We start from the raw sequence: 61,942 nt of genomic DNA on the forward strand, positions 1-61,942 counted from the left end.
AAAATCTGAGCCGTGAGGATTTCCTCAGAAAACTCATCCTTCCAAAACAACCCAATCCTTCTGAACATTGTTCCATAGACATGACTAACAATGAAATGCCCAATGCCCAAGCTAGACCATCACATACACCTCAGCCAGTGCAAAGTGAAACTAGATGTGTGAGTAAGAAATGCTGCTGTGTGCTGATTTGTGTCTTGATTTTACTGTTTCTCATTGTTGCTGCTAGTGTCTTTTTATGATTTAAACTGAAATAGTTTTCATCCACTGCTGTTTGTTATTCTAGCTAATTCTGAAGCTGCATTTTGCTTCCTGTGGATCAGTTGCTTATTTGAATGAAAGAAATTAAATACATGATTATTATTATTTAAAATACAATGTTGCAATGATGTAAATAAATATTCAAGATTTAGAAGGAGCAAATGTAAAACTATAAGAATCAATCTTAATATTGATATTAATCTGAATATTGCGTGACACAGTCAATGTCTTCGGTAGTTACGCCCTGATTCATAATAATTTCATTTCATATTTGTTGTGCTTATTTTTTTTTACATCAATACAAACAGAGAATGTTGAGAGAAAAATGACTTTGTGCACTATTAAAACTCCAAAAACCATTGACTTGTGTTTGTGTGATTAGTTTTTTTAATTTAACAGTGCAAAAATGTCTATTACTTTGCCACGAGTGCCATCAGTAGCCTATATATTTAATATTGTGAACTATAAACCTTAATAAATTATAATACATTGGAAATCTGAAATTGGGTTAGACTCTGTCTGCTGCTCTAGTGTGTTCCTGCATCAGTTTCTTTTTCCACACTGATGAGCTTCTGTTCATCTCTAACAGACACACATGAACAATTGTCGGACAACTAGTGTGTGTTACTATAGAGTAGTTCTTTCATTACTGGCTCATCTATGTTTTACTATTAATTTAAATCTTTAAATGGCAGCCCCGCCGATATAGCTTCTGATGGCAGCTTCAACTGGGTATATGTGACTGAACACATCGACAAGAAATGATTCAACAGGAGCACTGCGTGAGTCAGGGCCTCCTCCAGATCATCAAGAGCATGAGTCGAGAGAATGATCTCTTCTTGCTTTCCAACACTCGAGAGGAACATGTCAGATATAAACCACAGAGTTATTATGAGACTCCACAACAACTCCTGGTGGTCTTGCTGTAGCCTACCATTATATAAATATTTTTATAATCTTTTACCTTGAACTGATCTATCTATCTATCTATCTATCTATCTATCTATCTATCTATCTATCTATCTATCTATCTATCTATCTATCTATCTATCTATCTATCTATCTATCTATCTATCTATCTATCTATCCCTGCATGGCAAAAACAAACTTCCATACTTTCTGCCTGTTAAACTGGAAGAACTAGGTTCTTATTATTTATTCACACCTTATGCAATTATTATTTAACCTCTGCTAACTGGTACACAAAACTCCTCTTTACTACTGGGGCATATCGTTCGTCACCAATTTGTGTTAAATCAATGAAATATCTTTTGAAAGTTGAAAATTTACCTTTTTGTAGTCACAGTGTCTGATACAGAAACTGACTTCAAAATAAACATATAGCCTAGAAAACCAGTGCGACATTTATTCACATTGCATGACGCTATGCCTTTATGAATACAGGCTACTAATATTTGTGTTTTCTCATCTCTCATCAATACACTACTGTCAATCTGCTTTAGTTTCACTTTATTCATCTGTTCTTCCGCGGCTGTAGAAAGAAACACTCTCTCAATAACAACAACATCTTAACACGGTGAGAAAAAAAAATGTCCAACTAACTGAATCAAAGAAATAGTACCCGTTTTAATTTCTGTAACAATAGCTTATTTTCATTTAATTGCTAATTTAAAAGACATGGCCTGTTATTTCGTATTCATTTTTAGGTGGAGATTCATGAGTTATTTTCTCATAAAACAAACAAACAAACAAACAAACAAACAAACAAACAAACAGATAAACCCTGGTCCTCCCTTGATTCTCCCTTGATATTCATCCAAGGAAGTCCAGTGTTAGTTTCGGATAGTTTGTGTTTTTCGCCGCCCACTAACAGACACATGAAGAATAAAGTGAGCGCGTGAGCTGCACAGACGCAGATCTTCTCACAGCGCGTGAACAAGGTACAGTATTCTGTGTTCTGTTTGTCTGTTTGCTTGTTTATATGCCTATCATGGGATCATTTTGAACCTTAGACCAGATATTGCTGTTCATATATTGCTGTTCAAAAAAAAAAAAAAAATCTATTGCGTGGAAATCATCTCTCACTTGCAATCTGTATTCCAGATGGGCTGCTGAGTTGAGTTGGGTGTGTGTTTAAAGAGAAATGAAACCTACTGTGTCAATTTAGTCCACAAAAACAGACTACATTGAAACTGTTAAACAAACAAACAAACAAATAAATAATTGATCGATCAGTCGAGAGGCCTAGTCTCTCTTGGCTTTAGGGTGCTGTTAATTAGTTTAATAATTTTTTATGACTTTACAGTTCAGATAAACTTATTTAAAATGAGAACTAGTTCTACTGTTTCATGGTTTTGCCTCTTTTTATTATTTTTATTATTATTTTTTAATAAAAATCATTATGAAGCAATTCACTACATATGAACAGTTGAACTCACCGTCAGACTCTGTTCTAAATGTTTATCTCTACCCTGCACACTTGCTTATCTGAAGATTAAAAAAATATATTTTGAACTCATTTTTAATTGTGCCAAGCTGAAAGCAAATTAAATTTTCATTTTGTGTCATTGTCTTCTCATAGTTTTGATACATTTTTGTAATGTATATTTTACACTGTAGTTCATTCCTTATTACTCTTTCATTTCTAGAAAATGACCCGACTGAGAACACTGAATGAACTGGCCCATCTGAGAGAGACCGGGTTCGGTCAGCCATATCCCAGACATGGTCTCAGTCTGCTGTGGTGGTTTGCTGATGAATGTGTTGAAATTGATGAAGATGGCAAAATGATTGCACAGTGCAACCCTGAAGATGGAGATTTTGGCTTCCACCTGTTCCATAACGCGGAAGACCTTCTTCCTGATACTGACTTACTGTACTATGAAGTGGGCAACCTGCACAATCGGGACGACCTCCCTCATCAAGTCACTAAGAACTACAACAGTGACGAACATGCAAGCAACTCAGATCGTATTGTTGTCTCAGTCAATTCAGACTGGAATGACAAATGGTTTGACAGGATTTACGTGACACATCACTTAGGGCAAGGGCTATTCGATGAGGACAGCACCTTCCGCATCAGCCAAGGCCTCATTGAGATCATTCAGGGCATGGAATGGTCAGATTTCATCAGACAAGTCAAGATCAGGAAGCGCCGTAATCGTCGTCATCGTCGTTGAGCTCGTGTTATGTGTTTTTATCTGTCTGGATCCTACAGACACTAATGTTGGAAATCAAACATTCCTGTTCATAGTGCCTCACACTGCAAGTGCCTTCCTGGACTTTTAATAACCTATAATAGCAAACTAATTGTTTTAAAATGAGTAAATAGATTTGGATCATGTCAATGGATCATTTAAGTCATTACTTCGAGCAGGATTATTAAGATGCATTGGGTTCTATTTTTAATTAATCGTGTCTATTTTCAATGCAATAAAGGAATTGTTCATTCAGAAATGAAAATTCTTGCATCATTTACTTACCCTCACCAAACTTTCAAAAATAAGCCAAATCTGAAAATTTTCACTGCAGTAAAAACAGTGATTTCAATTTATAGTTAATAATATAACATTCAATATTACGTACATTAAATATAATAGGATTACATTGTATGACACTGTGGATGTTGGGTTTATAATTGGCTTTATAAACTCAATAATTGTACTCATTCTGCAGTAGGCAACTTTTTGAACAATTTTGCTGAGAAATGTTGCCTTTAACGGGCAACCTGTTGAGACACAGGGCAACGGAAAGTTGGCAGCAACTAATCAGAGAGGAGCAAATCTATTGCCAACCCAATAAATACTTAATTGTTTGGCACTTTATTTCAACTAATCAAATATTTTCTTTTTATTAAATATAAATGCCTTTCTGACCTGATTTGTGATGGGAAAAGGGAGAACTAAAAATAACTGAAAACATATGATAGCTATATTACAGACTAGGCACATTAAATTGGACATATGTTGGTATTTTAAGCAGTAAATAAGGTAAATTCCCTGTTTTGGGTTGACACATCGCAACTTACAGGCATAAAAAGATATAAGTTCACGCTCCTTCGCTCCACTGCAGGTGAGAGCCCGCCATCTTGTTTGAGTTTTTTCTGAAATCTCCAAGCCGGTCACGTGATCGGCTGCTAGCATTCTGATTGGATAGCTGCTAACAATATAATTGACATTACACAGTTTAACCATACATATTTTACCTAGTCTGGTGTCCCGACGGCGCCGACATTGAAGCACTGAAGCACAAAACCCATGAAGTGTTTGCACAAACAAACGTCCACTGTCAGCTGTCACACAGCTGCCATGTAATGATGCTCGGCTCATTGTTGCCAAGTCTGAAATTGGGCTCCTTTTACACTGTTTCTGTGATTACGCTACTTTTGGGATGGTTTTGTTGCACAGCCCTGGCAGCCCTGCACCTGTTCGAGTCCTGCTTGGAGCGGGCCTGACTGCACAGGTTACAGACATGAACTTAAAACATGGTGTGTATTAAAATCTTTCTGCGGTTACAAATATTTTGTAACAATAATAATCTTTCCAAAATAAAAACATTGTTACAAAATAGAAACATTTTTCACTACTGTTTAAAAGTTTGGGGTCAGTCATTTTTTTCTTTCTTTTTTGAAAGCAAAATTTTTTTTCAGTTTTTTTTCCTGATAAAAAGTGATAGTAAAGGCTTATATTGTTAGAATTATTTTTAATCTTTTTTAACCTTTTATTCATCAATAAATCCTGAAAAAAAGTATCACAGATTCCAAAAAATATTAAGCAGCACAACTGTTTCCGACAATCAGCATATTAGAATGATTTCTGAAGGATCATGTGACACTGAAGAGTAATGATGCTGAAAATTCAGCTTTGCATCACAGAAATAAATAATATTTTAAAGTATATTAAAATAGAAAAACGTTATTTTAAATCGTAATAACATTTCACAATATTTACGTTTTTCTGTATTTTTGATTTATTAGCAAATCTCATTTTATTTATTTGTGAATTTAATTCTTTTTTTTTTTTGTGAAATTCCTGACATATTTGTGGATCTCATTCTATTTATTTGTGCATATGATTATTTTTTGTGAATCTCTTTAAATGTATTTGTGGATCATAATCTATTTATCTGGAATACTGGAACGACTCTATCTCCATATGGCTGAAGTCTCACTTCTCCCGTTATTATGATGTCATCATGATATCACAAATTTTGATTCAATTGCTGATTTCCTTTCGTTTCTATATGAAACACTATGTGATTTATCTGTCTTGGTTTGAAATAAAATGACTTTGGAAACTCATACTTTTTTTGTGTGTGTGTAAATGCATCTCTTTCAGCAATATCAGATGTTCTTGAAAATAGCTATGCCTATGAAGAATGAGAGGGAGACTGGGGCTGGTTGACAGAATTTTAATTCTTTATTGACTATTTCTGATTTATCAAACAATATGATTTTAGTTTTAAAAGGGAAGCAACAAACAGAAAATATTAAAATGCAAATTGTATACCAAACTAATTCCACTTAACTCTCATTTGCCTGTTCTTCTGCTCATGCAAATATATGACATGGAGCAGCATCAGTTTCTGTTTGCAGATCTTTGCTCCACCCTAAACAGCCATTATCAGAGAATGAACACTCCCATCACTTCTGCAGGGTATAAGGTGGATTCATTTTATGTGTTCATGTAGTTGATTATTATTGCTTTACAGTTACAAAGCAGGAGCGTCTATATAGCGTCTTTGACCTCACACGAGACACTGAAGCTGCTACATTCAGGAACTGCTGGATACAACAATCTTTTTCAAATGCAGAATTATCAGAGACACGGTGAGAGCATTCCCTGTTGAGAGACCTTATATATTCATTTATTTATTTAAAAAACATCAATTGTGAATTAGAATCAACTTAGCTCTAATAGCACAGCTGATCAGGACTTCTTTGTTTTTACTTAAAATTCTATTCAAACTCACTGATTAACCGTTCATCTCACTCAACTCACAACAATATTCTTAGAGGTTTTTTATATTTATTTTTATATTTCTGTGTAAGTGATTAATGACTGCAGATATGTTTTGCTCATAGTCTAGCACCCAAAAAACTTTATTCTGCTGAGTTTGCATTGTTGTTTTATTTAAAACAAGCTGGTCCACTCCATGATTTGACAGGATTTAGGTGATACAGCACTCAGGCCAGGTGACCAGAATTGCACCTACTGCATTAGTGAGGGACATTAAAAAGTTAAACCGGGATTTTTTTTCTCTTCTGGTTTAACTCTTTAAAATCCTGTCAAATTGAGAAGTTGACCAGCTTGATTCTAAACTTTGAACGATTCTTATCATATTACTACAGAACAGCATTGCAGTCACAGTTTCCATTTAGCTCAGTCAGATTGAACACTATCAGAGTCAAAGGTCACATCCATAAACTGCAGCTGTCTGTGTGAAATTCTGCACTGTGGTAATTTGTACATTATTGCTCTTTTCTTTTCTTTTCTTTTTTTTTTTTTGCTGTAATCTTTGCTATTAATAATTAAAATATAGTTTTCACGCTGTTTGTTTTGTTTGTTTTTAATTATGAAGTTGTGTATTGCAGCTTGTTTCTATTTGGACAAATGGCTTATTTGGATGCTAAATGAATATAATCTATGATAAGTATGTTTAAATATAATTACAAATATATGCTCATCATTCTATAAATGTAAGATATGATATTGAGTTTTCCATGTTTATCACTTGATATGAATATATGATATCTGAATATGAGTAAGACGTAGTTGAATCTAAAGTAGCTTTAATGTAAATCCCCTCATAAACAGTTCCTAATGTGTTTCTGCATAAATTTCGCTTTCCACCTGATGAGGTTCTGATCATCAAAACAGAAACACACGTACAACCTGTGGGATAACTAATGTTTGTTACTTACTATAGAGTAGTTCCTGTCACTATAGTGATATCAGCAAATACGCCTTGTTGACATGTCATATAAATGAGGCTGTCAGTGCCAAAGATCTAAATAAGGTATTTCACTATAAGGTAATGTGTTTCATTTTTTTTATGTGTTTATATACTTTACATATCTGTGTTTGCGCGCGAATGCACACTTTTTATTGGTTTTGCATTTGCTTGACTTTGCTCATTGCTTATGCTTTTACAGATCAGTGCACTACAGATTAACCCTTCATCTCACTGCAATAATTTTGGAGGATCAGTTTTTCTCAGTGTTTTGTAAGTAATCAGTATCTGTAAATGAGTTTTAGCCAGTTCCTCTTGGGTCTGCTGTTTGCTTTTGGTCAAAACAGACTTTGATGTGCTGCTTTTTAAATAAATTCTGCTGAATAGTTTCAAATTTGTTAAATATATAAAGCTGTGAGTACTAAACTCTTATTGGTAGCTGAAAACACCATCACCATTAGCCTAAATATTTAATAAATGAACATGTAAACAGCAGGGGATTTACAGAACTTTATGAAGAACGGGCGTTTCAGTTCTGCAGATTTAACTAATGATGAAATTAACTAATTTACATGAAATCCTGAATGACGACGAGCAGATTTCTGTTCCTTCTTGGTTTTACATTTTCAGTATTTCCTGTAATTGTACATTTTATATTAAAAAACATCTGAGAAGGGGAACGAGACACTGCATCTGACAAGACACTAGGGGGAAAGCTTTACTGTGACCGGTGTCTGAAGCAAATACAAACGCAACAATCATATTTTCCGGCGACAGGATGACATAATCACTGGTGCGACCGTAAGTAAAAAGGGGTGCCTGAGGATATGTCATCCACTTCTTCGCCTGAAGAAGACATAACAGGTAGCCCGAAGCATGGCAGCGAGACGCAGTGTCTTGTTCCCCTTCTCAGGGAACCATGGTTACATTTGTAACCCCAGACGCTCCCTTTTGAATGGGAACTCTCACTGCATCTGACAAGATACTAGGGGGAACAAATTCCCACTCCGCCATGCTAAGGGGAAGCATGCGCTATCGGCAGTGCTAAACACTGAACAAGCTGAACGTCCTGACTCATAAATCAGGGTCAGAATCCCCTGAGGTCACACCAGCAGCTGCTTATGATTTTTATTCCCTGCAGCCATAGCCCAAGCTACAAACCCTGATATGAAACTCCCGCATTTAAAATGAGAAGAATGGCCAAGCGGTAGAACTCAAGGCTTGGGATCATTTGTCCTACAAATAGATACCTTTAAGGGAATACAGCCAGTCTTATAATAACCCTATTACAGTGGCATGCTCAGTCAACAACCTATCTGTTTCTTAGCTTCCAATGAGAGAGTGTTGCAACAGTAACAGGCATTTCCAAACCAGAATATAGTGATGGAAGTCCTGGACAGCAAAGACTCAGCAAACCGACCCTCTGAGTGAGGGGAGAAACCCTGTGTGGCCCGAAGGGGACACCCAGGACTAAAAAAGGTTCTAGGGAAGCGGAATATTCTACATGATGACCCTCTAAAGCGAAGGGAATACCTACCAGCTCCCCTCGTGGGCATCTCAAGATGGCCTGATAGGGTCCTTCAACCTAAAATACATGCCTACCCAAAGTGAAATACTCTAAAGCTCCTACCTCCAATTAAACTAAGCAAAAAATAATAATATTATTTTTAGCTACACATAAGAGCCTACACATAATTAAAAAAAAAAAAAGAAAATATCACCAGAAAGAGGCAGATATGACTCACAGTTCTGACACAAGTCATACACTCTCTTCAAAGGTCAGAGCGAACCATCAGAAGGGGTAATAACTTTATAGCCATATCATAATTGGTTGAGAGCATCTTGATTGAATCGCTTCCCTGAGATCGTGTTTCTTCTTCCTTGACCTGCTCCTCAGAGGAGTAGGTGTGCAAGGGGCAACACTAGCCTTTTGGCCCAGTCTTTGGTCATGAGCCTAAGATTCCATTTACACTTGGCCACATAAATTTGTATGTGTAAATTTGTAAGATCATTTAGTCAGTACTTTTAATGAAGATGATTTTCAGTTTCATTTGCAGCAGTTGTGGTTTGGCTTGCTGATGAGATACTCAGCTGTTCATCTGCGGTGATGCGTGATGCAGTAGCGCTGTCATATCTGGCTATAGCATGTTATTTAGCCTATAACATGCTCGCACACGTTTAAATTTGAGCATTTTTGGGAGGAGTAAAATCTCCATATGTGGTTTCAACAACCAGATGCATTTAGACTTTATCGGTTTTTACTGGAATGCATCCCAGACCACCTCCTGAAGTGGTTTAAGCAATCAGATTTAAATCCATCTCAAATGCGTTTCGAGGGCATTTACACCTGGTCTTTTCGTGATTGGATAGCTATCCAATCAGAGAAAATGCATGAAGTGACCAGGTGTAAACAGGCCCTAAGATAGCCCAAGCCCCCTGGCTGTTTGGGTGCGGACCCAGGTTGGCGCGGTATGAACTTTTTTTAAAGGCTGCAGTACACGCCGTCGCCTCCTTAAACTTAACAACCAATGCCTCAACGGATGTGCTGAACAGTTCAGAAGGCGAAATCGGCACATCGAGGAGAAATCCCTTCTCTTTCTCCCAAATGCTAGCAAGGTTCAGTTCCAGTTTTAGCTCAGTGTAGTTTATTAAAGGAAGCATAGAAGAATAAAACAAGACAGTATTAAAAGCCAATGAAATGAGATTTGTTTTAAGACTAGATTTGAATGCAGATAAGGCAGAAGTAACTCATATGTGGTTTGGAAGGATTTTCCATAAAGTGGGACCAGCCACAGAAAAAGCTCTTTTTCCCCAGCACTTTAAGCAAAGTTCACCCACAGACATCTCTCCGTGGCCACCGTCGCCGCCATCGACGTGCCAATTGTGGCAATGGTTTGTTTAGAGACCCTGAGAACTAGATCAGTGGTGTGGCGTAGCTCAGCCACTGCATGAGGGGAAAGACCCTGACCTTGGTCCAGGTCCCTCAGCAGATCAGCTTGGTATGCTTTCAACACCGACATGGTGTGCAAAGCAGCCTCAGTCTGACCCGCTGCCACGTTTGCCTTGCCATTTAAACAAAATGTTGTTCTAAGGGGCTTGGATGGCAAGATTGGAGCCTTGCCTTCAGTGCCGAAGTTTCCCTCTTTGAAAGATAGCTCGCGAGCATCTCTTCAATAGGAGACATCAACAAATATATGCACTCAAGCATCCCCTTGATATTTGTACAAATAGCATGTATGCGGGATGAATGGCTTCTTCTAGGATTTTTTGATCTCCGTTATGTCCAGACAGGAAGTGCTTGTCTAGTCTACCAAGAGAGACTCTCACTTTTTCATGCCTCCAAGGCAGACCTAATCTAGCCGTGGGACAGACAAGAACGGAGATTCACAAACAACCCCTTCGAGGACTGAGCGTGCATGCTCTTCACCCCAAACACATAACACAAATGTTGTGTGTATCATTATGTGTCAAATAATGAGGACATGGATCAACAGACTTACTAAATGCTTTAGCACAGCCAGACTCCATAACAAAAGAATGAAAGTCGCTTACTGTGCACGCTTCAAACAAATGGCTTCTGAAGACAAAGAAGAGGATGATGTATTCCTCAGGCATTCAGCTTGTTCAGTGCTTAGCACCGCCGATATTGCACGCTTCTCCTCGGCATGACGGAGTGGGTATCTTGTCAGACGCAGTGCGAGTTCCCATTCAAAAGGGAATGTCTCAGGTTACAAATGTAACCATGGTTCCCTGAGAAGGGGAACAAGACACCGCATCTCGGCCTACCTGTTATGCCCCTTTATACTCGCACCAGTGATTACGTCACAGGCTGTTGCCGGACAATATGATTGTCTTGATTGTATATTTGCTTCAGACACCGGTCACAGTAAGGCATTCCCCCTAGTGTCTTGTCAGATGCAGTGTGAGTTCCCATTCGAAAGGGAACATAATATTATAACATTTATTGCATTGCAAGTGCATCTTTTTTTTTTTCTTTTTTTTTTCAGCAGAACTGTCAGGAACATGACGAGAACTCTGGATGAATTATCTGATCTGAGAAAGACCAGGTATGGTTGGCCACCTCCCAGACATGGTCTGATCTTGCTGTGGTGGTTTACTCATGAATGTGTTCAGATTGACTATGATCGTATGATTGCTCGCTGCGACCCTGCAAATGGAGCTTTTGGCTTCCACCGATTCTATAACTGGGACAAACTTCTTCCTCGCACTAACCTCCCATACTATGAGGTGGGGAACCTGAACACCACTGGCTCACTGCCACTGTACGTCATTAAGTATTACACAGGATATTTAGACGACAGCAATACTGATCGCATCATTGTTTTATTTAACTCGAGGTTGAACAGATTTGACAGTGTTTATGTGACACAGCACTCAGATCAGGTGAGATTTGACCAGAATCACACTTACCGCATTAGCATCAAACTCATAAAGGACATTAAAAATCTGAGCCGTGAGGATTTCCTCAGAAAACTCATCCTTCCAAAACAACCCAATCCTTCTGAACATTGTTCCATAGACATGACTAACAATGAAATGCCCAATGCCCAAGCTAGACCATCACATACACCTCAGCCAGTGCAAAGTGAAACTAGATGTGTGAGTAAGAAATGCTGCTGTGTGCTGATTTGTGTCTTGATTTTACTGTTTCTCATTGTTGTTGTTAGTGTCGTTTTATGGTTTAAACTGAAATAGTTTTCATCCACTGCTGTTTGTTATTCTAGCTAATTCTGAAGCTGCATGTTGAATTTTGTTTCCTTTGGATCAGTTGCTTATTTGAATGAAAGATTTTAAATACATTTACATGTTTATTATTATGTAGAATAAGATACATTGTTGCAATGATGTAAATAAATATTGAAGATTTAGAAGGACCAAATGTACAACTGTAAGAATCAACATTAACATTGATATTAATCTGAATATTGCTTGACGCGCTCCAATCAGTGTCTTCATTGGATATGTCCTAATTTATAATAACTTTGTTTCATCTTTGTTGTACATATTCTTTGACATATATACACACAGAGAATGTTGAGAAAAAATTACTTTGTGTAGTATTAAAATTCCAAAAACCACTGGCTTGTATTTGTGTGATTTAATTTCTTTTTTTAATTTAACAAAGCAAACTTGTCTATTACTTTGCCACAAGTGCCATCAATAGCATATTCCACCAGACCACCTTCAGTATTCTTCAAAAAGCTTACGCTGTTTGCCCTACGCCAGGGATGTCCTGCAGAGTTTATCTCCATCCCTGATAAAAATTCACTTGCCTATAACTTTCTACTAATCCTAAAGAACTTGATTAGCTGGTTCAGGTGTGTTTGATTAGGGTTGGAGCTAAACTCTGCTGGACACTGGCCATCCAGGACCGGAGTTGTCCATCCCTGCCCTATTCAACATTGCCCTATTCACATGCAATTGACACAACACCAGTTCCGTTCTTTCTGTAATTTGAATACGGAAGGTGTAAGTCAGATATTCTACTTCATAACTTGTTAAATATGGATTTTTTTTTTTTTTACACAAATGCGTCGCTTCACTTCAGAAGGCCTTTATTAACCCCCCAGAGCCATGTGGAATGTATTTATGATGGATGGATGTGGATGGAGACACTTTCTTCAGCTCATACTCATTTGGTAATGCATACTGCCATTATAAAGCTTAGATGCCCCAGAATATTTATTAATATATCTCTGATTGTGTTTGTCAGAAAGAAGAAAGTCATTTTACAGTGATGCTTCAGGCTGAAGAGAGAGATGCTGGATGTTTGGTTTAAAAATGGTGTGGAATAGAAGCGCATGCACAGAGTTGTGAGTAATTTAGTTGAGAATCAAATGAATACAACTTGCATTCATTATTTGTTCCTTATGCATGTGTCTTTTGACTTCATGTTCTCTTCAATTCTCTTTAATGAAAAAATGTTAGTTGAACCTCCAACTAAACCTTTCTAAAATACATTTAGCAAATATTAATAACATCATAAAGACATTCCAAGAATGTTGCTCTAAGAACGTTATGAGAATGTTCATCAAGTAAAAATAACATCATAAAGACGTTACAAGAACTTTAAGAGAACGTTTTCACACAACATTATGAGAACATCAGACAAGTAAAAATAACATCATAAAGATGTTACAAGAACGTTCCCTTTCGTAAGAACTGTCGATGCTGCGTGGTAAAGCATTGGGAACCTTCTGCGTGATGTCGTCACTGAAGCACTCATGTATCTAACCAATCGCGTAGCGAGACGTCAGAGACGGGTGACGTCACGGACCAGGAAACTATAAAGCATACCCGGATGCAGAGCACGCTAGCTTCTGTGTCTTCAACAAAGCGCTCTATGTTATCTTGTCTGTCTTATTTGGTGTTGTTTGTCCCGTATTTATTGACAATATCTCTTCGTCCGAGGACAAGAGTTGCACAAACACCACAAACACCACACATATATTTATATATATAGATAAGACAGTTATAATGGCGGAGGAAAAACGATTCAGGAAGTGTGTGCATCCCTGTCCCAGATATATTCCTGATGGGGACACACACAATATGTGTGTCGTTTGTCTGGGGGGTGAGCATGCCCAGGCAGCTCTCGAGGGAGCTGTCTGCGTGCATTGCGAGAGACTAACCCTCAGAGTGTTGAGATCTCGCCAAGCACTCTTCGAGGAGGGTGCCTCGGCGAGCGTTCCCCGCGGGTCGGGTCCTGCTGTTGCTGAGGCGCAGCGCCGGCTGTTGTCGTGGGGTTCGCAGATGGAGCTCGTGGAGGGGGTTGAGACGGGCCCAGCCTTATCTCACCCTTTACCCGCCAGCCCCAGTGTCTCTTCTCAGGCGGCGGAAGCACGCGTTGCGGTTTCTTCCCCCCGGAGAGAGGCATCGGCGCTTCACCTCTCTTCCTCCGAGGAGGTTGATGTGGTGAGCGTCGAGACTGGGGAAGTATGTGGGTCAGGACCCAATGAGGGTGGTCCCCTCCGGAGGAAGCTGGAAAAAAAATACATCTAATCCCCGCTCCCCTTCGGCACCCTCAGGGGGACAGTCCGTCAACCCTGCCACCCAGTGTGCGTCAGGGCACGGCGGTCCCCGCCGGTCCTTCGAGGAGGGCCGGCCACTTGATTCGGTTGTCTGCTGGCGCGCCGTGTCAGAGCACCGAGCCAAGTGCTCAAAAAACACCAGAGACCAGTCTCGAGAGACTGGTTCCCTTAGTAGATTTTTTGGCAGAGTGGAAACTACTTCCAAATATATCAAATTGGGTGCTGCTCATGATAGAAAAGGGTTACAGAATACAGTTCGGGTCTCGCCCACCCATATTCAACGGGGTCCTTCCCACAGTGGTGACCCCCGAGCAGTCTCTGGTGATGGAACAAGAGGTTATGACACTCTTGCAAAAAGGAGCTATAGAAAGGGTCCCTCCTCCCAGCAAGCTGTCAGGCTTCTACAGCCGTTACTTCATTGTTCCGAAGAAGGATGGAGGACTACGTCCTATCATAGATTTACGCGTGTTAAATCGCTCAATCCAGAAGCTCATGTTCAAGATGCTTACACTCAAACAGATTATCCCACAGATCAGGTCCGAGGACTGGTTTGTGGCGATAGACCTGAAAGATGCATACTTTCATGTGTCCATCCATCCTTCTCACAGGAAGTTCCTCAGGTTTGCTTTCGGGGTCGAAGCTTACCAGTACAAGGTTCTTCCGTTTGGCCTATCGTTATCACCCCGCACATTCACGAAGTGCGTGGATGCGGCTCTGGCCCCGCTGAGGCTTCAGGGCATCCGCGTACTGAATTACATCGACGATTGGTTGATTCTAGCTCAGTCAGAGCAACTGGCAGTCCAGCATCGAGATGTTGTTTTGCGTCACCTGAGAGCAGCTTACATCCCAGGGTGCCAAAATATGGGAGCAGACGCCCTGTCGAGGCAGGGCCCGAGGCCCAGGGAGTGGAGACTTCACCCAGAAGTGGTGGATCTCCTATGGAAAAATTTTGGTCGCGCAGAAGTCGACCTCTTTGCCCCGGGGGTGTTAACCCAGTGTCCACTCTGGTACTCCCTCACCCATCCAGCACCTCTGGGGCTGGATGCCATGGTACAGACGTGGCCGAGGCGGCGTCTGTACGCATTTCCCCCGATCGCCTTGCTCCCGGGAGTTCTGGAGAAAGTACGCCGGAAGGGGGTCAGCCTAATACTGGTGGTCCCTTTTTGGCCAACCAGAATATGGGTCTCAGACCTAGTGTCCCTATTAGACGGCTCCCCAATGGAGCTTCCCCTCAGACAGGACCTCCTGTCACAAGCGGGCGGTCGGATAATACACCCCCGCCCAGAATTATGGAAACTATGGGCCTGGCCTCTGAGGGGGCCAGGTTCATAGATGCTGGTCTCCCAACCGAGGTTGTGGAGACCATATTAAACTCCAGAGCTCCCGCCATGAGGAAGCTTTATTTATACAAGTGGAATCTGTTCTCTGCCTGGTGCAGACGTATTAATGTGGACCCTGTCCACGCCTCTATTAGCCACGTGCTTACATTTCTCCAAGAAAAGTTCTCGGAGGGCCTATCCCCTTCAACATTGAAGGTTTACGTTGCGGCTATATCTGCCTTTCATATTCCCCTTGTAGGTGGCCTTTCGGTGGGTCGAGACCCCCTGGTCACTCGCTTCCTCCGTGGCACACTGAGGTTGAGGCCTCCAGTGCGCACAAGGGTTCCGGCCTGGGACCTGGCCGTGGTTTTACAAGGGTTGGCTGAGGCGCCCTTTGAACCACTAGAGGAGGTTCCTGAGAGGTTCCTCACTCTAAAGACTATCTTTCTACTTGCTATCACTTCTTTGAAAAGGATAGGAGATTTACAAGCACTGTCAGTTGCTCCCTCATACCTCGAATTTGCTCCAGGAATGGTGAAAGCATTCCTGCATCCTAGACCAGGCTATGTCCCTAAGGTCCCTACCCACGTTCCAGGTCCCATTGTGCTCCAGGCTTTCTGTCCTCCTCCTTTTAAATCTTCGGATCAGGAAAGACTAAATCTGCTCTGCCCTGTAAGGGCCTTGGATACTTACATCCACAGAGCTGCCCTGTGGCGTAAGTACGATCAGCTTTTTGTCTGTTATGGGTCCCCTAAGAAAGGGGGCCCTGCATCTAAGCAGAGGATGAGCAAGTGGGTGGTCGAGGCCATCACACTTGCATATGATGCGGCCGGACAGCCTTCTCCTCTGAATGTCCGTGCCCATTCTATGCGGGGTATGGCGGCATCAAAAGCTTTGATGTCAGGTGTCTCCATCGGTGACATCTGTGGCTGGCTGGTCATGTCAGCACACGTTTGTAAGGTTTTATAACCTTGATGTCGGCTCCACTCCGGGGTCATCAGTTCTGCCAAGATAACCTGGCAAGTATTTGTCGCTACGGCACAGTTGGGATAGCGTTCCCAATGCGTTACCACGCAGCGTCGACAGTTCCCACGAAAGGGAACGTCTCAGGTTACAGATGTAACCCTGGTTCCCTGAGTAGGGAACGAGACGCTGCGTCTCTTGCCGTACCCCCTGCATACTTGCGAGCATTTGTCTCAGACTTATCCAGAAGTTAGCGTGCTCTGCATCCGGGTATGCTTTATAGTTTCCTGGTCCGTGACGTCACCCGTCTCTGACGTCTCGCTACGCGATTGGTTAGATACAGGAGTGCTTCAGTGACGACATCACCCAGAAGGTTCCCAATGCGTTACCACGCAGCGTCTCGTTCCCTACTCAGGGAACCAGGGTTACATCTGTAACCTGAGACGTTTTCTCTCAACATTATGAGGACATCAATCAAGTACAAATAATCTGATTATCTGATTGTTTTTGCCTGCAGTCTTGATGCTAGAACTGTTTCAGAATCCAAAAATGCATGAGGTTATTCAAAAAATGTGCAGGAAGAGATCCATAAATGCACAGAATGTTTGTGATAAAGTTTTTTATTAGCAAATTTTATTAGCAAATCTTATTATTATGCTTAAAATTCTTATTATAATTATTTATTTGTGAATTTAATTCATTTCTGTGTTATTCCTGACATATTTGTGGATCTCATTCTATTTATTTGTGCATATGATTATTTTTTGTAAATCTCTTTAAATGTATTTGTGGATCATAATCTATTTTTCTGGAATATTGGAACAATTCTACCTCCATATGGCTGAAGTCTCACTTCTCCCATTATTATGATGTCATCATGATATGTCTTCTCTTATAATCACAAATTTTGATTCAATTGCTGATTTCCTTTCATTTCTATGAAATACTATGTGATTTATCTGTCTTGGTTTGAAATAAAATGACTTTGAAAAACTCATACTTCCAACTTCTTTTTTGTGTGTTTGTTTGTTTGTTTTTGTAAATGCATCTCTTGCAGTAATATCAGATGCCCTTGAAAATAGGTAATGCCTATGAAGAATGTGAGGGAGACTGGGGCTGGTTGACAGAATTGACTAACAATATGACTTTAGTGTGAAAAGGGAAGCAACAAACAGAAAATATTAAAATGCAAATTTTAAACCAAACTAATTCCACTTAACTCATTTGCCTGTTCTTCTGCTCATACAATTATGTGACATGAAGCATCAGTTTCAGTTTCAGTTTCTATCTTTGCTCCACCCTCAAAAGCCATTATCAGAGTATGAACACTCCCATCACTTCTGCAGGGTAGGGTGATTCATTTTATGCGCTCATATAGCTGATTATTATTGCTTGCAGTTACAAATCCAGATTAGGAGCGTCTATATAGCGTCTTTGACCTCACTCGAGACACTGAAGCTGGATACAACAATCTTTTTCAAATGCAGAATTATCAGAGACACGGTGAGAGCATTCCCTGTTGAGAGACCTTATATATTCATTTATTTATTTAAAAAACATCAATGGTGAATTAGAATCAACTTAGCTCTAATAGCACAGCTGATCAGGACTTCTTTGTTTTCACTTAAAATTTTATTCAAACTCACTGATTAACCGTTCATCTCACTCAACTCACAACAATATTCTTAGAGGTTCAGTCTTTTATATTTCTGTGTAAGTGATTAATGACTGCAGATGTGTTTTTTGTTAGTCGTGAGCTGAGAGTACTACACTCTTGTTGGTAGCTGAAAACTCCAAAGTAGCCATATTGAATAATTATGCAGAGTTCATGAGGAAATGAGCTGATTTACTTAAAGTTCAGCTGGTTTTAGTTCCTTCTTGGTTTTGCATTTTGCAGTTTTTCTTTAATTGTATGTTAAAAATATCCTTCTTTGCATTAGCCTACAAGTGCACCATTGTTAGAGTAAAACCAGTCATGTTCTTTACTTCTTTTTTTAGCAGAATGAATGATGAGAACCCTGTATAATTTGTCTGATCTGAGAGAGTCCAGGTTTGGTCAGTCGCCTCCCAGACACGGTCTGATCTTGCTGTGGTGGTTTGCTCATGAATGTGTTCAGATTGTCTCCAATGTTCCTATAATTGCTTGCTGCAGCCCTGCAAATGGAGCTTTTGGCAACCCTTCAAATGGAGCCTTCAGCTGAATCATCCATCCATTTTCCAAACCGCTGGTCCAATGTGGCTACAGCGTAATATCATATTCTACAAGTATAAATTGCTTTTTAATTTATTATTAAATAGTTTAATAAGGTTTATACATGCAAGTTTCCATGACTGATTCAAGATAAATATTTTAATTACTACAGGAGCAATTTGCTAAGTTTCAAATGATATTAAATGGCAAGCAAGCAAAAAAAAATTAAAAATTTTTTAAAAAAAAATGCAAAAGCTGCAGCCCTTCCAATGCACTCAGTGTCTGAATTCACTCACCCATTTTCATTCACTCACTATATTAAAGAAGTAATGCAGGGGATTGTGAATGAGGTATAAGGAGTGATTTCGGACACAGCCATAGTTTTCCCAGTTTGTTTTTAATTATGAAGCTGTGTATTACAACTTGTCTCCATTTGGACAAATGGCTTATTTGGATGCTAAATTATTAAAATCTATGATGTTTAAATAGAATTATAAATATATGCTTGTTCTATAAATTTAAGATGTGGTGTTGTTGAGCTTTGGATATTTATCACTTGATTCTCTAAATGATTTATTACAATGATGTACATAAATATTTCTATGAAACTTTAATATGAAATCTGAATATGAGTGAGACATTATAGTTGAATCTAAAGTAGCTTTAATGTAAATCCCATCATGAACAGTCCCTAATGTGTTTTTACATAAATTTCGCTTTCTGCATGATGAGTTTCTGTTCATCAAAACAGAAACACACGTACAACCTGTGGGACAACTAATGTTTGTTACTTACCATAGAGTAGTTTATGCAGTGTTGTCATGTCATATAAATGAGGCAGTCAGTGCCAAAGATCTAATAAGGCATAACGCTACAAGGTAAGGCGCATTTTTATATATTTATTTTTAATATTTTATATACAGTATATAAAATATATATATATATATATATATATATATATATATATATATATATATATATATATATATATATATATATATATATATATATATATATATTTATGTGTGTGTGTGTATGTGTGTGTGTGTGTGTGTGAGTTATTGATTTTGAACTGTGTTTATACTTTTACAGATATGGTGAATCAGTGCACTACAGACTAACCCTTCATCTCACTGCATTAATTTTGTAATTTTGGAGGATCAGTTTTTCTCAGCTCATTGTAAGTTAACAGTATCTGTAAATGTGTTTTAGCCAGTTCCTCTTGATCTGGCATGTGGTTTATGAGAACACAAATGTGTATAATTACATGGATATTACAAGGTAAAGGTGGATTAAAAGGACACTTCCTCATAAACCAAATTGCTTGAAAACATACTAAACTGCATTTTTTTTTAAATTCTGTTTTCAGTGATGGGTAGGGATAGGGTTGTAATATACAGTTTGTACAGTATAAAAACCTTTACGCCTCTGGACATGGTATGGAGATAAACGTTATGATTATAATTTAATAATCATGTGTGCATATTAGCACCGTTTGTTGTTTTCTTGCATGCGATTGGACCCGGAGGCACTGCCGCGTGACGTCAGACTTAACAACCGAATAGCTTCACATTTAACTGTGAGTACTAAACTCTTATTGGCAGCTGAAAACACCATCACCATCAGCCCAAATATTTAATAAATTAATAGATTAGAGAATGAACGTATATGCAAAAAAAAAAACATGTATATGCCTCTTTTCCAAAAGTGAAATTTAAAAATCCCAGATGTTCTTGAAATTGTGCGCAGCTGAACGGTTTCAGATCTTCGCCTTGTAAACACCCCCTAATGTCATTACCATATAAAAGAGCAAAGGTCAACGTCCAAATCCTTTACTTGAGAATGGCGAGCAGCAAGAATTGCTTAGATTTCCAAATAGCCTACCTGCAGTACTCCGACACTACCGTGCACAAGGAAAAGCGTGTACATCTGCTCAGACCCTGATGTGGCGCTTAGCAAGATTGACGCATGGATTCTAGTGAATGCACACTCTAGCTCAACTCTGTGCATAGACATGTTTTATGAATGAGGTGTAGGGGATTTACAGAACTTAATTAATGATGAAATTAACTGATTTAAATGAAGTCCTGATTGATGGCAAAATGATTTATGCTCCTTCTTTGTTTTACCTTTTGCAGTTTTTCTGCAATTGTGCATTAAATATTAAAAAACATAATATTATAACATGTATTGCATTACAAGTGCACTATTTTTATTTTTCCTAGCAGAATTGTCAGGAACAGGATGAGGACCCTGTATGATTTGTCTGATCTGAAAGAGTCCAGGTTTGGTCATCCGCCTCCCAGACACGGTCTGATCCTGCTGTGGTGGTTTGCTCATGAATGCGTTCTGATCGACTCCAATGGTCGTATGATTGCTCGCTGCGACCCTGAAAATGGAGCTTTTGGCTTCCACCGATTCTATAATAGGGAAAGACTTCTTCCTTACACTGACCTTCCATACTATGAGGTGGGGAACCTGCACACCACTCACTCACTGCCATCGTACGTCACTCAGTATTACACAGGACATTCAGACAACAGCAACAAAGATCGCATCATTGTTTTATTTAACTCAAGGTGGAAGAGATTTGACAGTGTTTATGTGACACAGCACTCAGGTCTTGTGAAGTTTGACCAGAATCACACTTACTGCATTAGCATCAAACTCATGAAGGACATTAAAGATTTGAGCCGTGAGGATTTCCTCAGAGAACCCATCCTTCCAAAACGACCCAATCCTCCTGAGTATTTGGCCATAGACATAATTAACGGAGGCCATTCCCAAGCAAGACCGTACATCACAGTCGCACGCACACCTCAGCCAGTGCAGAGTAAAACCTGTGTGAGTAAGAAATGCTACTGTGTGCTGATTTGTGTCTTGATTTTACTGTTTCTCATTATTGCTGCTATCGTCTTTTTATTGTATAAAATGAAATAGTTTTCATCCACTGCTGTTTGTTTGTTGAGCGTTGCATGTTTATCACTGCAATAGTTTATTGCAATGATGTAAATATTCAAGATTTAGAAGGACCAAATGTAAAACTGTAATAATCAATTTTAATAATGATAATAATCTGAATATTGCGTGACACACTCCAATCAGTTGTTCGGTGGTTACAGCCTGATTTATAGTAATTTTGTTTCATATTTATTGTGCTTATTCTTTGACATAAATACAAACAGAGAATGTATTAAAACTCTAAAAACCATTGTCTTGTGTTTGTGTGATTTAGTTTTTTTATTCAACAATGTAAACTTGTCTTTTACTTTGCCATCAATATACATGCAATATGATTAAATATAAATCTTAATAAATCATAATACATTTTAATTTAAATAATAGCCCATATATATTGAATATTTAATATGAACTCTGAATATGAGTAAGACACATAACTGTGTTCCTGCATCAGTTTCTCTTTCCACACTGATGAGCTTCTGTTCATCTCTATAGCAACAGACAAACACAAACAACCTGTGTTACCTGTGTTACCACACTTAGTTCTTTCATTACTGGCTCCTTGTATGTTTTACTATTATTTAAAATCTTTAAATATTTCATTGTTTTTCTTTCTCACACAGTCGTCCATTAAGTTCAATTCACATTTATTTGTATAGCGTTTTTCACAATATCGTTTTAAAGCAGCTTTACAGAAATTGCATGTCAACATAACAATTTAGAGTCATCTGTTATTAGAGGTGACTGTGTCCAAATTATGTAATTTGAATAATGTACACTGTAAATGAAATAGTTGAGCTAACTTTAAAAAAAAGGCAACTCATCGCATTTAACTTTTTAAGTTAACTCAACTAACCCACCCCAGTTGGATCAACTTAAATACTTTTGTTCATCTAATGAGGTAATCTTTTGAACTTCTTGTCAAGACAACTAAAAAAAACAAGTTGAGCCAACTTGAAAAAAATAAGGTGAACTATTGAACTCAACTTTTTAAGTTAACTCAACTAATTCACCCCAGTTAGGATCAACTTAAATACTTTTGTTCATTTAATGAGGTAATCTTTTGAACTTCTTGTCAAGACAACTAAAAAAAAAAAAAAAAAAAAAAAAAAAAAACAAGTTGAGCCAACTTGAAAAAATAAGGCAAACTATTAAACTCAACTTTTTAAGTTAACTCAACTAATTCACTCGAGTTAAAGTCAGCTTAAAAACTTTTATCAAATCTGTAGAATTTAATGAATAACAGATGTTCTAATTCTGCAGAGTTTACCAATGAGGAAATAAGAGGATTCAACTGGTGGCTGGTGTGTCAAGATGTGTCAAAATGATAATATTTTTCTCTGTTTTTAACTGTTAGACACATTTGTGAAACTCAAGACCTCTGATGTTGAGCTAAAATTACCATTGCTGTATTTTTACAGAGAATGCCCAATAAGCCTGGACATAAAAATAAAATAAGTAATGGCACAGAAAAGAGTAATGATGATTCAGTCTTTATCCAGTGTGTGTGTGTCTATGCAGAGTGTGTGCTCATATTATCTTAGACACGCCCACTGCTGTTTGTCTGCTTCAGTTTCTGTTTCCTAGATAGTCAGCTGACCTCTCTCTCGCTTCCTGTTGAACTATGGAAGAACTAATGTGTTTATTATTTATTCACCTCAGACTCATTTTACCCTGAATTACTGATTCTGTGCACAAATACATGCAGGTATTCTTTATCCTCTGCTCACTGTGAACTGATATACAAAAACATATAAGTACTACTTAAGCCAATATGTGTTAAATGAATTGTATTCCCCCCCTGGACAACAACAGTTGAAAATGTAACTTTTCATCTTTATGAATAAACTAATATCGTGTTTTTCTTATCTTACACAGACACGCTACTGTCAGTCTGCTTTAGTTTCACTTTCCCAGTTATTCATCTGTTCTTCCGCGGCTGTAGAAAGAAACACTCTTTCAATAACAACAAAAACCATCTGTTAATAACACTTTTAACACTGTGAGAAAAGAAAAAAAAACAAATCCAATAGTAAAAGCAGAACCAAATTAGCACATTAGCAAACGTTTTAATTTCTGTAAAAGTTCCACAAAAACGTTCGTGTGTACACCGCCCACTAACACAAATGAAGAAGTGAGCGCGTGAACTGCACAGACGAGGGTCTCACAGCGCGTGAACGAGGTGCAGTATTCTGTGTTCTGTTTGATTGCCTTTTTTAAATATATATAATATACGATCATTGTAAACTTTATACCACATGTTGCTGTTTACAAATCCCTTTTTTTATTTAAACTACACCAAATAGCTCTGATGTAGTAAACGCAGTTTTATTATGTTCTCTCTATTTTGCAATCTGTATTCCAAAGCTGGGCTGCTGAGTGGGTGTGTGTTTAAAGAGAAATGAAACCTACTGTGTCCACTTGTTAGTTGACAAAAACAGACCAGCCGACTGACTGATAGATAGATAGATAGATAGATAGATAGATAGATAGATAGATAGATAGATAGATAGATAGATAGATAGATAGATAGATAGATAGATAGATAGATAGATAGATAGATAGATAGATAAGTGCACTATTGATAAAGTAAAACCTGCCCTGTTATTTACATTTTATTTTTCAGCAGAATTGTCAGGAACAGGATGAGGACCCTGTATAATTTCTCTGATCTGAGAGAGTCCAGGTTTGGTCATCCGCCTCCCAGACACGGTCTGAACTTGCTGTGGTGGTTTGCTCATGAATGTGTTCAGATCGACTCCAATGGTCATATGATTGCTCGCTGCGACCCTGAACATGGAGATTTTGGCTTTTGTCTATTCCATAATAGGGAGAGACTTCTTCCTTACTCTAATCTACCATACTATGAGGTGGGGAACCTGAACAACATTGACTCACTGCCTGAATATGTCACTGAGGATTACACAGGATATTTAGACGACAGCAACACTGATCGCATCATTGTTTTATTTAATTCAAGGTGGAACAGATTTGACAGTGTTTATGTGACACGGCACTCAGGTCTTGTGAAGTTTGACCAAAATCACACTTACTGCATTAGCTCTGATCTCATGAAGGACATTAGAAGGTCACGCCGGAAAGAATTCCTCAGAAAAACTTTGAACAAGTCTTATCATATTACTATAGAAGAGCATAGCAGACACTCTCAGTTTCCATCTGCAGCTCAGTCAGTGAAGAGTGAACTCAGTCAGAGTCAAAGCTCACATTCATCCATTATGGATGTCTGTGAGAAATGCTGCATTGTGCTGCTGATGGTGTTTTTGGTCCTTTTTGGGCGTTTCGTCTTGCTTAATACTAAGAATTTTTAAATATTTTTATCCACTGCTTTTCTTTTTTTTTTTTTTGACGCGTTGTATTGGAGCTTTTCTACTTTGGACAAATATATTTTAGATATTTTATTTGGATAAAAGTGTCTGCTAAATGAATTAATGTACTTAATCTATGATAAATATGTTTTATCATTCTATAAATCTAAGATATGATGTTGAGCACTGCATGTTTTCACTTTATTCTTTTAATGATTTACTGCAGATGTACAAATATATTTAGATTGAGGGGGATCAAATGTACAATTTTAAAAATCTATGACTTAAAAAAACACATAGATTCACCATTAACCTGAATATTAAGGGACATGTTCCCCTCACGTAATGTAATTAAACTTTTTTATTGTTCTGTGTTTATATTTGTTGTGTCGGTTATTCTGTGACATTTTTCAAACATAGAAATGTGCACCATAAAGCTCCAAAATAGTTGACCTGTATGAGTTGTGATTCACCTGAACGTGTAACTTAAACTTATATTAGCTTTCCCATTAATGCTAAGGCTATATTTAATGTATCATGAACTATAAATTTTATCCCATAAATTATGAATAATATATAACATTAAATCTCAGTTTGAGTGAGACATGATGTAAACATTTTACCTTTACTCTTCACATATGATGAACTTGATTGAACTGAATAAAGAACTCAAATTGATTAAATTACTTAGCTGAACATGATTAAGTTATGACAAAGACTCGTTTTAACCCTCTGGTATTGTTCATTTGGGAGTCACTCTTGTGTTGTTCGCAGTCAAAGAAGACCATAGACCTTAATCGTATAATAATTTCTTTTTTTTTAAAATTGATGCACTATATTTCAATAATGTTTTTTCTTAAATATTTGTTATTTTGAGGGGAATTTGTGTTACTAAACAATATTTATTTCTAAATTATCAACATTTTATTTCTAAAATATTTTAAAAATTATACAAAAAAACACATTTTAATATTTTTTCAATTAACAGATTATTTAAATTAAAAATGGAGCATACTTAAAATCCATTGAATGGAAGCAGATTAGTGCCACCTGGTGGGAAAAAAATGTATTCCCTGGTAACTGAGAACAGTGTTTTCACTTTTATCAGGTTTTGCATTTGAATATATTTAGAGAAACTCTCACTAGTTTATGCCAAAGTTTGCATCATGCTTACAGTCAAACCAGAAGCGAGAAACAGGTTTTTGTTACCCATAACCATAATTCAAGCATTAAAATAATATAATAATGTAACAAAAAATGAACAGGAATGCTTGATTTTCAGAAATGCTTGACAGTCTCTAACTGTGTGTGTGTCTGTTTTGTATCATTCCAATGAAGATATGATTTTTAAAAATGTAAAATACTTTTCTTTTTTTTCTTTTTTTTCGGCAAAAAAATGTGGATGAACATTCCTGTTCATCCAAAATGCCTTACACAGAAGGTGCCTTGGACATTCAATAACTTATAATAACAAAATAATAAAATAGATTTGGATCATTTGTGTCATTCCTTTGACCAGGATCATTAAGATGCATTGTGTTCTGTCTACTTTTAATAACTTGTTTCTGCAATAATTTTAATTTCAAATTGTTGCTATATGTTTTAATTAATTTCAATGCAATAAACTGTTCACTCAAAAATAAAAATGGGACTGTTCACTCAAAAATAAAAAATGAAAACTGTCATCATTTAGTCACCCTTACCAAAGAAAAAACAGTGATTTCAATGTAATATAACATTCAATATTACATAATAAGATTACATTGTCTGACACTGTGGATGTTGGATTTATAATTGTCTTATAAACCCAATAACTGTACTCGTTTTGCAGCAACAGACACACACACACACAGCTGTACCAGAGTAGTTCCTTTAATTAGTTCTGTATAACATCAGCAAATTTTTATCAATGATGCAGTCGCTAAAGACATGTATGTCTCTAGAACATCTGTAATGCATATTTCATTGCTAATTTAAAAGTCTAGCCTTATTTCTTATTCAATTTTAGGCTGACATTCATGTGTTTGTGTAGTTTAGTTCCACAAAAAATGTTTTTTTCTGATCCTCCCATCCATGAAATTCCAGTGTTAGTTTCTGTACGTGTGTTTTCCCCCGCCCATAAACACACATGAATGTGAATAAAAGGCGCGCGTGAGCTGCACAGATGCAGATCTTCTCACAGCGCGTGAACAAGGTGCAGTATTCTGTTCAATCTATTTGTCTGATCTGTATTGCTTTTTGTTAATAAGACCAGCTTCATTTTAAACTGTTGCCGTTTAAATACGCTATAATAAACAACGCAAAAAGCCAGACTTGCGATCTGTATCCCAGATGGGCAGTACTGTACTGTGGGTGTGTTTAAAGAGAAATGAAACCTACTGTGTGTCCACTTGTTGGTCCAATAAAACAGACTTTATTCAAAATAATATAATATAAAACAGACCTAGATTTGATTTTTGTCTCCTTTTATTTTATTTAGGCTATATTACAGAGCATTATATATATTACTTCAGGGTCTTTTTGACCCGCAAATGATGTTTACTCAAATTAAAAAAAATGTTCTCTTTGTCCAAATGGCATGAGACTTTGTACGGTGGTTAACACTTTTAAGATCTACAAATAAAAAAAAATTGGAGTGATATCTTTTTTATGTTAGTGTAAAAAATATTGTTACTTTCGTGGTCTTCGGGGTCTCTGGAGACCCCGGGCAACAGAATGTAATTTTGTAACAATATAATAAATTTTTTTAAAACCAATGTAATTTTACTTTGTTTATTAATGTTTTTTTCTCAACATTTGTGCAGTTTTTGGAGGATTCCTGATATCTTTTAAATTTATAAAAATAAATTGAAAAATATTTTTTTTTAAATAGGTTTTTATGCATGAACAGCTTTTTATGTAAAATTCACTTTATAAAAGGCCCAGGTTTCTAACTTTGATTCATGTCGATAACATGGATAATTTGACATGGTTTAGTGTAAGATTTTTGCCCATCTTTTGAAAAATGCAGTTTTAAAAGTAAAAAAAACTAACATTTTTACCAGTAGATGGCTGTAAAGCTCCACTATTTGCTATGTGCTATTTGAATGACTGAAAAATGTCTTTTTACAAGTGTTTTTTCAGTTGGATTCATATCTAAATGTTCTGAAATCACAATTATAGCAATAAAAATTACTTTGTCAAAGTTTAGCATTTTTTGTGCAGGGCAAAATCAGTTTTTCAATAATAATTTTATAATAAAAATAATAAAATAATTTTTAAATTTAATTTTTGTGTGTGTGCGCGTGTGTGTGAGCATGTCCATTTTGTATTGAGGATGTTTTTTGCAGTTTTGGAAGTGTGCCACTTCATTTCTGTCTATGTGTGTTGTTTCTGATTTTGAGAATGGATTTTGGCCAGTTTCTAAGTGGGGTCTCTGTGGGTTACATTATTGATGATATTATTGAAAAAAATTATTTTTTTCAGTACAAAAAATGCTAAACTTTGACAAAAAGTAATTTTTATTGTTATAATTGTGATTTCATAACATTTAGATATGAATACAACTTAAAAAAACTTGTAAAAAGACATTTTTCAGTCATTCAAATAGCACATAGCATATAGTGGAGCGTTACAGCCATCTACTGGTAAAAATTGAATTTTTACGTTTATAACTGCTTTTTCCAAAAGATGGGCAAAAATCTTACACTAAACCATGTCAAATTATCCATGTTATCCACATGAATCAAAGTTAGAAATCTGGGCCTTTTATAGAGTGAATTTTACATAAAAAGCTGCTTTTGCATAAAAACCTATTTAAAAATATTTTTACATTTATTTATATAAATTTAAAAGATATAACAAATCCTCCAAAAACTGTAAAAATGTTGAGTAAAAACATTAATAAACAGAGTAAAATTACATTGGTTTTTAAAAAATATATTATATTGTTACAAACGAAGACCGCACAAGGGTTAATGCAGTTTAAACATGTTTTTGATTTTCATCTGTACCCAGTGATCAATATTTGTACAAAACATTCTGAAGATACTCACAGAACACATTTTAAATATGAGCTGAAAGCAAAGGAAAGAAATAATACATCTAATTTCAGTGTTCTTTAAGGACTAAAAGTATGCTTTTGCTTTTTTGTCTTTTCTAGACACAGAATGGTTCGACTGAGAACACTGAATGAACTGCCCCATCTGAGAGACACCGGGTTCGGTCAGGCGTATCCCAGACATGGTCTCATTCTGTTGTGGTGGTTTGCTGATGAATGTGTTAAAATTGATTCCAACGGCAACATGATTGCTCAACGATGTGACCCAGAACATAAAAGCTTTGGTTTCCATCCATTCCATAACAAGGAAGGCATTCTTCCTGATTCTAACCTACCGTACTATGAAATGGGAAACCTGCACTATCCAGGCCAAATGCCTCCTCAAGTCACTAAGAACTACGACTGCGATGTGCGTGAGAGCAACGCAGATCGTATCGTTGTTTCAGTCAATTCAAAAAGGAATGGAAAATATTTTAACACGATTTACGTGACACATCACCTAGGGAGGGGTCTCTTTGATGAGAACAGCACCTTCCGCATCAGCCAAGGCCTCATTAAGAAAATTAAAAGCATGGAATGGTCAGATTTCATTGGGGAAGTTAAGATCTAGCTCCATAATCGTCAATGTTGTGTATGATCATCTGTGCAGTCTGGATCCTACAGACACTCAAAGTTGAAGTCAAACATTCCTGTTCATCCTAAATAAACAGCAAGTGTCTTCTTGGAATTTTCACAACCAATAACAAATTCATTGATTTGAATTGTGCATATTGATTTGGGTCATATAAATGTGTTATTAGCCTACTTTGTGGTGGACGAGAAGCTTTATGATTTGTCAGCTATAATTAATAAGATGTTCTGTCTGTTTACTTACATGTTTATTGTTTAATTAATTGTGTCTAATTTCACTGCATTAAAAGTATTGTTTGTTTCTGTCATCATCTTTTAATGACTTTCAAACACAAGCCAATTCTTAAAAATAGTGATTTTCACTGCAGTAAAAAAGTGATTTAAATTTACATAATATTGTTACATAATAAGACTGAATTGTATGACAATGTGGCTTTATAAATAGTTGTATCAGCTGGGTCACATGCACATGTTCATGTCGAACATCTCATGCTTATAGAGTGCTGCAGGGATGATGTATTTTTGTAGGCCCAAACTCAGAAACATGGTAGCATTATAGCACCTCCGGTTCCATCGTGGTTAAGAGCCTAAAATAAGGCCTGTGGTGAACACAAGCTCAAGATATTTTTTTATTCGTTTTATTCTACAACATAAAAAATATTTGTCTTGATAAAGGTGGATGATAGCAAGTGTCTAAATGCAAGGAATGTTGGGACATTAAAACATTATCGCACTGACCATGTAAACTCAATGAACTTTTGCAGCGCGTTTCTGTATTTGCTTGCGTTGTGAACTTTTGCAGCACATGTGTTGTCAAACTGATGAAGATGTTTTATTTATTTGCTGGTGTTGATTCTATTTGCATGTTTTTTCTTCGGTTGCAGTGCTTTGAGCTCTCTTGGCCACCGTAGGGTAGATAGGGCTCTCAGACACAATCCTAATTTGTCAGTCACTGACGTAACTTGTACCCAGCTAACAGAATTTTGTTATAAGAACGTTCTCTAAATATTCAGTGTTGGTTCTGAGAACATTAAAACGTCCAGTTTTCTTGACGTTACAGGAACGTTTTTATAAGGTATAACGTTCCTCAAACATTCTTTCAACTTAATTTTGATCTAAAATTCAACATTGTAGGAACGTTGATTTGTAACATTCCAAGAACATGAAAATGTTCAGTTTCCTTAATGTTAGAATGTTATTTAAAGGTTAGTATGATGTTCCTGAAACATTCTTTCAATCATTCAAACACCTGCTGTGAACAAACACTGAAAGAAAGAGAAATAAGAACTTTCTTCAGCCACAGCCTTTGATGAACTGAAGATAAAAGACATTAAATATCTGAAGATCTGATTAAACAACTCCACAAACAGCATTACCAGCTTCACTTATTACTAACCAGACTGACTTTATTTCTGTCACACGTCTACAGAAGGTCTTACTGAGAATTAACAGAGGTTGTTGATGTCTTATTGAAAATGTTTCGTTTGAGGTCACCATAATGGAGATCGGTGTTTGCTTTAGTTGAGCTCTTGACCCTTGACTTCTGTTCAACTCCTTCTTTAGCAGCCCTTGCAAGCATTTTCAGAATACATTTCTGCACTGATAAAGCAGATCAACATGTCTGTTTTAATAACAAACAAATGAGTGCATTAAAGTGGGTAGTGACTGACTGAATGGGAACCAGGGTGATGTGAACTTGCAGGTGGATTTCTCTACAAAAATATATCATCACTGCTGTGCTTTCACCAGTGTGGATATTTCAAGAATACAGAATTCTGAATATGAGTGAGAATGTAACACAGGCCCATCACACAGTTTAATCTAAAGTAGATTTAATGTAAATCCCTTCATGAGCTGTCCTACCTGCTCTAAAGTGTTTCTGCATAAGATTCTCTTTCCACACTGATGAGCTTCTGTTCATCACTACAGTTACAGACACACACGTACAACCTGTAGGACAACCAGTGAGTGTTAACAATCACATAGGATGGTGAAGTGAAAGTTCAAACGTTGTTTTCTTTGACTCAAGTTGGAAGAGGTTTGACAGCATTTATGTGACAAGACACTCCCTGTTTCCACCTGGTATTAAGTTACTGTTGCTACATCCGACAAGCCATCCTGCTCTCACAGCACACATCATGTTCTCACACAGTGAAAAATATGGCCACATGTCTGGTGAGTGTTTTATAATGGATGCTTGCAGAAGAAGAAGAAGTGTGTTTTGCGAGGGTCAGTGGTGTTTATGTACATATGGGCATCAGACACTCAAATGCAGACAAGAACACTCACTCTGACAGAGGAACTGTTCACTGAACTGCTCACATTTTTCACAAAAATTTAGATTGTTTTTGTTTTTCACTTGTTTTTTGCTGTTAAGCCATTCTGAATGGATCAGTATAGTATCTAATTGCAGTCTTTTGGCATCTCCATGTGGTCCTGTTTGGTATCACACCTTTACTTGTAGTTATTTATATAGGGTACAAAGTCGTGCCTTTGATTTTATTTTCCTCTGAACCACTAGATGGCACAAAAACCTGCCATAGCACTTTCCAAAACATCTGCTTTTCAAGATGCATGTGGAAATTTGGCTGATCCTTCACTCGATCTCGGGCAGCAGCGCAAAGTTGATTCTGTGTTAATATTTGATGTTTTTTAAAATGTTGTGGATTTAAGTAGCAAATGAGAATGATTGAATATATTTTGCGACAAAGGTTTTCTTAATAATTTTCTGTTTTGTTCAAGGTAATTAAAGCAACATTCAGCATTGCTTTATATGTAAATATGTAAAAGTATTGTATTTGGGGTAAAAGGCCCGTGCTGCTGGGGCGAAAGGCACAATAATTAATATGAATTAACACAATAAATAACATAAACAGCTGGCTGACTTTTCCATTTGTTGACATGACCTGGTTAGATTCAGATGTAAAATATCATATATTAAGTTAGGTGTCCACTGTTATGGCAAAATAAAAATGACTCTCACCGTAAAAGAGACAAACTCACTCAGTTGTCTTTATTTCTTGCAAGAAAGATCAAACAAACATACAGAAACACAAGTCGCTGCAGGGTGTTGAGACAAAGAATGAAAGCTTCCTCTCACTTTTATATCTCTAATTTTCTGAAGGCTGAAACCTCTGTGCAATTATCATTCCCTTTATCATATTAGGAATATGTTTACCACATTTTTATACCTCCAGTGTGTTCTACCCCTTGTCATATGACAGTCACACATCCCTTATGTTCTGGCATACAATGATCATACACATATAGGGTCAATGTTATTTGTTCAGACACAGAAAGAGAAACTATAAAAATCAAAAGAAATCCCCCTGGAAGATTTACGATATCCTGACTCTATGAGCAACACAAAGACTGCATACATAAACACATCTAAATGGAAAAATCATGCAACCATGAGCATATAAGTAAAATAATATGGAAAATTAAATTTTTCTTCCACGCCACCTAAGAGAAAATCACCATATTTATAATGTAACCATCATATTTATTTATATTATTATATTTACATATTTATATTATTAATATCATATTTTTATACGTTGCTAAAAAAATTGCTAAAATTGCTAAAATTGTTGGATGTGGCACAGCCCTACCTACAAAATGTTTCACCAGCCGCTACTGTAAGTCAATTTTTAAAATCTGATATAACAAAGTTAATTTGCTTGACATTATGTCTATAAATATTCAAATAATATTAACAATGTTTAACTTTTTCTTTCATTAGACACACTTACACTATGTGTCGGGCTGCTTAAGTTTCACTTTAGTTATTCCCCTCTTCTTCTGCAGTTACAGGATTCTGGAATCCACTGCCGCTTCAATATATATCTTTTAAGTTATTAATCAACATTTATCTTTCTGTTAAATTATTTGAATGACTTCTTCAACATATGTTAAAGCATTTATTTTCCTTTTCAAACAATAGAAAATAATTTTGAATATTGTCTGTAGCTCTCACTGAGAGAAAAGAACATGTTATCAGTATGTTTTGGGAAAGTTTCCTGCTCAGAGCAGAGCTCAGATCAACCTCAGCCTTGACAAAGCTGTGAATCATTAGTATCTGTGTATGTGCGCTAAGTGTTTTGTGCAGGTCCTTTGTACTGGTGGACAACTGGCACTGTGCTTGAGACCAGCAGACACCATGTCATGACCCCAAAGGGCATCCAGTACCTAAATCCAGAGTCCCCTTGTCAGCATCCTGACGAATGGAGATGCTTCTGACTGTCTGTCCATGTGTGCAAGATTACCAAATTTGTCTATTTTTCTTAGCCAATCAGAATCATTCAACCTGAAGTAATGACGTAGTTAGTGGACTCTGTTAGAGTAATTGTTGTGGAAATGTGAATGTACGCAGAGCGGACTACGAACTCCTTGTGAGACTTGAAGCTGGCTTCTGATGAAACTGCAAACTGTTCTTCAGTAAAATTTCTTCAATTTATTATTTTTTTAAAACTTGACTCTGGGTCTTTATTCATCATATCTGGTCTTTTGGGTTTTTAACTGTAAAATTCCCCTACAATAGAAAGTAAATATAATGTAAATACTATTACCAAAGACTAAGCTGAATCAAAAACCATATCAACAACCAATGTTTTAATTTCTGATATTATTCTGTTATTTCTTAATCAACTTGAGGTTGACATTCATGAGTCTGTACATTCTAAAAAATGCTGGGTTAAAAACAACCCAAGTTGGGTTGAAAATGAACAAACCCAGCGATTGGTTTTTTTTAACCCAGCAATTGGGTTAAATATTTGCCCAACCTGCTGGGTAGTTTTATTTAAACCAACTATTGTTTAAAAATTACTATATGGCTAGCTTAAAATGAACTCAAAATAGTTGGGAAATTAAAAACCAGATGCAATTAGAGGCAACAATAATAGACAAAAGGTGAATGTTTATTAATAAGCTTTAATATTTTATTAATATAAATTTAATAGTTTATTAATATAAATGTATTAATAAGCAATTTAATAAGTGTTTATTGTTTGATAATTATTCATTGAACATTAATAAATGTTCATTTACAACATACTTTGGGTTCATTTTAATTCAGCAATACAGTAATTTTCAAACAATAGTTGAGTTCAATAAAACTACCCAGCAGGTTGGGCAAACATTTAACCCTACCGCTGGGTTAAAACAACCCAATTGCTGGGTTTGTCCATTTTCAACCCAACTTGGGTTGTTTTTAACCCAGCATCTTTTAGAGTGTAGTTTAGCTCTACAGAAATGTTTCTCTGACCCTTCCTTAAGAACAATACATAAATGTCCAGTGTTAGTTTCTGTGTGCAGCAGCAGGTTTGTGTGTGTGTTTTTTTTTTAAATAATAAATTAAATTAAAAAGTTTTAAAGTTTTTCATTAATGCATTGTTTTATATATATTTTAAAGTACATACTGCACCGTATTCAGTACATTACGCAAGTGCTCCAAAATAAACAACCCCCACAAAACCGTTAGAGGAAGTCTCAAAAATACATGCCCAGTCTCATTCTCTTTCTCTTTCTTTTTACTCGAAGTGAGCTTCTCTTCATCCTCTCATTCACTAGTTCTGTGGCAGAAAACAGAAGCACAGAGGAGATTTCTCCAACAAAAACTATGGGTCATAAAAAACAGGTACAGTAGCCTTTGAGCTTTATTCGTTATCTTTTTGTCTACACTTGTAACTAAACTTTTGTCTGACCTTTCTTGCAAGAATTAAAACGTTTGAGAAAGACAACTGGATGTGTTTGTCTTTTATGCAGTGATAGTATTTTATTTGCCACCACAAAAGAAATAGCACATAAAAAAAACATGTTTTTTATAACTAGTTTTTGTGTGGTAATGCAATAGCTGTTTATTCATTGTACCTGTAACAGGCACAATGAGAGCACAAATAAGAAAGTAAATGTGGCATCTGATCTTCATCTCTCCAACAGATGAAAACCGTGCCGAAAAGAATCACAACTATAGAGGACCTAAAAGAGTATGGATTCGGTCAGCCTTGGCCCAGACATGGACTCAAGCTCTTGTACTGGTTTGCTAAAGATTGTGTCTGGGTTACTGACGATGACGACATGCTCTTGGCATGTGACCCAGCGAAGGGAGTCTTTGGCTTTCACCTCTTTGAGAACAAAGAGTCACTTCTTCCAGATGTGGACTTTCCCTACTACTTGCTGGGCAATCTGAATTCACCAGGAGCTGACATGCTGCCGGCCTACGTCAAAAAACACAACACCAGCTGGTATGACGAAAGCAACACGGATCGCATTATCATCACTGATCACGGACAAAAGAGGTTTGGGAAAATTTACCTGACCACACACAAAGATCGGTCAAGTTATGATCCGTACGCCACATTTCATATCACCAGAAGCCTCCTGAAGACCATCCAATCATATCCAAATCTAGAGGACTTTCTGCTGACCCTTGGCTATGAGGATGGCACATCTAATCAGTTTACTGGAGTGGGTCTGCAGATGATGTTAGTACAAGTTCCTGTAGATACCGATACACCATCTCGAAACTGTGTCTGTAGTTGTACGATACTCTGAAATCATTTTGTGAGGAAAAGTTCTGACTGAACGCATGGGGAAAACCCAGCTAGAAGCACTTTGTGTTTGATTTAATAGTCCAGATTAGCTGCACTAACAGTAAAAAATTTACATGCGTAGATATGTGCTCATCCACGGACTGAACTAGCGGAAAGCGTGTAACCTTATTATTTTTACATAAATATGCATGTGATTTTTGGACGTTGAGTCACTTTGTTTCTCTTGGCTTTGAATAAAGGTAAGCAAAAGAGAAAACTGTAGTCTTGTTTGGGTATTTAGTGGAAACACTCTGATTCATTATGCTCCGAAGCTTCATGAAGCATTGTTTTGAAATTGGCCATCACTAAATAAGTCATTGTTTATTTATTTATTTGTGGCGCTCCAAAAATATTCTCGTCGCTTTAGAATATTAATATTGAACCACTGTACTCACATGAACTGATTTAAATATGTTTTTAGTACATTAATGGATCTTGAGAGAGGAAATGTCATTGCTCCCTATGGAGGCCTCACGGAGCCATCGGATTTCAACTAAAATATCTTAATTTGTGTTCTGAAGATTAACGAAGGTCTTACAGGTGTGGAACGGCATGAGGGTGCAGTAATTAATGACTTTTCATTTTCGGGTGAACTAACCCTTTAATATTAGATTTTGTTTGGCTGTTGTAACTGAGTTATTCCAGCCAGACAAGCAAAGTAAAAAGATGACCAGGTGGTGTTGATTATGTTTTCACATAATCATTATTTGACCTGAATCACTGAACTCATTTAGAGCCCAATCTCTGAGTTAGATTTACATTATTGATTATAGCAGCACTGTAGTGATGTCCAGTTTGCGAACGAATCGTTCTTTTTAACCGGTTCTTTTCAGTGAACCGGTTGAACCAGTTCATCAAATCGGTCTGAGTCGTTCCAAACAGTTCGCATCTCCAGTAAGCAAACATGAATCCACAAATTACTAAAGTTACTCACTTTTGATGTGCCTGACACTACCTCTCGAAATAAACCAAATAAATCCCGGAGCTATTCAGTTTTGTGGAAATTTTAAAATGTGCATGTTTCCTTTAAAACACACAAACAAGGTTAAGTTATGTATCCTGACATGGGAAACATCCGTTGGGTGGTATAGATGTGTATCCTGACATATGGAACATCCACTGTTTGGTATGTTGGAGAACTTTAGGTAAAGAAAACCTTTAACCTTTGGGGTCATTACCTTTGGGTGGGAAGTCAGGCAATCGCAAGGGCAACATAAATAAGTTACACAAAAGGTGGAAAAGAGTGCCTCTTGAGGGCTGACTGCTGAAGAGTGAGGTTTTGACCTTGAAGCAAGGGGTATAAGAACACCAGAGAAAAGCTGTTATCTATCTTTCATTCTGCAAGTTTCTGTGGAGGCTTGTATGACTGTCTGATCTTTCTTGCAAGAAATACATTTTTAAAAGACCTTGGTCTACGTTTGTTTCTTACACAGTGAGTTTGGTGAGTTGGTCATTTTTGCCACAACATCAGTTACTCCAACAGTACACTGACTTTACTTTACCTGCTGTAAAGAGAGAACTGACGATGATGAGCATGAGCAGCTGATATGAGTGTGCATGTGAGGCGCACACAAACGAACGTACACGGCCTGTCACCGTTCTCGTTCTCGAGTCAAGAATCGGTTGCAACGCTTTTCGGATCATCAGTGCACAACCGAGAACCGCTTCTCGGACATGTCCGATTTGAGAACCGATGAGCTGATGATACTACCAGTGCGTGTAATTTTTCAAGAGAACGAAAAGTATAAACATAGGTTTATGACTTAATTCAAAATACAAAAAGTTTATTGTGCTTTTCCAAATACACCATGATTAATAGCATACAAAATACTGTAATATTGTACATGCCAGCATGAACATAATATTTTGTACACAGATCAAACTAATGTTCAGAAATAGTTCTACAATTTTTTTTTATATCAATGTTATTTAAAAAGCAATCGTTCTCGAGGTTCTCGAATCTCAATCTCGTTCTCAAGTAGAATCGGTTGCAATGATTTTCAAATCATTGAACTCCTATAACCTCCTGTACCCATATCCATAAATTGCCAGAAACGTTTCAAATTAGTTGACTGATGTTATGATTACTGACTTTATATATTTGAATGTGTTAAGTGTTTTTTCATCCTGGCCCGCGATAGACGACGTCATTACGTTGGAGCGTAAAAGAACCAGTGAACCGTTTTTTTTCAACCGGTTTATTGAATCGAACTGTCCGAAAGAACCGGTTCGCGGAAAAGAACTGAACTTCCCATCACTACAGCAGTGTGATTCTACAGCAGAAGATCAGCTTTTTCAATATAATCTGAAGGATTTCACAAAAGTTGTTCTGTTAAATAAAATAACACAAAATAAAAAAAATCTGATTCTTGATGTCTGTGTGTGCCTAGAATTTTTTCTTTTATCAGAACATCTTTTGCGAATTCCTTCAACTAAAGCTAACTAATTCCTTGGTGATTCTGCTTGTTATCATCAGGTGTCTTCAATAATGGTCAATCATCACTAAATTAATCACTTTATTATCTCATTAACTTTAAAGGGATAGTTCACCCAAAAATGAAAATTTGATGTTTATCTGCTTACCCCCAGGGCATCCAAGATGTAGAGGACTTTTTTTCTTCAGTCGAACGCAAATTATGATTTTTAACTGCAACCGCTGCCGTCTGTCAGTCAAATAATAGCAGTGATTGGGAACTTGAACAATAAGAGTCGAAAAAACTTCCATAGACAAATCCAAATTAAACCCTGCAGCTTGTGACGGCACATTGATGTCCTAAGACACGAAACGATCAGTTTGTGCGAGAAACCGAACAGTATTTAGCCCTATATATTTTTTTTACCTCTAATACACCACCATCGAACTTCGTTCAGCTTCCTGTTAGTGAGGTCAAAAACGCGTTGTGATGACGGAAGTGATGTCTCGCCAATATACTTCAATGAGCGCGAGACATCACTTCCATTGTCAGAGCGCGATCAGCTGTTGGTTTTGTGACGAGATTTCAATGACGGTCAGTTTTGTTCCTTTACGAGATCTTAACAGTGTACCAAAACACATCATTTGTTGTAAAGAAACAAGAAACAAAGGTGATCGTGTGATATAGTTTTCATCATCATAAAGCAAAATCATTTACTAATAAATCATTTACTAATTTTAAAGTGTATTAAGAAAGAAAACCATTACTTGAAATTGTAATAATATTTCACAATATTAATGTTTTTCTGTATTTTTGATCAAATAAGTACAGACTTGATGAGCATATGAAACTGTCATAAAAATTACAAATAATAATGAAAAAAAAATTTGAGGGCTTTCATGTAAGTCTTAAGAAGGACATAAAACATTATATCAGTTGTGATGTGAAAGTAAGATAGCATATATGTAATGTAGGGATTGTTTTTGCCCCAGGGTTACACCCCTTATTTCCTGGGGTTTATTTTAACCCTTTATTCAGTACAGTTTATGACTACTGTACGGGGGCGTTGGGCAGAATGCGATGTGCTGTAGGGGCTATTTTACACCAGGGTGTCACCCTTTATACAGTACAGCTTATTGCGACTGCACTGGGGAGTTAGGACCCACTTAAGCCTCAGGTTGATCAGACCCATTGGCATCTCTAACACCTCTTCCAGCAGCTACCCAGTGTCCCAGGAGGTTTCCCATCCAGATAGAGACTGAGCTCAACCCGACTTAGCTTCAGTGGGTGTGCAAGTGAAAGCTTCAGGTTGACCGCTGCAGGACTTCTCAAACACCTTTCCAACCATAGACCCTCAAAGGAATATAAATCTCTACAATGGTGACATGCTTGATACCGCAATGCATTCTATAACAGATTATTATTAAGAGAGAGATCTCAATACAGCAGCGGTGTAAAGTCCAGGGGTCAGAAAGTAAAAGTCCTGCCATATTTTTTATTCCACCCACTGAAGCAGTGTTAAAGTTCATGAGATAATTAAGTGATTGATTGAGTGATGATTGACCATTATTGAAGACACCTGATGAAAACAAGCAGAATCACCAAAGGAGAAAATCACAATATTTAAGCCACCATCATGGAGATGAGTGTTTGCTTTAGTTGGGCTCTTGACCCTTGATTTATTAATGTTAGATTTTGTTTGGGTTGTTGTCGCTGAGTTATAACATCCAGACAAGTAAATAATAAAATTATCAGGTGGTGTTGGTTATGTTTTCACATAGTTGTTATTTGACCTGAATCACTGAACTCATTTAGAGCCCAATCTTTGAGTTAGATTTACATTATTAATTACAGCAGCACTGAGATGCTACGGCAGAAGATCAGCTTTTTCAATACAATCTGAAGATTTCTCAAAAGTTGTTCTGAAGGGTAAAAAAAAAAAAAAAACTTACTTTTAGGCACTGATCAAGAATCAGCCTGTGAATCTCAACAACGGTGACAAGCAACATATTCTGATAAACAGATCAACTCTGAACTTTAGAAAACAAGCTACTAAGTCACATAAAAAAAAAAAAATAAAACTGTGAAAATAAAGGAAATTACTAAGACAATTAAGCTCATAATTTATTCATGCAGCAATGCATGATGGGAGCCATGGATGAATTTTGATTGGTGGCTCCCAGAATACAACATGCTTTTTGATGGTCACCACTGTTGAGATTCACAGGCTGATTCTTCACGTCTGTGTGTGCCTAAAAGAAAGTTTTTTTTTTTTTTTTTATCAGAACAACTTTTGTGAATTCCTTTGGATTGTATTGAGAAAGCTGATCTTCTGCTGTAGAATCACAGTGCTGCTGTAATCAATAATGTAAGTCTAACTCAGAGATTGGGCTCTAAATGAGTTCAGTGATTCAAGTTAAATAACAATTATGTGAAAACATAATCAACACCACCTGATCATCTTTTTACTTTGCTTGTCTGGCTATTTTGACTCAGTTACAACAGCCCAAACAAAATCTAATATTAAAAAATAAAGGGTCAAGAGCTCAACTAAAGCAAACACTCATCTCCATGATGGTGGCTTAAAAACTGTGATTTTCTCCTTTGGTGATTCTGCTTGTTATCATCAGGTGTCTTCAATAATGGTCAATCATCACTCAATTAATCCCTTAATTATCTCATGAACTTTAACACTGCTTCAGTGGGTGGAATGAAAAATATGACAGAACTTTTACTTTCTGACTCCTGGACTTTACACCGCTGCAATACAGAATGAGACTGTCACAAGATTTCAATGTCGGTCTGTTTTATTCTGTTATGAGATTTCAGTGACATCCGATTTTTGTTCGGTTACGAGATCTTGATGATGTCAGTTTTGTCAATTGTGAGATTTCAATGATTTCAAGTTTGAAACAATTCAAGCTGTTTGTTTTGTGACGAGATTTCAATGACGGTCAGTTTTGTTCCTTTACGAGATCTTAACAGTGTACCAAAACACATCATTTGTTGTAAAGAAACCAGAAACAAAGGTGATCGTGTGATATAGTTTTCATCATCATAAAGCAAAATCATTTACTAACAAATCATTTACTAATTTTAAAGTGTATTAAGAAAGAAAACCATTACTTGAAATTGTAATAATATTTCACAAAATTAATGTTTTTCTGTATTTTTGATCAAATAAGTACAGACTTGATGAGCATATGAAACTGTCATAAAAATTACAAATAATAATGAAAAAAAATTTGAGGGCTTTCATGTAAGTCTTAAGAAGGACATAAAACATTATATCAGTTGTGATGTGAAAGTAAGATAGCATATATGTAATGTAGGGATTGTTTTTGCCCCAGGGTTACACCCCTTATTTCCTGGGGTTTATTTTAACCCTTTATTCAGTACAGTTTATGACTACTGTACGGGGGCGTTGGGCAGAATGCGATGTGCTGTAGGGGCTATTTTACACCAGGGTGTCACCCTTTATACAGTACAGCTTATTGCAACTGCACTGGGACGTTAGGACCCACTTAAGCCTCAGGTTGATCAGACCCATTGGCATCTCTAACACCTCTTCCAGCAGCAACCCAGTGTCCCAGGAGGTTTCCCATCCAGATAGAGACTGAGCTCAACCCGACTTAGCTTCAGTGGGTGTGCAAGTGAAAGCTTCAGGTTGACCGCTGCAGGACTTCTCAAACACCTTTCCAACCATAGACCCTCAAAGGAATATAAATCTCTACAATGGTGACATGCTTGATACCGCAATGCATTCTATAACAGATTATTATTAAGAGAGAGATCTCAATACAGCAGCGGTGTAAAGTCCAGGGGTCAGAAAGTAAAAGTCCTGTCATATTTTTTATTCCACCCACTGAAGCAGTGTTAAAGTTCATGAGATAATTAAGTGATTGATTGAGTGATGATTGAGCATTATTGAAGACACCTGATGAAAACAAGCAGAATCACCAAAGGAGAAAATCACAATATTTAAGCCACCATCATGGAGATGAGTGTTTGCTTTAGTTGGGCTCTTGACCCTTGATTTTTTAATGTTAGATTTTGTTTGGGTTGTTGTCGCTGAGTTATAACATCCAGACAAGTAAATAATAAAATTATCAGGTGGTGTTGGTTATGTTTTCACATAGTTGTTATTTGACCTGAATCACTGAACTCATTTAGAGCCCAATCTTTGAGTTAGATTTACATTATTAATTACAGCAGCACTGAGATGCTATGGCAGAAGATCAGCTTTTTCAATACAATCTTAAGATTTCTCAAAAGTTGTTCTGAAGGGTAAAAAAAAAAGAAAAACTTTCTTTTAGGCACTGATCAAGAATAAGCCTGTGAATCTCAACAACGGTGACAAGCAACATATTCTGATAAACAGATCAACTCTGAACTTTAGAAAACAAGCTACTAAGTCACATAAAAAAAAAATAAAACTGTGAAAATAAAGGAAATTACTAAGACAATTAAGCTCATAATTTATTCATACAGCAATGCATGATGGGAGCCATGGATGAATTTTGATTGGTGGCTCCCAGAATACAACATGCTTTTTGATGGTCACCACTGTTGAGATTCACAGGCTGATTCTTCACGTCTGTGTGTGCCTAAAAGAAAGTTTTTTTTTTTTTATCAGAACAACTTTTGTGAATTCCTTTGGATTGTATTGAGAAAGCTGATCTTCTGCTGTAGAATCACAGTGCTGCTGTAATCAATAATGTAAGTCTAACTCAGAGATTGGGCTCTAAATGAGTTCAGTGATTCAAGTTAAATAATGACTATGTGAAAACGTAATCAACACCACCTGATCATCTTTTTACTTTGTTTGTCTGGCTATTTTGACTCAGTTACAACAGCCCAAACAAAATCTAATATTAAAAAATTAAGGGTCAAGAGCTCAACTAAAGCAAACACTCATCTCCATGATGGTGGCTTAAAAACTGTGATTTTCTCCTTTGGTGATTCTGCTTGTTTTCATCAGGTGTCTTCAATAATGGTCAATCATCACTCAATCAATCACTTAATTATCTCATGAACTTTAACACCGCTTCAGTGGGTGGAATGAAAAATATGGCAGGACTTTTACTTTCTGACTCCTGGACTTTACACCTCTGCAATACAGTATGAGACTGTCACAAGATTTCAATGTCGGTCTGTTTTATTCTGTTATGAGATTTCAGTGACATCCGATTTTTGTTTGGTTGCGAGATCTTGATGATGTCAGTTTTGTTCAATTGTGAGATTTCAATGATTTCAAGTTTGAAACAATTCAAGCTGTTTGTTTTGTGACGAGATTTCAATGACGGTCAGTTTTGTTCCTTTACGAGATCTGAACAGTGTACCAAAACACATCATTTGTTGTAAAGAAACCAGAAACAAAGGTGATCGTGTGATATAGTTTTCATCATCATAAAGCAAAATCATTTACTAACAAATCATTTACTAATTTTAAAGTGTATTAAGAAAGAAAACCATTACTTGAAATTGTAATTATTATTCACAATATTAATGTTTTTCTGTATTTTTGATCAAATAAGTACAGACTTGATGAGCATATGAAACTGTCATAAAAATTACAAATAATAATGAAAAAAAATTTGAGGGCTTTCATGTAAGTCTTAAGAAGGACATAAAACATTATATCAGTTGTGATGTGAAAGTAAGATAGCATATATGTAATGTAGGGATTGTTTTTGCCCCAGGGTTACACCCCTTATTTCCTGGGGTTTATTTTAACCCTTTATTCAGTACAGTTTATGACTACTGTACGGGGGCGTTGGGCAGAATGCGATGTGCTGTAGGGGCTATTTTACACCAGGGTGTCACCCTTTATACAGTACAGCTTATTGCAACTGCACTGGGGAGTTAGGACCCACTTAAGCCTCAGGTTGATCAGACCCATTGGCATCTCTAACACCTCTTCCAGCAGCAACCCAGTGTCCCAGGAGGTTTCCCATCCAGATAGAGACTGAGCTCAACCCGACTTAGCTTCAGTGGGTGTGCAAGTGAAAGCTTCAGGTTGACCGCTGCAGGACTTCTCAAACACCTTTCCAACCATAGACCCTCAAAGGAATATAAATCTCTACAATGGTGACATGCTTGATACCGCAATGCATTCTATAACAGATTATTATTAAGAGAGAGATCTCAATACAGCAGCGGTGTAAAGTCCAGGGGTCAGAAAGTAAAAGTCCTGCCATATTTTTCATTCCACCCACTGAAGCAGTGTTAAAGTTCATGAGATAATTAAGTGATTGATTGAGTGATGATTGACCATTATTGAAGACACCTGATGAAAACAAGCAGAATCACCAAAGGAGAAAATCACAATATTTAAGCCACCATCATGGAGATGAGTGTTTGCTTTAGTTGGGCTCTTGACCCTTGATTTATTAATGTTAGATTTTGTTTGGGTTGTTGTCGCTGAGTTATAACATCCAGACAAGTAAATAATAAAATTATCAGGTGGTGTTGGTTATGTTTTCACATAGTTGTTATTTGACCTGAATCACTGAACTCATTTAGAGCCCAATCTTTGAGTTAGATTTACATTATTAATTACAGCAGCACTGAGATGCTACGGTAGAAGATCAGCTTTTTCAATACAATCTGAAGATTTCTCAAAAGTTGTTCTGAAGGGTAAAAAAAAAAAAAAAAAACTTACTTTTAGGCACTGATCAAGAATCAGCCTGTGAATCTCAACAACGGTGACAAGCAACATATTCTGATAAACAGATCAACTCTGAACTTTAGAAAACAAGCTACTAAGTCACATAAAAAAAAAAAAACTGTGAAAATAAAGGAAATTACTAAGACAATTAAGCTCATAATTTATTCATGCAGCAATGCATGATGGGAGCCATGGATGAATTTTGATTGGTGGCTCCCAGAATACAACATGCTTTTTGATGGTCACCACTGTTGAGATTCACAGGCTGATTCTTCACGTCTGTGTGTGCCTAAAAGAAAGTTAATTTTTTTTATCAGAACAACTTTTGTGAATTCCTTTGGATTGTATTGAGAAAGCTGATCTTCTGCTGTAGAATCACAGTGCTGCTGTAATCAATAATGTAAGTCTAACTCAGAGATTGGGCTCTAAATGAGTTCAGTGATTCAAGTTAAATAATGACTATGTGAAAACGTAATCAACACCACCTGATCATCTTTTTACTTTGTTTGTCTGGCTATTTTGACTCAGTTACAACAGCCCAAACAAAATCTAATATTAAAAAATTAAGGGTCAAGAGCTCAACTAAAGCAAACACTCATCTCCATGATGGTGGCTTAAAAACTGTGATTTTCTCCTTTGGTGATTCTGCTTGTTATTATCAGGTGTGTTCAATAATGGTCAATCATCACTCAATTAATCCCTTAATTATCTCATTAACTTTAACACTGCTTCAGTGGGTGGAATGAAAAATATGGCAGGACTTTTACTTTCTGACTCCTGGACTTTACACCTCTGCAATACAGTATGAGACTGTCACAAGATTTCAATGTCGGTCTGTTTTATTCTGTTATGAGATTTCAGTGACATCCGATTTTTGTTTGGTTGCGAGATCTTGATGATGTCAGTTTTGTTCAATTGTGAGATTTCAATGATTTCAAGTTTGAAACAATTCAAGCTGTTTGTTTTGTGACGAGATTTCAATGACGGTCAGTTTTGTTCCTTTACGAGATCTGAACAGTGTACCAAAACACATCATTTGTTGTAAAGAAACCAGAAACAAAGGTGATCGTGTGATATAGTTTTCATCATCATAAAGCAAAATCATTTACTAACAAATCATTTACTAATTTTAAAGTGTATTAAGAAAGAAAACCATTACTTGAAATTGTAATTATTATTCACAATATTAATGTTTTTCTGTATTTTTGATCAAATAAGTACAGACTTGATGAGCATATGAAACTGTCATAAAAATTACAAATAATAATGAAAAAAAATTTGAGGGCTTTCATGTAAGTCTTAAGAAGGACATAAAACATTATATCAGTTGTGATGTGAAAGTAAGATAGCATATATGTAATGTAGGGATTGTTTTTGCCCCAGGGTTACACCCCTTATTTCCTGGGGTTTATTTTAACCCTTTATTCAGTACAGTTTATGACTACTGTACGGGGGCGTTGGGCAGAATGCGATGTGCTGTAGGGGCTATTTTACACCAGGGTGTCACCCTTTATACAGTACAGCTTATTGCAACTGCACTGGGACGTTAGGACCCACTTATGCCTCAGGTTGATCAGACCCATTGGCATCTCTAACACCTCTTCCAGCAGCAACCCAGTGTCCCAGGAGGTTTCCCATCCAGATAGAGACTGAGCTCAACCCGACTTAGCTTCAGTGGGTGTGCAAGTGAAAGCTTCAGGTTGACCGCTGCAGGACTTCTCAAACACCTTTCCAACCATAGACCCTCAAAGGAATATAAATCTCTACAATGGTGACATGCTTGATACCGCAATGCATTCTATAACAGATTATTATTAAGAGAGAGATCTCAATACAGCAGCGGTGTAAAGTCCAGGGGTCAGAAAGTAAAAGTCCTGCCATATTTTTCATTCCACCCACTGAAGCAGTGTTAAAGTTCATGAGATAATTAAGTGATTGATTGAGTGATGATTGACCATTATTGAAGACACCTGATGAAAACAAGCAGAATCACCAAAGGAGAAAATCACAATATTTAAGCCACCATCATGGAGATGAGTGTTTGCTTTAGTTGGGCTCTTGACCCTTGATTTATTAATGTTAGATTTTGTTTGGGCTGTTGTCGCTGAGTTATAACATCCAGACAAGTAAATAATAAAATTATCAGGTGGTGTTGGTTATGTTTTCACATAGTTGTTATTTGACCTGAATCACTGAACTCATTTAGAGCCCAATCTTTGAGTTAGATTTACATTATTAATTACAGCAGCACTGAGATGCTACGGTAGAAGATCAGCTTTTTCAATACAATCTGAAGATTTCTCAAAAGTTGTTCTGAAGGGTAAAAAAAAAAAAAAAAACTTACTTTTAGGCACTGATCAAGAATCAGCCTGTGAATCTCAACAACGGTGACAAGCAACATATTCTGATAAACAGATCAACTCTGAACTTTAGAAAACAAGCTACTAAGTCACATAAAAAAAAAAAAATAAAACTGTGAAAATAAAGGAAATTACTAAGACAATTAAGCTCATAATTTATTCATGCAGCAATGCATGATGGGAGCCATGGATGAATTTTGATTGGTGGCTCCCAGAATACAACATGCTTTTTGATGGTCACCACTGTTGAGATTCACAGGCTGATTCTTCACGTCTGTGTGTGCCTAAAAGAAACTTTTTTTTTTTATCAGAACAACTTTTGTGAATTCCTTTGGATTGTATTGAGAAAGCTGATCTTCTGCTGTAGAATCACAGTGCTGCTGTAATCAATAATGTAAGTCTAACTCAGAGATTGGGCTCTAAATGAGTTCAGTGATTCAAGTTAAATAACAATTATGTGAAAACATAATCAACACCACCTGATCATCTTTTTACTTTGCTTGTCTGGCTATTTTGACTCAGTTACAACAGCCCAAACAAAATCTAATATTAAAAAATAAAGGGTCAAGAGCTCAACTAAAGCAAACACTCATCTCCATGATGGTGGCTTAAAAACTGTGATTTTCTCCTTTGGTGATTCTGCTTGTTATCATCAGGTGTCTTCAATAATGGTCAATCATCACTCAATTAATCCCTTAATTATCTCATGAACTTTAACACTGCTTCAGTGGGTGGAATGAAAAATATGACAGAACTTTTACTTTCTGACTCCTGGACTTTACACCGCTGCAATACAGTATGAGACTGTCACAAGATTTCAATGTCGGTCTGTTTTATTCTGTTATGAGATTTCAGTGACATCCGATTTTTGTTCGGTTGCGAGATCTTGATGATGTCAGTTTTGTTCAATTGTGAGATTTCAATGATTTCAAGTTTGAAACAATTCAAGCTGTTTGTTTTGTGACGAGATTTCAATGACGGTCAGTTTTGTTCCTTTACGAGATCTTAACAGTGTACCAAAACACATCATTTGTTGTAAAGAAACCAGAAACAAAGGTGATCGTGTGATATAGTTTTCATCATCATAAAGCAAAATCATTTACTAACAAATCATTTACTAATTTTAAAGTGTATTAAGAAAGAAAACCATTACTTGAAATTGTAATAATATTTCACAATATTAATGTTTTTCTGTATTTTTGATCAAATAAGTACAGACTTGATGAGCATATGAAACTGTCATAAAAATTACAAATAATAATGAAAAAAAATTTGAGGGCTTTCATGTAAGTCTTAAGAAGGACATAAAACATTATATCAGTTGTGATGTGAAAGTAAGATAGCATATATGTAATGTAGGGATTATTTTTGCCCCAGGGTTACACCACTTATTTCCTGGGGTTTATTTTAACCCTTTATTCAGTACAGTTTATGACTACTGTACGGGGGCGTTGGGCAGAATGCGATGTGCTGTAGGGGCTATTTTACACCAGGGTGTCACCCTTTATACAGTACAGCTTATTGCGACTGCACTGGGGAGTTAGGACCCACTTAAGCCTCAGGTTGATCAGACCCATTGGCATCTCTAACACCTCTTCCAGCAGCTACCCAGTGTCCCAGGAGGTTTCCCATCCAGATAGAGACTGAGCTCAACCCGACTTAGCTTCAGTGGGTGTGCAAGTGAAAGCTTCAGGTTGACCGCTGCAGGACTTCTCAAACACCTTTCCAACCATAGACCCTCAAAGGAATATAAATCTCTACAATGGTGACATGCTTGATACCGCAATGCATTCTATAACAGATTATTATTAAGAGAGAGATCTCAATACAGCAGCGGTGTAAAGTCCAGGGGTCAGAAAGTAAAAGTCCTGCCATATTTTTTATTCCACCCACTGAAGCAGTGTTAAAGTTCATGAGATAATTAAGTGATTGATTGAGTGATGATTGACCATTATTGAAGACACCTGATGAAAACAAGCAGAATCACCAAAGGAGAAAATCACAATATTTAAGCCACCATCATGGAGATGAGTGTTTGCTTTAGTTGAGCTCTTGACCCTTGAGTTATTAATGTTAGATTTTGTTTGGGTTGTTGTCGCTGAGTTATAACATCCAGACAAGTAAATAATAAAATTATTAGGTGGTGTTGGTTATGCTTTCACATAATTGTTATTTGACCTGAATCACTGAACTCATTTAGAGCCCAATCTTTGAGTTAGATTTACATTATTAATTACAGCAGCACTGAGATGCTATGGCAGAAGATCAGCTTTTTCAATACATGATGGGAGCCATGGATGAATTTTGATTGGTGGCTCCCAGAATACAACATGCTTTTTGATGGTCACCACTGTTGAGATTCACAGGCTGATTCTTCATGTCTGTGTGTGCCTAAAAGAAACTTTTTTTTTTTTTTTATCAGAACAACTTTTGTGAATTCCTTTGGATTGTATTGAGAAAGCTGCTCTTCTGCTGTAGAATCACAGTGCTGCTGTAATCAATAATGTAAGTCTAACTCAGAGATTGGGCTCTAAATGAGTTCAGTGATTCAAGTTAAATAACAATTATGTGAAAACATAATCAACACCACCTGATCATCTTTTTACTTTGCTTGTCTGGCTATTTTGACTCAGTTACAACAGCCCAAACAAAATCTAATATTAAAAAATAAAGGGTCAAGAGCTCAACTAAAGCAAACACTCATCTCCATGATGGTGGCTTAAAAACTGTGATTTTCTCCTTTGGTGATTCTGCTTGTTATTATCAGGTGTGTTCAATAATGGTCAATCATCACTCAATTAATCCCTTAATTATCTCATGAACTTTAACACTGCTTCAGTGGGTGGAATGAAAAATATGACAGGACTTTTACTTTCTGACTCCTGGACTTTACACCGCTGCAATACAGTATGAGACTGTCACGAGATTTCAATGTCAGTCTGTTTTATTCTGTTATGAGATTTCAGTGACATCCGATTTTTGTTCGGTTACGAGATCTTGATGATGTCAGTTTTGTTCAATTGTGAGATTTCAATGATTTCAAGTTTGAAACAATTCAAGCTGTTTGTTTTGTGACGAGATTTCAATGATGGTCAGTTTTGTTCCTTTACGAGATCTTAACAGTGTACCAAAACACATCATTTGTTGTAAAGAAACCAGAAACAAAGGTGATCGTGTGATATAGTTTTCATCATCATAAAGCAAAATCATTTACTAATAAATCATTTACTAATTTTAAAGTGTATTAAGAAAGAAAACCATTACTTGAAATTGTAATAATATTTCACAATATTAATGTTTTTCTGTATTTTTGATCAAATAAGTGCAGACTTGATGAGCATATGAAACTGTCATAAAAATTACAAATAATAATGAAAAAAAATTTGAGGGCTTTCATGTAAGTCTTAAGAAGGACATAAAACATTATATCAGTTGTGATGTGAAAGTAAGATAGCATATATGTAATGTAGGGATTGTTTTTGCCCCAGGGTTACACCCCTTATTTCCTGGGGTTTATTTTAACCCTTTATTCAGTACAGTTTATGACTACTGTACGGGGGCGTTGGGCAGAATGCGATGTGCTGTAGGGGCTATTTTACACCAGGGTGTCACCCTTTATACAGTACAGCTTATTGCAACTGCACTGGGACGTTAGGACCCACTTAAGCCTCAGGTTGATCAGACCCATTGGCATCTCTAACACCTCTTCCAGCAGCAACCCAGTGTCCCAGGAGGTTTCCCATCCAGATAGAGACTGAGCTCAACCCGACTTAGCTTCAGTGGGTGTGCAAGTGAAAGCTTCAGGTTGACCGCTGCAGGACTTCTCAAACACCTTTCCAACCATAGACCCTCAAAGGAATATAAATCTCTACAATGGTGACATGCTTGATACCGCAATGCATTCTATAACAGATTATTATTAAGAGAGAGATCTCAATACAGCAGCGGTGTAAAGTCCAGGGGTCAGAAAGTAAAAGTCCTGCCATATTTTTTATTCCACCCACTGAAGCAGTGTTAAAGTTCATGAGATAATTAAGTGATTGATTGAGTGATGATTGAGCATTATTGAAGACACCTGATGAAAACAAGCAGAATCACCAAAGGAGAAAATCACAATATTTAAGCCACCATCATGGAGATGAGTGTTTGCTTTAGTTGGGCTCTTGACCCTTGATTTATTAATGTTAGATTTTGTTTGGGTTGTTGTCGCTGAGTTATAACATCCAGACAAGTAAATAATAAAATTATTAGGTGGTGTTGGTTATGTTTTCACATAGTTGTTATTTGACCTGAATCACTGAACTCATTTAGAGCCCAATCTTTGAGTTAGATTTACATTATTAATTACAGCAGCACTGAGATGCTACGGCAGAAGATCAGCTTTTTCAATACAATCTGAAGATTTCTCAAAAGTTGTTCTGAAGGGTAAAAAAAAAAAAAAAAAACTTTCTTTTAGGCACTGATCAAGAATCAGCCTGTGAATCTCAACAACGGTGACAAGCAACATATTCTGATAAACAGATCAACTCTGAACTTTAGAAAACAAGCTACTAAGTCACATAAAAAAAAAAATAAAACTGTGAAAATAAAGGAAATTACTAAGACAATTAAGTTCATAATTTATTCATGCAGCAATGCATGATGGGAGCCATGGATGAATTTTGATTGGTGGCTCCCAGAATACAACATGCTTTTTGATGGTCACCACTGTTGAGATTCACAGGCTGATTCTTCATGTCTGTGTGTGCCTAAAAGGAAGTTTTTTTTTTTTTTTTATCAGAACAACTTTTGTGAATTCCTTTGGATTGTATTGAGAAAGCTGATCTTCTGCTGTAGAATCACAGTGCTGCTGTAATCAATAATGTAAGTCTAACTCAGAGATTGGGCTCTAAATGAGTTCAGTGATTCAAGTTAAATAACAATTATGTGAAAACATAATCAACACCACCTGATCATCTTTTTACTTTGCTTGTCTGGCTATTTTGACTCAGTTACAACAGCCCAAACAAAATCTAATATTAAAAAATAAAGGGTCAAGAGCTCAACTAAAGCAAACACTCATCTCCATGATGGTGGCTTAAAAACTGTGATTTTCTCCTTTGGTGATTCTGCTTGTTATTATCAGGTGTGTTCAATAATGGTCAATCATCACTCAATTAATCCCTTAATTATCTCATGAACTTTAACACTGCTTCAGTGGGTGGAATGAAAAATATGACAGGACTTTTACTTTCTGACTCCTGGACTTTACACCGCTGCAATACAGTATGAGACTGTCACGAGATTTCAATGTCGGTCTGTTTTATTCTGTTATGAGATTTCAGTGACATCCGATTTTTGTTCGGTTACGAGATCTTGATGATGTCAGTTTTGTTCAATTGTGAGATTTCAATGATTTCAAGTTTGAAACAATTCAAGCTGTTTGTTTTGTGACGAGATTTCAATGACGGTCAGTTTTGTTCCTTTACGAGATCTTAACAGTGTACCAAAACACATCATTTGTTGTAAAGAAACCAGAAACAAAGGTGATCGTGTGATATAGTTTTCATCATCATAAAGCAAAATCATTTACTAACAAATCATTTACTAATTTTAAAGTGTATTAAGAAAGAAAACCATTACTTGAAATTGTAATAATATTTCACAATATTAATGTTTTTCTGTATTTTTGATCAAATAAGTACAGACTTGATGAGCATATGAAACTGTCATAAAAATTACAAATAATAATGAAAAAAAATTTGAGGGCTTTCATGTAAGTCTTAAGAAGGACATAAAACATTATATCAGTTGTGATGTGAAAGTAAGATAGCATATATGTAATGTAGGGATTATTTTTGCCCCAGGGTTACACCCCTTATTTCCTGGGGTTTATTTTAACCCTTTATTCAGTACAGTTTATGACTACTGTACGGGGGCGTTGGGCAGAATGCGATGTGCTGTAGGGGCTATTTTACACCAGGGTGTCACCCTTTATACAGTACAGCTTATTGCGACTGCACTGGGGAGTTAGTACCCACTTAAGCCTCAGGTTGATCAGACCCATTGGCATCTCTAACACCTCTTCCAGCAGCTACCCAGTGTCCCAGGAGGTTTCCCATCCAGATAGAGACTGAGCTCAACCCGACTTAGCTTCAGTGGGTGTGCAAGTGAAAGCTTCAGGTTGACCGCTGCAGGACTTCTCAAACACCTTTCCAACCATAGACCCTCAAAGGAATATAAATCTCTACAATGGTGACATGCTTGATACCGCAATGCATTCTATAACAGATTATTATTAAGAGAGAGATCTCAATACAGCAGCGGTGTAAAGTCCAGGGGTCAGAAAGTAAAAGTCCTGCCATATTTTTTATTCCACCCACTGAAGCAGTGTTAAAGTTCATGAGATAATTAAGTGATTGATTGAGTGATGATTGACCATTATTGAAGACACCTGATGAAAACAAGCAGAATCACCAAAGGAGAAAATCACAATATTTAAGCCACCATCATGGAGATGAGTGTTTGCTTTAGTTGGGCTCTTGACCCTTGATTTATTAATGTTAGATTTTGTTTGGGTTGTTGTCGCTGAGTTATAACATCCAGACAAGTAAATAATAAAATTATTAGGTGGTGTTGGTTATGCTTTCACATAATTGTTATTTGACCTGAATCACTGAACTCATTTAGAGCCCAATCTTTGAGTTAGATTTACATTATTAATTACAGCAGCACTGAGATGCTATGGCAGAAGATCAGCTTTTTCAATACAATCTGAAGATTTCTCAAAAGTTGTTCTGAAGGGTAAAAAAAAAAAAAAAAAAATTTCTTTTAGGCACTGATCAAGAATAAGCCTGTGAATCTCAACAACGGTGACAAGCAACATATTCTGATAAACAGATCAACTCTGAACTTTAGAAAAAAAGCTACTAAGTCACCTAAAAAAAAAAAAAACTGTGAAAATAAAGGAAATTACTAAGACAATTAAGTTCATAATTTATTCATGCAGCAATGCATGATGGGAGCCATGGATGAATTTTGATTGGTGGCTCCCAGAATACAACATGCTTTTTGATGGTCACCACTGTTGAGATTCACAGGCTGATTCTTCACGTCTGTGTGTGCCTAAAAGAAACTTTTTTTTTTTTTTTTATCAGAACAACTTTTGTGAATTCCTTTGGATTGTATTGAGAAAGCTGATCTTCTGCTGTAGAATCACAGTGCTGCTGTAATCAATAATGTAAGTCTAACTCAGAGATTGGGCTCTAAATGAGTTCAGTGATTCAAGTTAAATAACAATTATGTGAAAACATAATCAACACCACCTGATCATCTTTTTACTTTGCTTGTCTGGCTATTTTGACTCAGTTACAACAGCCCAAACAAAATCTAATATTAAAAAATAAAGGGTCAAGAGCTCAACTAAAGCAAACACTCATCTCCATGATGGTGGCTTAAAAAATGTGATTTTCTCCTTTGGTGATTCTGCTTGTTATCATCAGGTGTCTTCAATAATGGTCAATCATCACTCAATTAATCCCTTAATTATCTCATGAACTTTAACACTGCTTCAGTGGGTGGAATGAAAAATATGACAGGACTTTTACTTTCTGACCCCTGGACTTTACACCGCTGCAATACAGTATGAGACTGTCACGAGATTTCAATGTCGGTCTGTTTTATTCTGTTATGAGATTTCAGTGACATCCGATTTTTGTTCGGTTACGAGATCTTGATGATGTCAGTTTTGTTCAATTGTGAGATTTCAATGATTTCAAGTTTGAAACAATTCAAGCTGTTTGTTTTGTGACGAGATTTCAATGACGGTCAGTTTTGTTCCTTTACGAGATCTGAACAGTGTACCAAAACACATCATTTGTTGTAAAGAAACCAGAAACAAAGGTGATCGTGTGATATAGTTTTCATCATCATAAAGCAAAATCATTTACTAACAAATCATTTACTAATTTTAAAGTGTATTAAGAAAGAAAACCATTACTTGAAATTGTAATAATATTTCACAATATTAATGTTTTTCTGTATTTTTGATCAAATAAGTACAGACTTGATGAGCATATGAAACTGTCATAAAAATTACAAATAATAATGAAAAAAAATTTGAGGGCTTTCATGTAAGTCTTAAGAAGGACATAAAACATTATATCAGTTGTGATGTGAAAGTAAGATAGCATATATGTAATGTAGGGATTATTTTTGCCCCAGGGTTACACCCCTTATTTCCTGGGGTTTATTTTAACCCTTTATTCAGTACAGTTTATGACTACTGTACGGGGGCGTTGGGCAGAATGCGATGTGCTGTAGGGGCTATTTTACACCAGGGTGTCACCCTTTATACAGTACAGCTTATTGCAACTGCACTGGGGAGTTAGGACCCACTTAAGCCTCAGGTTGATCAGACCCATTGGCATCTCTAACACCTCTTCCAGCAGCTACCCAGTGTCCCAGGAGGTTTCCCATCCAGATAGAGACTGAGCTCGACCCGACTTAGCTTCAGTGGGTGTGCAAGTGAAAGCTTCAGGTTGACCGCTGCAGGACTTCACAAACACCTTTCCAACCATAGACCCTCAAAGGAATATAAATCTCTACAATGGTGACATGCTTGATACCGCAATGCATTCTATAACAGATTATTATTAAGAGAGAGATCTCAATACAGCAGCGGTGTAAAGTCCAGGGGTCAGAAAGTAAAAGTCCTGCCATATTTTTTATTCCACCCACTGAAGCAGTGTTAAAGTTCATGAGATAATTAAGTGATTGATTGAGTGATGATTGAGCATTATTGAAGACACCTGATGAAAACAAGCAGAATCACCAAAGGAGAAAATCACAATATTTAAGCCACCATCATGGAGATGAGTGTTTGCTTTAGTTGGGCTCTTGACCCTTGATTTATTAATGTTAGATTTTGTTTGGGTTGTTGTCGCTGAGTTATAACATCCAGACAAGTAAATAATAAAATTATCAGGTGGTGTTGGTTATGTTTTCACATAGTTGTTATTTGACCTGAATCACTGAACTCATTTAGAGCCCAATCTTTGAGTTAGATTTACATTATTAATTACAGCAGCACTGAGATGCTACAGCAGAAGATCAGCTTTTTCAATACAATCTGAAGATTTCTCAAAAGTTGTTCTGAAGGGTAAAAAAAAAAAAAAAAAACTTACTTTTAGGCACTGATCAAGAATCAGCCTGTGAATCTCAACAACGGTGACAAGCAACATATTCTGATAAACAGATCAACTCTGAACTTTAGAAAACAAGCTACTAAGTCACATAAAAAAAAAAAATAAAACTGTGAAAATAAAGGAAATTACTAAGACAATTAAGCTCATAATTTATTCATACAGCAATGCATGATGGGAGCCATGGATGAATTTTGATTGGTGGCTCCCAGAATACAACATGCTTTTTGATGGTCACCACTGTTGAGATTCACAGGCTGATTCTTCACGTCTGTGTGTGCCTAAAATAAACTTTTTTTTTTTTTTATCAGAACAACTTTTGTGAATTCCTTTGGATTGTATTGAGAAAGCTGATCTTCTGCTGTAGAATCACAGTGCTGCTGTAATCAATAATGTAAGTCTAACTCAGAGATTGGGCTCTAAATGAGTTCAGTGATTCAAGTTAAATAACGACTATGTGAAAACGTAATCAACACCACCTGATCATCTTTTTACTTTGTTTGTCTGGCTATTTTGACTCAGTTACAACAGCCCAAACAAAATCTAATATTAAAAAATAAAGGGTCAAGAGCTCAACTAAAGCAAACACTCATCTCCATGATGGTGGCTTAAAAACTGTGATTTTCTCCTTTGGTGATTCTGCTTGTTATTATCAGGTGTGTTCAATAATGGTCAATCATCACTCAATTAATCCCTTAATTATCTCATTAACTTTAACACTGTTTCAGTGGGTGGAATGAAAAATATGACAGGACCTTTACTTTCTGACTCCTGGACTTTACACCGCTGCAATACAGAATGAGACTGTCACAAGATTTCAATGTCGGTCTGTTTTATTCTGTTATGAGATTTCAGTGACATCCGATTTTTGTTCGGTTGCGAGATCTTGATGATGTCAGTTTTGTTCAATTGTGAGATTTCAATGATTTCAAGTTTGAAACAATTCAAGCTGTTTGTTTTGTGACGAGATTTCAATGACGGTCAGTTTTGTTCCTTTACGAGATCTGAACAGTGTACCAAAACACATCATTTGTTGTAAAGAAACCAGAAACAAAGGTGATCGTGTGATATAGTTTTCATCATCATAAAGCAAAATCATTTGCTAACAAATCATTTACTAATTTTAAAGTGTATTAAGAAAGAAAACCATTACTTGAAATTGTAATAATATTTCACAATATTAATGTTTTTCTGTATTTTTGATCAAATAAGTACAGACTTGATGAGCATATGAAACTGTCATAAAAATTACAAATAATAATGAAAAAAAATTTGAGGGCTTTCATGTAAGTCTTAAGAAGGACATAAAACATTATATCAGTTGTGATGTGAAAGTAAGATAGCATATATGTAATGTAGGGATTATTTTTGCCCCAGGGTTACACCCCTTATTTCCTGGGGTTTATTTTAACCCTTTATTCAGTACAGTTTATGACTACTGTACGGGGGCGTTGGGCAGAATGCGATGTGCTGTAGGGGCTATTTTACACCAGGGTGTCACCCTTTATACAGTACAGCTTATTGCAACTGCACTGGGACGTTAGGACCCACTTAAGCCTCAGGTTGATCAGACCCATTGGCATCTCTAACACCTTTTCCAGCAGCAACCCAGTGTCCCAGGAAGTTTCCCATCCAGATAGAGACTGAGCTCAACCCGACTTAGCTTCAGTGGGTGTGCAAGTGAAAGCTTCAGGTTGACCGCTGCAGGACTTCTCAAACACCTTTCCAACCATAGACCCTCAAAGGAATATAAATCTCTACAATGGTGACATGCTTGATACCGCAATGCATTCTATAACAGATTATTATTAAGAGAGAGATCTCAATACAGCAGCGGTGTAAAGTCCAGGGGTCAGAAAGTAAAAGTCCTGTCATATTTTTCATTCCACCCACTGAAGCAGTGTTAAAGTTCATGAGATAATTAAGTGATTGATTGAGTGATGATTGACCATTATTGAAGACACCTGATGAAAACAAGCAGAATCACCAAAGGAGAAAATCACAATATTTAAGCCACCATCATGGAGATGAGTGTTTGCTTTAGTTGAGCTCTTGACCCTTGATTTTTTAATGTTAGATTTTGTTTGGGCTGTTGTTGCTGAGTTATAACATCCAGACAAGTAAATAATAAACTTATCAGGTGGTGTTGGTTATGTTTTCACATAGTTGTTATTTGACCTGAATCACTGAACTCATTTAGAGCCCAATCTTTGAGTTAGATTTACATTATTAATTAAAGCAGCACTGAGATGCTACGGCAGAAGATCAGCTTTTTCAATACAATCTGAAGATTTCTCAAAAGTTGTTCTGAAGGGTAAAAAAAACTTTTTTAGGCACTGATCAAGAATCAGCCTGTGAATCTCAACAACGGTGACAAGCAACATATTCTGATAAACAGATCAACTCTGAACTTTAGAAAACAAGCTACTAAGTCACATAAAAAAAATAAAATAAAATAAAAACTGTGAAATAAAGGAAATTACTAAGACAATTAAGCTCATAATTTATTCATGCAGCAATGCATGATGGGAGCCATGGATGAATTTTGATTGGTGGCTGCCAGAATACAACATGCTTTTTGATGGTCACCACTGTTGAGATTCACAGGCTGATTCTTAATGTCTGTGTGTGCCTTAAAGAAGATTTTTTTTTTTTTTTTTATCAGAACAACTTTTGAGAAATCTTCAGATTGTATTGAGAAAGCTGATCTTCTGCTGTAGAATCACAGTGCTGCTGTAATCAATAATGTAAATCTAACTCAAAGATTGGGCTCTAAATGAGTTCAGTGATTCAAGTCAAATAACAAATATGTGAAAACATAATCAACACCACCTGATCATTTTATCATTTACTTGTCTGGATGTTATAACTCAGTGACAACAACCCAAATAAAATCTAATATTAAAAAATCAAGGGTCAAGAGCCCAACTAAAGCAAACACTAATCTCCATGATGGTGACTTTAAAACTGTGATTTTCTCCTTTGGTGATTCTGCTTGTTATCATCAGGTGTGTTCAATAATGGTCAATCATCACTCAATTAATCACTTAATTATCTCATGAACTTTAACACTGCTTCAGTGGGTGGAATGAAAAATATGGCAGGACTTTTACTTTCTGACTCCTGGACTTTACACCTCTGCAATACAGTATGAGACTGTCATAAGATTTCAATGTCAGTCTGTTTTATTCTGTTATGAGATTTCAGTGACATCCGATTTTTGTTCGGTTGCGAGATCTTGATGATGTCAGTTTTTTTCAATTGTGAGATTTCAATGATTTCAAGTTTGAAACAATTCAAGCTGTTTGTTTTGTGACGAGATTTCAATGACGGTCAGTTTTGTTCCTTTACGAGATCTGAACAGTGTACCAAAACACATCATTTGTTGTAAAGAAACCAGAAACAAAGGTGATCGTGTGATATAGTTTTCATCATCATAAAGCAAAATCATTTACTAATAAATCATTTACTAATTTTAAAGTGTATTAAGAAAGAAAACCATTACTTGAAATTGTAATAATATTTCACAATATTAATGTTTTTCTGTATTTTTGATCAAATAAGTGCAGACTTGATGAGCATATGAAACTGTCATAAAAATTACAAATAATAATGAAAAAAAATTTGAGGGCTTTCATGTAAGTTGTAAGAAGGACATAAAACATTATATCATTTGTGATGTGAAAGTAAGATAGCATATATGTAATGTAGGGATTATTTTTGCCCCAGGGTTACACCCCTTATTTCCTGGGGTTTATTTTAACCCTTTATTCAGTACAGTTTATGACTACTGTACGGGGGCGTTGGGCAGAATGTGATGTGCTGTAGGGGCTATTTTACACCAGGGTGTCACCCTTTATACAGTACAGCTTATTGCGACTGCACTGGGGAGTTAGGACCCACTTAAGCCTCAGGTTGATCAGACCCATTGGCATCTCTAACACCTCTTCCAGCAGCAACCCAGTGTCCCAGGAGGTTTCCCATCCAGATAGAGACTGAGCTCAACCCGACTTAGCTTCAGTGGGTGTGCAAGTGAAAGCTTCAGGTTGACCGCTGCAGGACTTCTCAAACACCTTTCCAACCATAGACCCTCAAAGGAATATAAATCTCTACAATGGTGACATGCTTGATACCGCAATGCATTCTATAACAGATTATTATTAAGAGAGAGATCTCAATACAGCAGCGGTGTAAAGTCCAGGGGTCAGAAAGTAAAAGTCCTGTCATATTTTTCATTCCACCCACTGAAGCAGTGTTAAAGTTCATGAGATAATTAAGTGATTGATTGAGTGATGATTGAGCATTATTGAAGACACCTGATGAAAACAAGCAGAATCACCAAAGGAGAAAATCACAATATTTAAGCCACCATCATGGAGATGAGTGTTTGCTTTAGTTGGGCTCTTGACCCTTGATTTTTTAATGTTAGATTTCGTTTGGGCTGTTGTTACTGAGTTATAATCCAGACAAGTAAATAATAAAATTATCAGTTAGATTTACATTATTGATTACAGCAGCACTGTGATGCTACAGCAGAAGATCAGCTTTTTCAATACAATCTGAAGATTTCTCAAAAGTTGTTCTGAAGGGTAAAAAAAAAACTTTCTTTTGGATGAATTTTGATGGCTGCCAGAATACAACATGCTTTTTGATGGCCACCACTGTTGAGATTCACAGGCTGATTCTTCATGTCTGTGTGTGCCTCAAAGAAACATTGTTTTTTTTTTTTTTATCAGAACAACTTTTGTGAATTTCTTTGGATTATATTAAGCTGATCTTGTGCTGTAGCATCACAGTGCTGCTGTGATCAACAATGTAAGTCTAACTCAGAGATTGAGCTCTGAATATGTTTAATGATTCAAGTAAAATAACAATTATGTGAAAACATAACCAACACCACCTGATCATCTTTTTTCTTTGCTTGTCTGGCTATTTTGACTCAGTTACAACAGCCTAAATAAAATCTAATATTAAAAAGTCAAAGGTCAAGAGCCCAACTAAAGCAAACACTCATCTCCATGATGGTGGCTTAAAAACTGTGATTTTCTCCTTTGGTGATTCTGCTTGTTTTC

The 61,942-nt window shown here is 36.7% G+C and overlaps 2 protein-coding genes and 1 long non-coding RNA gene across 3 annotated transcripts in view; all 3 read left to right on the forward strand.

Annotated features, from left to right (window-relative positions):
• Positions 1-1,187, forward strand: part of LOC137032375 (uncharacterized) — a 1,626-nt gene extending 439 nt beyond the window's left edge. Inside the window, exon 2 of the mRNA XM_067404132.1 lies at positions 1,039-1,187. Within this exon, the coding sequence (XP_067260233.1) occupies positions 1,039-1,187 (149 nt within the window). The remainder of the gene's footprint in view (positions 1-1,038) is intronic.
• A 16,697-nt stretch (positions 1,188-17,884) lies between these two features.
• LOC137033005 (uncharacterized) lies at positions 17,885-21,876 on the forward strand. The gene is made up of 3 exons (XR_010896786.1): positions 17,885-18,007; positions 19,788-19,875; positions 20,921-21,876. It is a non-coding gene; the product is annotated as an uncharacterized lncRNA (long non-coding RNA).
• A 13,324-nt stretch (positions 21,877-35,200) lies between these two features.
• On the forward strand, positions 35,201-36,359 carry wu:fc75a09 (uncharacterized). The gene is made up of 2 exons (XM_067405174.1): positions 35,201-35,289; positions 35,592-36,359. The coding sequence occupies exons 1-2, from the start codon at positions 35,272-35,274 to the stop codon at positions 36,204-36,206; spliced, it is 633 nt and encodes a 210-aa protein (XP_067261275.1). The 5' UTR covers positions 35,201-35,271; the 3' UTR covers positions 36,207-36,359.
• The last annotated feature ends 25,583 nt before the right edge of the window (positions 36,360-61,942 follow it).

Source organism: Chanodichthys erythropterus, chromosome 12 (assembly GCF_024489055.1).
Source record: "Chanodichthys erythropterus isolate Z2021 chromosome 12, ASM2448905v1, whole genome shotgun sequence".
NCBI classification, from domain to species: Eukaryota; Metazoa; Chordata; class Actinopteri; order Cypriniformes; family Xenocyprididae; genus Chanodichthys; species Chanodichthys erythropterus.